This window comes from Miscanthus floridulus, chromosome 8 (assembly GCF_019320115.1).
Source record: "Miscanthus floridulus cultivar M001 chromosome 8, ASM1932011v1, whole genome shotgun sequence".
NCBI lineage: Eukaryota > Viridiplantae > Streptophyta > Magnoliopsida > Poales > Poaceae > Miscanthus > Miscanthus floridulus.
Window position 1 is genome coordinate 116,804,082 of NC_089587.1, and position 72,089 is coordinate 116,876,170.

The 72,089-nt window shown below is 43.7% G+C and overlaps 2 long non-coding RNA genes and 2 pseudogenes across 2 annotated transcripts; all 4 read right to left on the reverse strand.

Annotated features, from left to right (window-relative positions):
- Window positions 1-2,447: 2,447 nt before the first annotated feature.
- Window positions 2,448-4,300, reverse strand: LOC136473555 (uncharacterized). The gene is made up of 3 exons (XR_010762676.1): window positions 4,254-4,300; window positions 2,744-2,961; window positions 2,448-2,598 (listed from the first exon to the last, which is right to left on the reverse strand). It is a non-coding gene; the product is annotated as an uncharacterized lncRNA (long non-coding RNA).
- A 4,113-nt stretch (window positions 4,301-8,413) lies between these two features.
- On the reverse strand, window positions 8,414-8,963 carry LOC136476195 (uncharacterized). The gene is made up of 3 exons (XR_010763448.1): window positions 8,848-8,963; window positions 8,619-8,741; window positions 8,414-8,544 (listed from the first exon to the last, which is right to left on the reverse strand). It is a non-coding gene; the product is annotated as an uncharacterized lncRNA (long non-coding RNA).
- A 38,293-nt stretch (window positions 8,964-47,256) lies between these two features.
- LOC136469776 (uncharacterized) lies at window positions 47,257-48,118 on the reverse strand (annotated as a pseudogene).
- A 31-nt stretch (window positions 48,119-48,149) lies between these two features.
- LOC136469777 (uncharacterized) lies at window positions 48,150-50,034 on the reverse strand (annotated as a pseudogene).
- Between the last annotated feature and the right edge of the window lie 22,055 nt (window positions 50,035-72,089).

Genomic DNA, 72,089 nt, shown 5'->3' on the forward strand with positions numbered 1-72,089 from the left:
TGAAATGAGTTTTCAGGGTAGGATTTAAATGCTGAAAATCAGGGTTTTCTCGAAAATTTAAAATCCAAACAAACTTTGAACTTGATTCAAACAATTCAATTCAACACATACCACATAAATATAAACTTGTTTTAGTGTATGCATCTCAAAGTTTTCACCAAATGCCAAATGCTTTGCAATGCATATGATGACATATCAGGTTTTAGTATTTAAACACCTGAGGTGTTACAAAAGGTGTCAAAGTTTCCATTGCTTTTGCTTTAGAAGAAGCATTATCTAGAGTAACAGAAAAGATTTTGTCAATCAAACCAAATTCCTCAATCACAGAACCAATTTTTCAGCAATGTTCTGACCAGTATGCTTCACCTCAATCAATCTCAACCCAATTACCTTTTTCTGTAGCTCCCAGTCAGCACTCACAAAATGAGCAACTACACTAATGTAGTCCTCCTTAGCATTACCAGACCAAATGTCGGATGTCAAACCAACAGATGAAGCACCATGCAAAATATGATTCTTAAGCATATTACGACGTTTAGTAAATAACTTACTTAGGTCTCTAGTGGTGGCCTGCCGGGAGACCCTAGTAAAAATAGGGTTATGAGCACGTTGAATGTACTCCTCCCATGCATCAGTGTCACCAATACCTAAGGGAAGATCAAGCCTAGCAATCAAGCGACACAACTCCTGTCTAGCTACATCAGGTTTATAGTCCTAGTTGCGCAAACCATCAGGATTAAGCGCAAGCCTAGACTGAACAGCAGCACATTGATTAGTTTTTTCCATACATGATTTTCTGGTGCCTCTTCAAGTGCCCAGTTCCAGAAACAAATATAGTAGACAAAGTAGCCTTACACATTTTGCAAACAACTTTAGTGCAAATTCTACTGCCATTCACATCCTCATAGATCTCATCAAAGTCAGCCCAGCCAGGAGATTTGCGCTTACCAATTCTGGTTGCATTACCAGAAACAGATGGAGCAGAGCTGTTGGTGTTGGAACCAGTCCCAGCCGTCGTCGCCCCTTCACCACCGCCGCAGTCCAGATCAATCGGAGCCTGGCTGGCTCCAAGATCGACACCGAACAAGGCAGCTGCGTCCTCTCAGAGGTCGTCGCCGTCCTTGCCCTCGCGAGCCATGCCCTGTAGGACGGCATCATCATCCGCCATGGCGGCAGTGACCGCTCCGGCCCCGTTCCTCGATGGTGTGGGTGGCCGTCGAGCTCACTCTATGCCGCAGCTAGAAGAAGAAGCATCGGCTACCGACCTACAGATCAAGAAACACATCAGATGACAGAATCAGATCAAGAAAGAAGATGCTAGGGTTAGGGTTAGGGTTTACCTGCGCAACCGGAGCCCGGTGCTAGAGAAGACGACGACCCCCGCAGACAAGATGACATACCGTTAGCAAGGACGATGATCGGCGGAGGAGGGATGACACTGACAGGAACACGAACTCACATATCACCAAGAGGGGAAGGGAGATGGGGAGAGGAAGGAGATCAGGGAGGAGAAGGGAAAGGCTGGCCGATGGCGAAAGGTAGATCAAGGTCACCGGAGTCGATGAGGTCGGACGCCGAGGAGACGGCGGTGCAGCGAAGGCGAGGCGAAGATGAGAGCGGTGTGGGCGCTGCGCGGCGGGTCAGCGGGTGGAGTCGAAATGTCGAATGGATTAGCCGATTAGGGTTGTGAGGAGAGGGGGCGGCCGTCGCCCGTCGGCGTGCCCCTTATATATGAAGGGAGGGCCGGAGGGGGGAGGGGCCAACCGGCCGAGCATGGGCTGTGGCCCCGTGGGGCGTCAGGGCGTGGGCTGATGATGGGCTGGCTGCCTCGGGCCGCTGTCGGGCCTCCCTCTCTTTCTCATGCCGGGCCGTGCTGGCCCACGAGCTTGGGGTCAGCCCAAGCACGGCCTGGGCAGCGTGCCGGGCCAGCCCGGGCCCGAGTTTCATCGGGCCGTGCCGGGTTCGTGTCGGGCTTTTTTTCGTGCTTCGTGTCGTGCCATCGTGCCTCGTGCTGCATGGCCAAGTATAGCCGGTGGAGAGGGTGGGGCAGGTTGTTTTTGCCGTGTTCTAAAGTTTACGGCCTAAAGTTTAGGGTCTAGACTTGAGTCCGGTAAATAGATTTGTTTGTTTATTCTCGCTACATTTTATTCCCTATCACATCGGATTGTTTGATACATATATAGAGTATTAAATATAAATTAAAAAAATAATTAATTGTACATATTGCGACTAATTTACGAGACAAAATTTTTAAGCCTAATTAGTCCATAATTTGACAATGCGGTGCTACAGTAACATATGTGCAAATGATGGATTAATTAGGTTTAATAAATTTATCTCCCGGATTACTGAAGACTAAACTTTAGTCCCTGAATTCAAATAAGGCTTGATGAAGTACTTTCCAACACTAGCCTCAGTCCTGATCTTAGCTCTGAATTTGAATTTGAATAGTTATAGATTTAAGTATACAACGTACCAGATTACACTCAAGCATTTTTGAATTTTGTTCCTTGGTAGGAATGTATTCCCTTCCGAGTTATAAAAGTTCATTCCAACAAAGTTCCCTTCAAAATCAACAAGAGGCCCTCCAAGTCCACACTGGCACAAAAAATAAAGATCAGACAAAATAAAGTCACACAGAACAAGAATTGTGTAATCAAAGTGGAAATTTAGTTGCCAAAAGATATAGTTCACTGAATATGATTATAGATTCAGCTAGAGCAGAAATCCAGCAGCAGCGCACCCTAGTGATTTTGCACGTAGAGGTCATATAATTCTCAGTCGGCACATCAGTCACTATCACAGCTGCAGCCAATAATTTGCCAGACTTAGAAGCCACGGCCTACAGCTACTACCTGGCTGTGAGGCCCAATTTGCAATTGAGGACCGAGAAATACTTCTTGAAGACCAGGAAAAGATTTGGCTTGCATATAAGCAACATTGTAATCCAAATCATAGTGCCTCAGTGTTAGGGACCAACACCAGAGTACCCGAAGAGGAGGAGCTGATAACCATCGACGTTAATTCATCCGAGCGGTCAAGGGCGTAACTACAACTCTTGCCGACCCTCGATACGCAAGCTCCGCCTCGCACGACCTCTGAGGGCAGGGTTCCGTCTCGCCCGACCCTTGGGCCCGCGCTCTGCCTCGCCTGACCCTTGGGTCCAAGCTCCGTCTCGACCGACCCTCGGGTACGCAAACTTAGCCTTGCTCGACCCCTAAGGGTTGGCTCCGCCTCACCCGACACCGAGGCCATGGGCTCCACCTCGCCCGACCCCTGAGGGTTGCCCCCGTCTCGCCCGACACCGAGGTTGCGGGCTCCTCCTAGTCCGACCCCTAAGGGTGGCTCCGCCTCGCCCGACACCGAGGTCGCGGGCTCGCCTGACCTCTGGGAGCGGGCTCCGCCTCGTCCGACCTTTGGGTTTGAGCTCCGCCTCACCTGAGCCTTGGGTTCGCGCTCCATCTCGCCCGACCTCGAGGCCGAGGGCTCCGTCTCGCCCGACGGGGACCCATACCGTCGCCGACCACTCTAGGTCCAAGCATATGGGTCTGGGTCGAGGCTCTCACATCAAGGAAAAGACCGACATGCCCCGATATAACCCGTGGCCATGACGGACCATACCTGGGGATTAACATCAGGAACAGCATCGGGCGTACCAAAACTATTCTGCCTAACCCTCGTACGAACCCTGATAGATGCATCAGTTCACAACGACGTCCGCCAGGACGAAGTGGAGCACCATGACCGGTAGACGATGCCTGCACATGGCGCTAGTGACGGACAGGGCCACGATGGGAAGCTGTCCCTATTGATGTCTACAAGGTCGGTGGAACCCGCATAAAGGAGAAGAAGGACCCGGCGATTCTGGAGGACTTCTTCTCCTTCTCATTTCTCCTCTTTTTCCTCCGCTGTAACCACTGCTTTTCCTTAACCTATAAAAGGGAAAGCAGGGCGTCCCATTAAGGGGCATCGCACATCGTATGACCGATCCGGCATCCGAACACATCCGAGCTCGAATCAAATCCGAACCGATCGGAACTCATCGTAACACACCACCAGAGACTTGGGACCCGTCCCTCTTTCGACCGTTTGTAACCCCTACTACGAACTTTCAGTGCTAGTAACACGAGCAACAGCAACGAACTGGACATAGGCACATTCTGCCCGAACCAGAATAAATATTGTGTCATCTTAGCACACCATCCGGGCCAGACGCAAAATAACTCATCGGTGGCAACTCGAAACACCGACACTCAGAAAACCCCTGCCTTCTTGCCCATTTGGAAAATACACTTTAATCTACCATGCAAAAGCCAACATATGTTTAGAATTAATACTGAGATCTTAAATCTTCAATAGACAAGTAATGGAGTACAGACACGCCCTTGTTTAGTTCCCAAATTCTGCACCCCCAAACTTTGGAGTTACTGTTTACCCAAATTCTGCATACTGTGTCAGGAAATGTGCAGTACGTTGTGCATGGCTTATCACATGCTGGGTCTTCTCTTCTGTGAGGTGTTCCAGGGCATCATATACTACTCATCAGACTGAAACATCTGCATGTGTGTGATATTGTGATGGAAGTGCATGCAACAGGCAACATAGTATTGTGTGACAAGCCATGTTGTCATGATGGAAATTTTGCATGCCCCCAGTACGTTGTCATGCACAATTGCATGAACAACTATAAGCTCTACACACTTTATTGCATATTCAAAAACTCAAGTAAAATGTAGTCAAATCCACCAAAAATTGTTACAGACATTCGGATAGTACATAAGCAAATACATCTTCTCAATCTCAGATTATTCACGACCTATTAAACAAATGATGAGCCAGCCTGTCTCAGAATGCATTCATGCATTCCATGTCCGCATTGTCTGGAGCAGGCTCTATCTCAGGCTAATCCACATATGCTTCAATAGGCGCATAGTTCACATTGATGTCTAGCATACCAAAGTCACCATCCAAGTCACCATTGATCCTGATGAAGTTGTGCAAAGCCATGCATGCAACTATTATATGTGTCTGTGTCTCAGGTGGATACGATGGGATGTTAAATAATATGTGCCATTTCATCTTCAACACTCCAAACACCCTTTCGATGACATTTCTAAGAGATTAATGCGCATAATTGAATATCTCCTTAATACCTTGTGGTTCAGGGGCGTTTTGAAAGTCTTGGATGTGATACTTGGTTTGCCAGTAAGGAGACAGAAACCCAGGGCGGTTTGCATACGCTGAGTCCACCAGGTAGTACTTCTCTGCAGCAGTAAGTACCTGTAAGTTTAACAAGCTTCAATTAGAAAACAGTATTGAACTAGCAGCAACGTGTGTACCTCTAGGCGCCTTAGGGAAGAAATCTCTGTACTTTGTGAGTGCATCATCTAACACTCTCATGTCATGCACCGATCCAGGCCAGCCAGCAAGGACAAAAGTAAAGATCATATCAAAGTCACAAACGGCCATGACATTCTGGGTTGTCTTGCCCTTCCGACACATGTGCTGCATAAACTTATCACTTGGCACGACCACAGGAATGTGAGTGCCATCTATTGCCCCTATGCAACCCTTGAATTCAGGATAGAACCTAGCATTCTGGACCCTAGGATGCATTGTTGTGAAATCTAGGCCCCTAGGTTTAATGATGTCGGCAGATAGGTCTAACACACTGCTGAGGACTTTGTAAAAAAGGTTGTGCACAGTGCCTAGTGATCTCTCAAATCTGTCCTCTGCTTGCCTAACTGATTGTGGAGCCCCAAGTATCCAAAGGAACATTGCTAGAGCCTCAATAGAGGTAGACTTGGTTGAGGATGTGAGGCCGTAGTTTGTAGTCAACAAACTATGCAGACTATAAAAAATTTGGGGACTCATTCTAAACATGTTGTAGCAGGCAGTTTCATTGGCAAGCTTGTTTTGTACCCATTCCTCACCAGTATATGGTGGCTTCCTATACGCAGCTCTATTGCAATACTTGTCTAGATGTATAGCGTAGTCATACGTACCATAGATATGCTGCTTCATCATCATCTTCTAGCAGCATTTTCCAAAACTCCTCCCACCAGTCATCGTCATCATCCACTTGAGCATTAACTTGATCAACAACTTCCTGGCCATTGCAATAGAACACACAGACAGTCAGTACAAAAACTGTTGCTACCCACTATACTCATGCAAGGCTACCTCAATTCAAACATACCATGACCTCACACAGGCAATCAATATAAAAACAAAAATGAGCTTGAGAACTTAGTTTAACAACCATGCTGCAAATTAAGGGCTTAATGACATTGTTCATCATCACAACCTCACAGATAAAAGACATAGTTCATATAGGACTAATGATCTGCACACACAAAAGACATAGTTCATCATGCCAACTACAGTCACATATAGGTGAAATGCATGGATAGATGGTTCTAGTTTCCGACCCTAGCATAGTGCTTAATGACTTCAAGCCTTGCTTCCACAGGTGTTTCGAGGAAGACATTCCTGGCATCATCATCTTTGTAGATATTGATCACACCAACCCACAACCCTTGTATCTTGTGCACCCCAACCTCTCTTGCTACAGCCGCAACCAATTTTTGTTCTTGTTTCTTAATGTTCTTCTCCTCATCAAGAGCCGCAACCTGTTGCTGCCTCTCCTTCCAGCAGTTTTGCATCATTGCGGTCCTGTTCTCATAACTGGAGTTGAACCTGCTCATGTTGGCATCCATGGACCGAACAGCTGCGCTCTTGGACTTCTTACTGGGAGATGATGCACTGCTGCGAGTGCTGCTGCTCCTCTTGCTTCCAGAGCTAACTGGGGTCGCACAACTTAGAGGGGTGACCTGGTCATGATCTTCTTCTTCTTCACCGCTGCTAACGTAGTGAAGGCGGCGGCTCACCCTAGGAACAAATGAGGTTTCTTTGTTCACGGCAACTCCGGCGAACATGCGGTCCAGTTCATCAATGTATTCTGGCCATCCATCTTTGAGTTCCATCCAGTCTTGCTTCCCCTGCAGTGCAAACAACAACCCACGTACTGTCAGAATCAACAATAGATGGGAACCACAGAGCAACAATAGATGAGTACAAAGCTCATGAACCTTGCAATGGTCTTCCCACCACTTGTCAGAAGCAACGACAGAGCCATCTTCTCTTCTTCCCAAGCCTGTGGCCTTGTGCCGAAGGTCCTCGATGAAAAGCCAAAGCTGTTTCAACTGTCTGTACTTATGGCCGAACTGCTCACTGTCATGAAGCTTACCAGTCGCAGCTCAAAACCTGTCCTGGACATCTTTCCACCCCCATTTGGTCATGTTGCCATTCTTGCAGTTACCCAAATCAATTTGGGTGCAGTAAATCTCACAAAACTTCTTAGTATCATCTTTGTTCCACTTTGCCCTGGTTATCTCATTCTGTGGACATTTTAATGGACAAGCAATGCATGAACAATACCTCGTATGAAACTAAGCATTACAAATCGAGCCATGGAACACGGCAGGGAACAATGTAAACACAAAGGCAGAACTTCGATTCGAAACATGCAAATGGGAAGCGAGATGTACCGAGACGGGAGGGTTGTTGTCGCCGGCCACTGCATGACCCGCGCTGTGACGACGGGCACCGCGTGACCTGGATGCAGCTCGGCGCTGACGATGCACGGGAGCCGTGTGCACCCCACCGCTGCTGGCAGGCACGCGGATGGGAGGGGGGCCCCGGCTGCTGTCGATTCCGCCCGCTTGGTCGCCGGAGCGAAGGTTGCCTTCGTAGGCGTCGATGTGTGGCCAACCTTCGCTTGCATTGACGTTGAGCCTAGACATGCGCAGCTAGCCTAGGGACGGGATGGTCGACGACGAGAGCGGATGCGGCATGGAGGTGTACGAGTTGTAGGCACCGGATCCAGAGCCCGGCGGCGCCAGGGAGAAGAGGTTCCTTGTGCGGCGGGCGTCGTAGTAGTCGGAGACGTTGTCGTATCCAGCGACGTCGAACTCGAAGCCGTTGCCGGATGCGCCGACATTGAACTCCAAGCCGTTCCCTTCGCCGTTGAAGCCGTCCATCGCCAACGACGGGGTCCAGCATGGTCGATCCGGTACTGGACGTAGTCGATCCGACCGACAATGGGGTGGATCTGGCGGTGGAACGGTGGATTTGAGCGGAGGTGGCGAGAGGAGCGGCGGGGGAGAGGGAGAGCGGCGCTGCGGGAGAGGGAGCCGGCGCTAGGGTTTGGGAGTGTGGCTGAGGAGTGTGGATGAGTGGGAGAGGATGTGGGCGGTCGTCGGCGGGGGTATTACGTCCACACAATATGGGCCGAATTTGGGCGGTCCAAAGTTTGTAGGCCTGTTTAGTTCAAGAAGACCGAAACACTGTGCAATTCTGGATGCCTCGCCCGAATTTGGGCGAACTAAATGGGCCCCAAATTGGTAGCACCAACCCTCATACTAGAAGCAAAATTATTGGAATCATGACGAGATCTAAGCAGATCTGCTGAAGTCAGGATGTTTACAAAACCTTGTGCGTAAGTGACAATCATGCCTGTGCACGCACAGTTCAATTCACCTCCTGCACAAGATCATATTTCAATGTTCAGAGCTGGTTATAAAACAAAGGCGAATGTAGAAAGCTCGTTTATTCACCATTGAATGAAGCCAGCGAGACAACACTTTCAGATAAATTCGAAACAACTTGTTTACTCAGATTACTCCAGGCACCTTGGCATGAATCACTGGAGGTGCCAAAGTCCTCTTCGAAAGTACTATCTGAAAAGCAAGTTCCCTACTTAAAAAGGATTGTAGAGTACAACACAATTGTAATTGCTATAATAGGGTTGAGTAAATGCATGCCCAAACTGAATCAGCAACTCACCTGTCACGGGTACTTTGGACATTGGTACATCAGTGTCGAATTGTCCACCACTACGTTCGGTATCTTTGTCATCTTTTTCCATGCTCGTTGAGTGATCGCCTATTCGGTTGTTTGACGTATTATCAATCTGCGGCAGATGAAACAAAATCTAAACACTTGCGAACAGAGTAGACGAACGAGCAGATCAGATGATGACCGGTGCGGACGGAGGGTGGCCGGCGGCGGAGTGAAGGGCATCGACGGACTTCCACCGGTGAGAGCTCACCGGACGGAGGGTGGCCGGTGGCAGAGGAGGAACAGGAGGAAGTACCTGTGCTTCCACCGGTGAGCGACGTCTTCAACTAGGGCACTCTTGGTAGCGGCGAGGCGAACCGGGCACAAAAGTTTGCTGCGTCGGGACGAGAGAGACGAGCAGAGTCGAGGGAGGAGACTCTGGTTTGACATATGCACAACTCTATTTAACCGTTTCGAAGGAAAAAGTCAATGTTACCTTCATCAACTTTCGCGAAAGTCCGATTTTCCTTCCTAAACTTCAAAACCGGGCAAAACACATTCCTCAATTTTTAAAACCGTTCATCTTACCTCAATTTTTATAACTAAGATATACATGATACAATGAATATGAAATTTTTACTATAGTTTAAGCATACAATAATTAGTCCACCGTAAAAATTTTCACCACAATTGGACCATAGAAACTGCAGTTATGAATTATTCCAATTAATTCCAGAAAAACATAGATCTAAAACCACACCAAAAAGTTTGTACTAAAGCTTATCATATTATATGTTCATTGTGTAAATCTACTCATGTGAAGTCGAATAAAATTAGATTTTCCATTTTATGATTTTTTTTGTAATTTGCTATGATTTTTTAAAGATTCAGCCGAAATAAATAAAAAAGGAAAAGACAAAACCGTCTTCAAAACCACTTATAACAGGCCAGGGAGGTAAGGTGAATGGTTTTAAAAATTGAGGGAGGTATTTTGCCCAGTTTTGAAGTTTGGAGCGGAAAAGCGGACTTTCGCGAGAGTTGAGGGAGGTAATGTAGACTTTTTCTTTTCGGAAAATACAAAGTGCTCCTTTGTTTCCATTTCACAAAACAGCAACAGATATAATATTAAGAGCATACCCAGGAGTTCAGTAACACTTGGTACATTACATGCCATGACCATATAGAATATAGCAACACTTGGCACACCAAGTTCTTCTACATATTTACAAGGAAAACGCTGGCGCTGATATAGTACAAATTTATTCTGCCACTGCAGTACTCCTAGGTGACACGCACGCAGGCTCAAAGACGGACGATGACAAGCTCAGATAAACTCTAGTTCATGTCACATCGGATGGTATACAGAGTATTAAATATAAACTAAAAAATAACTAATTATAAAGATGATGACTAATTACGAGGCGATTTTTTTTAAATCTAATTAGTGCATGTTTTGACAATGTGGTGCTACAGTACCATATGCGCTAATGATGGATTAATTAGGCTTAATAAATTTGTCTCCCGGATTACTTAGGATTTGTGTAATTTATTTTATTATTACTATCGGAACACTCCTATGTAACATTCTCATGTGACACGTGATGTGACACCTCTAAACTTTAGTCCCTGAATTCAAATAAGGCAAAACATGGTCTAAACTTTAGCTTTGTGGAAACAAACACCCTGTCGACGAAATACGGCCGACACTCTACTGAGGAGTATGCCTACGGCAATCTACTCTATGTATCTAACCCTGATCGGTTTATATGATAAGCTTTACAAAGATTGGTATCTTAGCATATCCGAATAGATCGCCCTTGATCGTCAAGGATCCTCACGTAGCCTTGCGACGCACGCTGACCTATGCCGTGCTCCACTGGGGTGTTGTCTGGTGGGTTGGGCCTCCCATGGCGGCTCAGCCCATGTACAGCCCTATGGGTATACGGGGTTATACCCCCACAGCTTGTCCCCGAGCATCTTATATCCACTGAGCAATGCCGCATCGAGCTTGTCCGAGCTGTATGACGTGTAGCCGATCATTAGGAAAAGCATCCGACCAGTTTAACTAGGAGCCGAGCTGTTTAAATGGACGTCTGACCAGTTCAACTGGTCGTCCGACCTCGGACCAACTCGAAGTTGAGGATTGCTAGAAGGATGTAAGGAGCTCAAGTAAAAAAATTTAAATCCTTCACCTTAGGTGAAGTGTGTGACAGAATAACCCAATTTATACAAGATCAAGTATGGCTGTCCCCGTATAACACGTTGACGCGCGTATACTTTCACTTATATAAACCCGGTAGTCCGTCGAGTGTCATGAAGGACCTCGGTAAATCAACATCATAACTAAGATTGTATGATTAAGCAAATACACATCACATGCACAGAGTTATAGAGAAAATAATATTATAAATGGGTTCACAAATAATAGTACAAGTTTGGATTCCAAAACTGATTAGTGAAAACAACATAGCTTCCAATGATTACAATAATATAAGTTCCAAATACATTGCTAGCATAAGTGACATCCTCCGATAAAAGCATATAGATGAGAAATAAATATAGAGTCACCGAGCCTATCGGCGGTTAGCCACCATCTTCAGCAGACCGAGAACTTCACCTGCAACATGGTGGGATAAACCCTAAGTACTCGACTGTACTCAGCTAGACTTACCCGTCATAAACCAGAAATAAAGTGACACCAAGAAGTATGTAAGACTTTATAAGTGGAGCTAACTTGACAAAATTTTGCATAAAAGTCACTAGTTGAGCTATACATTTTATAATTCGGTAACCAATTTAATTATAGCTATTCATCTCTAGATTAACAACTAACTGGTGCCAAACATGTGGAATATCATTTAGTAACATGCAATAGTAACCATAGCTGGTGTAACATTTCCATATTCATCATAACCATCAAATTCCATCAATTAATGCTATGTTGCCGCTGCTCAGTCAAGTTCTCACTATCTGGGAGAGACGATGACTCAAATCGATTCTAACCCCGCTGGGGAGTTATTCCTAACACAAACCCAAACATACCTGCGCCAAGGTAGTCTTATGTCACCTTTAGTACAACTCAGGAAGCAACTTCACGGGTCCGATCAGCGCCGCACCCTCAGAGATTCAACCAATTTGCTAGGAAGATCAGGCCTGGTCTGCCCTTGGACTCATGCCATTGGCTCCCCGCACATCCTTACTACCAACCAGGGTTCACATTTATTGATGCGGGACCCACAGGATACCCCGTAAGGAAGAGAGGAGATCTAGTTTGATTATGATTCCTCCCATGTAATCCTAGTAGTAATATTACCCTGTAATCCTACTAGGACTCTACATTGTAAACCGACTAGGACTCTGGCCTCCTGACTATATAAAGGAGGGCAGGGCTCCTTAGATCGGAAGAGCAGAAGAGAGTTAGAGACAACACTTTACAATCATTCTAACGCAAAGGGTAACACCGACTAGACGTAGGGCTATTACTCGATCACGGTCGAGGGCCTGAATCAGGATAAATCGACTGTCTCTTGCGTTTACCGTCGAGTTCTGCATACGCCAAAGCCCGAACAAACTGCCCCGGGTACCCCCGTGGCAGGCTATTAGTGGTGAAACATCGACAGCTAGCGCACTAGGTAGGGGCTTTCGGAGAATTTGCATCCGAGAGCTCGACGGACCTCATCAACATGATCTTCTCGATGGGATCAACTTTCATCTTTGGTTCATGGATCTACGAGGCGGACGACAACGACAAGCTTCAAGGCCATCTCCTTGAAGATTCGGATCACCATGAAGACCTCGCTATTTCGGCAACTATGGTAGATCAAATCGTCGGGGAACTCGCGCGGCTTGTGATGTCTGATCCGACTCAGATTTCACGACCAACTATTTTCCACGCTGGTCCAAGTTCTTTTCCGTTAGGACTTCACAACGCGACCATTCAGAGTTCTCTCGAGAATAGTCCGAGTTCTTTTCCGGCAGGGCTCCAGAACGCGGCCTCAACCTATCAAGAATTCAACTTGGAAAGCATTCAGAGTTCTTTCGAGAATAGTCCGAGTTCTTTTCCAACAAGGCTCCGGAACGTGGCTTTGGCCTATCAAGAATACAACTCGAAGTACATTCAGAGTTCCCTCAAGAAGTCAGGTCATGGTACGACTACATCAAGCTGTCCGAGCCAGGGGCAAGCCAGTTGTCCGGCTGCATCCCGAGCTGGAAGCAAGCTAGTTGTCTGACTACTCGTCACAGTTTCTGACTACTTTGGCTACGGTGACCAACTACTCGACAGCTCATGTCCAAGTACTCGCAAGCTGATGCTCGGGGGCTACAACCACTGGGGTCTCCTGAGCGCAAAATGTCAGGATCACGCACTGATTCTACCACGTGGCCGTCAATCAAGCTAAGTCATAGTTTAATATTTTTTCAAATATTCTTTAATCATCATATATCTCTGGATATTATCCATATGCCTCCGCGGCTCTACTACAGTTGATTTACCTAGGTTGCTGAGGCCTTAATCCATGAAGCCTACTCACCGAAAAGGTGCGAGAGGTGTTTAAACATAACAGGCTACCTACCTAGGGAAATTACATAGCCTAGTAAGAGCAAGACGTGAAAAAATTTAATATGCATTTTATAATGTCTTCTCTTAATGGTTGTTAATTTACATGGGTTGCTGATGCCTTAATCCGTGAAGCTTACTCGCCGGAAAGGTGCGAGAGGTGTTTAAATGTAATATGCTACCTACCTAGGGAAATTACATAGCCTAGTAAGAGCAAGACGCGAAAAAATTTAATATGCATTTTATAATACTGGGACATACTTCCAACTTGATATCTTGTGTATCAATTATTACATACTTTCGTATGATTACTTTGCAGGGAACCATTTTCTGGACCATGTCATCAAATAAGGAGCTCGCCCACCGCTGGCTGCCTTACTTGGCCACTACTTCGTTGGGTGAGACACACGCCCCGCGCTGTCTTACTCGGTTGCTGCTCTACAAGTCACCATGACGTCTGACTACTCGGCCACGGTGATCGACTACTCGGTTGGGGTGATCAACTACTCGATAGCTAAGGTCGACCTTGTTGCGGTGATTTAGAAATTCTAAGGTGGGGGTGATACGGGGTCTCCGATGAGGGGACTGCCCACCCAAAGCCTTTTGATAGATTATCTAGGTTGCCTTACTCAGATCGGATCATGGTCGAACGAGAAGATTTTGCGTCAGCAAGATGAGCACGAATATGAGGATGCACGTGCATATTTATATGTACCTTCATTACTCAAGCGAAACAAAGGAAGAGGCAGGACATACAACGGCATGCAAGAAGACATCAAGCACGCAAGCTAATTATGGAAGTACTCGGTGGCGCAACTGTGTTGACTTGCAATGGTATACGGATAGCCTACTGTAGTTCGCGGGTTACTTGGATACACCCTTGAGAATGTCTACAAGATTCCACATATCCTCAGAAGAGGTTTTTAGTTCTTTGAACAACTCAGATTCAAGACTCTCCAACTTTTTGTTCCAAATAGCAAGAGGCTCGGGGGCTACACTCAGTGAGTGCACTTTTTTCTTCGAAAAAGCACACATCACCAAGAAGACTTCTTCAAGATAGACCACTTCAAGGCCTCAAGACAAAAAGAACCCGGACCGAGCTATATCCGAGTTCTTTTTGATAAAGAACCCGAGTATATGCTCGGGAGCCCTTCAACGAAGAATCAGAGCATTTTTAAGACAAGACCCTCCAGCTCCTTGTTCCAAATAGCAAGAGGCTCAGGGGCTACACCTAGCTAGGTGTGCTTTTTCTTCAAAAAAGCACACACCACTCAAAGATCTCAAGAAGCGCTACATGCTTTCACTCCAGAAAGCACTAGGGCGATGCTTGTTCCTACTTGGCAAGACCTGGAGGAACAAGATAAGGTTTCTAGAGTTCAACCATGAAGTGCTCGGGGGCTTGTCGCTGCAAGACCCATGGGATACCCCGCAAGGAAGAGAGGAGATCTAGTTTGATTAGGATTCCTCCCATGTAATCCTAGTAGTAATATTACCCTGTAATCCTACTAGGACTCTACATTATAAACCGACTAGGACTCTGGCCTCCTGACTATATAAAGGAGGGCAGGGCTCCTTAGATCAGGAGAGCAGAAGAGAGTTAGAAACAACACTTTACAATCAATCTAACGCAAAGGCTAACACCGACTAGATGTAGGGCTATTACTCGATCACGGTCGAGGGCCCGAACCAGGATAAATCGACTGTCTCTTGCGTTTACCGTCGAGTTCTGCATACGCCGAAGCCCGAACAAACTGCCCCAGGTACCCCCATGGTAGGCTATCGGTGGTGAAACATCGACAGCTCGGTAAACGTGAGAGACAGTCGATTTATCCTGGTTTGGGCCCTCGACCATGATCGAGTAATAGCCCTACGTCCAGTTCGGCGTTAGCCTTTGCGTTGGATTGATTGTCAAGTGGTCTCTAACTCTCTTCTCCTTCCTAGAACTCCGCCCTCCTTTATATAGTCAGGAGGCCAGAGTCCTAGTCGGTTTACCATGAGAGTTCCTAGTAGGATTACAGAATAGTATTACTACTAGGATTACATCGGAGGAATCCTAATCAAACTAGATCTCCTCTCTTCCTTGCGGTGTATCCCGTGGGTCCCATATCGATAAGCCCCCGAGCACTTCATGGTTGAACTCCGGAAGCCTTGTCTTGTTCCTCTAGGTCTTGCCGAGCAGGAACAAGCATCGTCCGAGTGCTTTCTTGAGTGAAACCATGTAGCGCTTCTTGGGATCTTCGAGTGGTGTGTGCTTTTTTGAAGAAAAAAGTACTCCCATGTGGGTGTAGCCCCTGAGCCTCTTGCTATTTGGAACAAGGAGCTGGAGGGTCTTGTCTTAAAATTGCTCTGATTCTTCGTCGAAAGGCTCTCGAGCATATACCCGGGTTCTTTTTCAAAAAGAACTCGGATATAGCTCGGTCCAGGTTCTTTTTGTCTTGAGGCCTTGAAGTGGTCTGTCTTGAAGAAGTCTTCTTGGTGACATGCACTTTTTCAAAGAAAAAAGTGCACTCACTGAGTGTAGCCCCCGAGCCTCTTGCTATTTGGAACAAAAAGTTGGAGGGTCTTGAATCTTATGTTTTTTGAAAACTCCTGTCTTGAAGAATTCTTCTGAGTGATGTGCGCTTTTTTTTAAGAAAAAGTGCACTCACTGAGTATAGCCCCCGAGCCTCTTGCTATTTGGAACAAAGATGTGGAGGGTCTTGAATCTGAGTTGTTCAAAGAACTGAAAACCTCTCCTGTTGCAGCCCCCGAGCATATATCTAGGTTTTATTTATTTATTTATTCAAAAAGAACTAGATCTTGGCATATTCTCTGGTAGTCTGCTGTTATCAGATGTAGTTATATGGTGGTGGTTGAGTGTAAATGCTGTTTGTTCATGAGTTGTACAGTGTTGGTATATTCTTCCAAATATGCTTGTTCTTGAGTACTGTTCCTTCACGCCTGAGTCCTCTTTCATTGAATTCCGTCTTTTCACTATGTCCTTTGTTAGGTTTGCTCCGTTGGTGCTCCCGGTCCATGTGCACCGCTTCTTTGGTCTATAAATACCCTCCTGGTGTGCTGTTTTGACTCATCGAGTATTTTGTTGCATGGTCTGAAATTTCCGTGGTCATGAATATGATAGTTTCTAAAGTAGAGCAACCCCCGGGCATATTCTGTAGTTCTTGTATATCTTGTCATAGCTAGAGGGAGTCTTGTGATAGGGATTAGAGGTAGACTAATCTCACAGCGGCATTGTACCAGGAAGTACATGGCGGTAGTTGGAGGAAGTCTTGTGATGCGGGATATGTTCCTTCATCTAATAGTTCTGGGTAGATCCCCCTTGCCTACCCTATGACTGTCCAGTGTAGATCAATGCCTGATCTGGCATCACTTTGGACTTGGGTAGACAGATGCCTATAGGCCTTCCTTGGTCCATGTTGTCCTACCATGCTGCTGACTTCCACCTTGGATGTACTACATTCGTCCTTTGAAGAAAACATTGTAGCCAAGTGCGGTTTGTTCTACCGAGTAGCAATTTGGAACACGTAGTCGTTCCATAGCCCAGTTGTGTCCGGGTTCCTTTTTGCTACCTTGCTCGTCATAGTACCGAGTTCGTTGGGTCTTGTAAGATGTGTAATCTTGTATTTTTGAAGCCATTTATAATGGAAAGAATCTTGTCTTTTGAGTTGTCATTCTTTTTTCTGCTGATGTCCTGGTTGTTTATGAGATTCTCGAGTTCTTGTGTTCCTTGTGAGGTGACCCTTTGTCGCTTCATGGTTGATGAGTTCTTTTTGTAGCAATATGATAACTCTGCCGTGGTGCTGGATTGATAAGTTTGAAATCTACCCGTTGAATTGTACCTTTGTGTAGAAGTGTGCCATCCGTCATTTTAGCTGTGTCAGTTGTGTTGGGAAATGGATCGTTGCATTCTCATGCCGTGTTTAAATGGGCCTAGTGGGCCGTATTTTTATTGCTGTAAAAATCTATTAAAGGCCTTTCTTCTTCTCTTTCTTTGCTGCCCTGCTTTTTCCTTGAAACTCTAGTCTTCAAAACTCTGCCGTCGCCATTGTCACCGTCATCTGAGCGCCACTGTCTGGGCATCATCTTTTCTTAGTGCTTTATTGCTTTCGCTAGTATATGGGTAGGAAGAAATCAGCGAGCAAGTCCCAGGCAACCTTTATAGACGAGGAGGCATCGCTTTCTGTGATTGAAAATCAAAAATTCATGGCCATGAGGGCTGCTCAGAAGATCTGGCCGGCTCCGACTACGACTGAGGATTAGTTGCGTGAGCTTGTCAGTGATGGTCTGATCTAGGGCAAGGAGTTTGCTGATTGGAAAGCTCCAGGCGAGCATCGGGTCCCAACTCCAGGCCCTGGTGAAATTGTTCTTTTTGTCTCCTTTATCCGTGCTGGACTTTGCCTTCCTGCTTCTGCTTTTCTTCATTTATTTCTCAGTTATTTTGGGATTAGCTTGAACCATTTCACTCCCAATGCTGTCCTTCATCTTTCTATTTTTGTTCATCTTTGTAAAACTTTTCTTGGAATTCCTCCTTCTCTTTCTCTCTTTCGTTACTTCTTCCATCTGAAGCCCCAACCCCGCAGCGATGACACCCATGTTCTTGGTGGCTATGGGATTCAGTTTTGTTAGGGTCGTAAGAGTAAATTCTTTGATTATGACTTAGTTGATTCTGTGAAGGATTGGCGTGCCAACTGGTTTTATGCCACCAACATGATTCCTCCTCTTGCTATTCATTCTGGTTCTAGTCCTGTGGTTCATGACCGATGGGATAAAAATCTCCTGACGATGGATGAGCTCTAGGCAATCAAGCCGTTTCTTGAGAGGATATGTACTCTGAAATAGCAAGGCTTGACCGGCTTTGGGATCATTTCCAGTTTTCTTTGCCGCCGTGTTCAACCTCTAAAGGAGCAAGAGAATTATGGTTTTGAGTACTCTAGGGTGGAGGACCCTTCTCGTATGGTCCCTGTCCTTGAGTTGACTAATGAGGAGGTGCTCGAGCGCCTTCAGAAGATGTTGAAAGGAGTAAGCGTCATCCCGTATGCTATCCCTAAGTATTGTGCTGACATCCCGCCTCCTGCTGTGAGTTGTTTTTTCTTATGCGAGTACTTTTAGTATTTCCTTTGGTGTCTCCACTTTTTGCTTAATCTTTCTCGTCTGGTTGTTTTACTCTTTTATAGGAATTGGGGCGTAACTTCGTTGATCCGATCCCCCTTGATGACCGCCCTGCCGTGGTGGAGACTAGGGAGAGTCTTGCTGGGACATCTTTAACCAGTAAGTTTCAAACCACCACGATGTTTCCTAGTGTTTCTTCTGTAGTTCTTGATGCATATGTTGAGTATGTTCCTCGTCCAGTTCCTCGAGCTCCTCGTAGTGTCAGAAAAAGGGGGTGAGTGGTTGTTCTTCTTCTGGTTTGTCTAGTACCAAGAAGTCTCGCCAGTCGAGTACTCGTCCAGGTACTCAAGTTATAGGTAGTGTGCTCCTAGGTGAGCATATTAATACGTTTTGTCTTTTTGTTGCTTGTTTGTGCCTTTAACCGAGTACTTTTCTCTTTTTTCAGATGGCGCTGTGGTTGGCTTGTTTGAGAGTGAGGTAGATGAGGATGATGATGTGGCCCTTTTCATGCGCTGGTGAGTTGTTTTATTGTTTTTTCTGTTGTTGAACACCTTTTTTGTTCTAACTCTAGCCTTGTTCTATTGTAGTAAGCGGTCGTCAAGTTTGAGTTCTTCTGGGGCTCTAGTACCAACCACGCCACTCCTGTCGCAGAGTGGTGGTGATATTTTTACTACTATAGTTCCCCCTCTAAGGTCTTCTATTGGTCTTGGGGGTTTTATGAAGAAGAAGATAGCTAAGTGAGTGAATCCTGGTTATGTTTCTTTGCTTCTGTTTTCCTCTTTTTTGATTCATATTCTTATTGTCAAGGTTCCTTATCATCTTGCAGACCCTCGCCTTCCCTTAACCCTCAGTCGACCTCTTGTCAGTCCTCTGGTGCACCCCTGTGTGCTGAGTCTCGGGACTCAGAATGTACGGTCGGTGAGGTGGCTATGAGGGAGATAGGGTTCCCTGGTGATCATGCTACTGTGGATTTGCTGACTCCAAGGGTGACCCTGGCTGTGGTGACCCTGGCTGTGGTAGTGGCTCCATCTGAGGGGGTAGCCGGGGCTTCCTAGGATACGGTCCTGGTCCTGCCTTTTTTGCATCGGCCGGCTTCTCCCTCTGCTCCTCTTGCTGCTGGTGGTCATCGTTTGGATGATGATGTGGTGCAACAATTCGATGCCACTCATCGGTTGTCAGAGCTGACCGCTGCCTAGGCAACCTTTGCGACTTCTTTTGGGGAAAAACTCCAGGTAAGTTTTCTGAAGTTCTTTCTTTGGATGTTTGTCTTTCTTCTGTTCTCATGTCTTGTTTTTCTCTCTCTCTTTTTGTTCAGTCTTTTTCTTGGGATCATGCCGGCTTCTTTTTCTCATCTGAAACTGAGAAAAAGTTGTCTTCTGAGGTTAGTGCCCTAAAAACAGAGCTTGACCTCTATCGGGCTGAGATGGAGACTGAGCGTCAGACGCACCAAAAGGAGGAATAGGCTCTCTGTGCCCGGGTGGTTGAGGCAGAAAAGCGGAGGGATGCTGCTGTCTAGGAGGCCTTGAAGAATGTGGAGGCCATGAAGAATGAGTGCAATGGTATCACGGGTTCTTTTTGTTTCCTTTTGTATTCAAATTTCCCTTTTTGCTGACTTGTTTTTTGGTGCCTGGTCTAGCTCTTCGAGTTGAAAAGCAGAAGCTCTCGGAGGGTATTGATGAAATGAAGATACTTATTGGCAATAGTAACAACAGGGCTAAGGAGGTAATTACTCGTGCTGAAGAAGAACTTGCGCTTGCCAAGTTGATTAGGCATGGAGCTGACAGGGATCTTGTGCAGGTCCAAAAAACTATTGAAGTCTTGACTGGCAAGTTGGCGACGACTACTGAGAACTGGAATGCTTTGTGGAAATCATTTCGATCAGTAGCCGATCTTCTCCAGACTCCAACAGATGATGGTCAATCTTGGGCTCAGTTTATTCCTCAAGTTCCGACTCATTTCTAGGAGTTCGTGAAGAGGTGCGCCCAACTATGTACCAGAAATGTTCTTGCCCAGGTCTGGGTTCTTGCTCCGGAGGTGCCTTTGTCCAAGATTGCAGAGGAAGCTGAGAGTCAAGAATATCTGCATGCCGTTGAAAAGGTGGAGCCTGAGGTCGAAGATTTAGCTAGGAGGATTGTGGATAATCTTAATATTGATATTTCTTCTCCTAATGACGATGCTTGATGTAATTGACCTTTGTACTCCAACCTCTATAATGGGATATTATACTTCTTTTTGAATGAAGATTCCTTATTTTTTGTTGATGTCTTCTTTGCCTAGATGTCTTCACCTTGTTTATTCTTCAAATGAGTTGTCCAAGTGATCAGAATTTTTTCTGAGTAGTCGTTTCTTGGGCATGGCGTGCATCCATAGTTTAGAGTGGTCGTGTTCTTTCATCCGTTGTAGGATAATTCCTTGATAGGTCAAGCATTTGTATGGCTTTTATCTAAGCATTGACTTGTCGAGTGCTTATTTGGCTTTTATTTGTGCCGTGTAAACAACTCAAGGTATGTAGATCATTGTCTTGTTAGAGTCCCTTGATTTGTCGAGTGCTTGTCTGGCTTTCATCTGCGCCATGTAAACAACTCGGGGTATGTAGATCTTTGCCTTTTTGTTCTTATCAGTATTGAAAAGACTTAGGACTGGCTATCTCAAGCATCTTCAGTTTCTTTGCTTTTGTCCGATGAGCTCAAGCATGTTTTCAGCTTTTTGCTTAACTTAGGGTGTGGCTAGCATCTGGCTCTTTCCCTGGTTGTGAAAACAACTCATGATCGGTTCGGGTGTTAGCTTATCAGCTACCCTCATCGGCGGGCTCAAGCATTTTTTTAGCTTTTTTGCTCTCGGTCGATAGGCTCAGGCATAATTTCAGCCATTTTGCTCTTTGGTTCAGGTGTTAGCTTTTCAGCTACCCTCATTGGCGGGCTCAAGCATCATCTTTTCAGCTCTTTTGCTCTCGACCGGTATGCTCAGGCATAATTTCAGCCATTTTGCTTTTTGGTTCGGGTGTTAGCTTATTAGCTACCCTCATCGGTGGGCTCAAGCATCTTTTCAGCTCTTTTGCTCTCGGCCAGTATGCCCAGGCATAATTTCAACCATTTTGCTTTTTGGTTCGGGTGTTAGCTTATTAGCTACCCTCATCGGCGGGCTCAAGTATCTTTTTAGCTCTTTTGCTCTCGGTCGGTATGCTCAGGCATAATTTCAACCATTTTGCTTTTTGGTTCGGGTGTTGACTTATTAGCTACCCTCATCGGCTGGCTCAAGCATCTTTTCAGCTCTTTTGCTCTCGGCCGGTATGCTCAGGCATAATTTCAGCTATTTTGCTTTTTGGTTCGGGTGTTAGCTTATTAGCTACCCTCATCGGCGGGCTCAAGCATCTTTTCAGCTCTTTTGCTCTCGGCCGGTATGCTCAGGCATAATTTCAGCCATTTTGCTTTTTGGTTCGGGTGTTAGCTTATTAGCTACCCTCATCAGCTGGCTCAAGCATCTTTTCAGCTCTTTTGCTCTCGGCCGGTATGCTCAGGCATAATTTCAGCCATTTCGCTTTTTGGTTCGGGTGTTAGCTTATTAGCTACCCTCATCGGCGGGCTCAAGCATCTTTTTAGCTCTTTTGCTCTCGGCCGGTGTGTTTAGTGAAAACAACAGGGGGAAGCCATAATAAGACATATGTTGTCAGGGAACACCATCTTTATTGATCATGAACATTGATATGCTTAGTGAAAACAACTTTAGGAAAGCCATAATAAGACATTTGTTGCCGAGGAACACCATCTTTATTGATCATGAACATTGATCTCTTGTGGCTTGTATATATATTCTTCCTTGAGTTGTTTTGATGCGTAGAATCTTCTTAGTTGGCTGATGTGCCATGTATTGTTGACTTCTTTTCTATCTTCAGTTATCAACTTGTACGTGCCTGGTCCGGTGACTTTTGAGACAATAAAAGGTCCTTCCCATGGACTAAGTAGTTTATGACGTCCATCAATTTTTTGTATTCTTCTTAGTACTAGGTCTCCGATTTGGAGTGATCGAGGCTGGGTATTCTTGTTGTAGTGGCGTCTTAAACCTTGGAGGTATCTGGCTGATTGAAGGGTAGCGTTTACTCTGACTTCTTCTGTACTGCCGAGTTCTAATCTTCGGGTGTGTTCTGCTTCTCCTTCATCATATTGTTCTATCCTTGGTGACGTCTAGATCAAGTCTGCTGGTAGTATGGCTTCTGATCCGTAAACTAGGAAGAAAGGTGAGTATCCGGTGGCTCTGCTTATTTGAGTTCATAGCCCCCATACTACTTTGGGTAATTCTTCAATCCATTTGGATCCATAGTTCACTAGTTCTTCATACAATCTTGGTTTTAATCTGGCTAGTATGAGTCCGTTAGCCCTTTCTACCTATCAATTGGCTTCTGGATGTGCGACTGATGCGTAATCTATGCTGAAGCCGTAATCATGTGCCCAACTTTGGAATTCTGTAGCTGTGAAGGGAGAACCCAAATCTATGATGATTCGATTGGGCATGCCAAAGCAGTGCATAATGTCTTGGATGAACTCGACTGCTTTGGCTGCGCTGTATTTTGCGAGTGGTTTGTATTCAATCCACTTGGTGAACTTGTCAATTGCTACAAAGATGTACTCGAAGCCGCCCTTTGCTTTCTTGAGAGGTCCTACTTGATCTAGCCCCCAGCAGGAGAAAGGCCAAGCGGGAGGGATGCAGATGAGATTGTGAGCTGGTACATGAGCTTGTCTTGTGAACATTTGATAACTTTTGCATTTTCTGATGAGTTCTTCTGTGTCTTTCAAAGCGGTTGGCTAGTAGAATCTGGTGCAGAATGCTTTGCCGACTATTGTTCTTGAAGCGGCATGATTTCCACAGCAACCTGAGTGTATTTCGTCTAAGATCTCTTTGCCTTTTTCAAACGAGACACATTTTAGGAGTACTCCTGATGATGCGGCTCTTCTGTACAGCTTGTCCCCTACTAGGACGTAGTTCTTGCTTCTACGAACAACTCGGGTAGCCTCTGCTTTATCTGCTGGCAACTTGTTCTCTTTGATATAATCGATAAAAACCTAGCTCCATGAGGTGGTGATTACCAAAATCTGGGTACCTTTAGCTAGGAGTTCAGGGGTTATCTCACCAGGTTGTTTGATAGAGGGAGCTGATAACTCTATGAATACGCCGGGTGGGACCTTCGCCCTGTCCGATCCGAGCTTGGCAAGGACGTCTGCCGCAATATTAGAATCGCACAGGACATGTAGAATTTCCAATCCTTGAAAATGTTTTTTGACTTTTTGTATTTCAGCACAGTAAGCGCCCATGTTTTCTTTGGTGCAGTCCCAATCTTTGTTGACTTGGTTGATGACTACTGTCGAATCGCCGTATACGAGTAATCGCTTGATTCCGAGGGTAATTGCTACTCGGAGCCCGTGGATGAGGGCTTCGTATTCTGCTTCATTGTTTGTAGCTTGCCATAATATCTGAAGGACATACTTGAGTTGTTTTCCGTCTGGAGAGATGAAGAAAATGCCTGCACCAGCTCCGCCTAGCTTGAGTGATCCATCGAAGTACATCTTCCAATGGTCAAGGATGGTATTTGACATAGGTTGTTGAATTTCTATCCACTCGGCAACAAAATTGCCAAGAACTTGAGATTTAATTGCCTTTCGTGGGGTGAAATCGATATTGAGAGCCCCAAGTTCAACTGCCCACTTAGATATGCGCCCTATTGCATCTCTATTGTGTAGGATGTCTCCGAGTGGGAAATCTGTCACCACGGTAATCTTGTGGCTTTCAAAATAGTGGCGAAGCTTGTGTGAAGTGATCAGGAGGGCGTAGAGTAGTTTTTGCACATGCGGGTACCAGATTTTTGATTCTGATAGTACTTTGTTGATGTAGTATACTGGGCGTTGTACTTTATATATGCACCCTTCTTCTTCTCTTTCTACGACTATCGCTGTGCTGATCACGGTAGAAGTTGCCGCAATGTACATCATCATGTCTTCGTATTTCTTTGGAGGTGTGAGAACGGGCGAGGAGGTGAGGTATGCCTTAAGTCTTTTGAAAGCTTCGTTGGCTTCTTCTGTCCACTTGAACTTGTCTGTCTTCTTTAGTAGTTTAAAGAAAGGTAACCCTTTTTTGCCGAGTCTTGATATAAAAGGATTTAGGGCCGCCATGCAGCCTGTTAGTTTATGCACATCTTTGACACTTCGAGGAGGGCCCATCTCTGTAATGGCTCGAATTTGCTTGGCGCTGGCTTCGATTCCACGATGACTGATAAAGAATCCGAGTAGTTGTCCTAAAGAAACTCCAAATACACACTTGTTTGGGTTCAATTTCCACCTCCACCTTTTCAGGTTTTCGAAGGTTTGCTTTAAGTCTTCAATTAGTGTGTCTGGGTTCTTTGTTTTTACTACTACATCATCCACGTATGCCTCTACGTTTTTGCCAATCTGATCACCAAGGCATGTTTGGATAGCTCTTTGGTATGTGGCACCAGCATTCTTGAGTCCAAACAACATGGTCTTGTAGCAGTAGGCACCGAATGGAGTAATGAAAGATGTCTTGCTCTGGTCTTGTTCTTTTAATACGATCTGGTGATATCCTAAATAGCAATCAAGAAAGGATAATAGGGTAGATCCTACTGTTGAATCAACTATCTAATCAATGCGTGGTAGCCCGAATGGATCTTTCGGGTAGTGTTTGTTGAGATCTGTGTAGTCGACGCACATGCGCCACTCGTCCATATTCTTTTTTTGTACTAGAACTGGGTTTACTAGCCAATCTGGATGAAGGATTTCTCTGATGAATCCGGCTGCCATTAGCTTTGTGATTTCTTTTTTAATTGCTGCTTTCTTGTCGAGTGAGAATCATCGTAGCTGTTGCTTCATAAGCTTGGAGCCTTCATTGATATCGATTCTGTGCTCAGCCAACTCTCTTGGGACACCTGGCATCTCGGCTGGCTTCCAAGCGAAGATATCTTTGTTGTCCCAAAGAAAGTTGGCAAGCGCAAGTTCCTATTTTGCCGAGAGGTGGGCGCTAATGGTTGCCGTTTTGGAGGGATCACCGGTGCCCAGGTCGATTTGCTTGACGTCTACTTCTTTTACTGGTGCGAGGATGCTGGGCTTTTTAGCCGGTATCTCTAGTTCTTCTAGGCTCATTTCTGTGGCAATAGTGGCTATTTCTTTTCAACCATTGGTGGCTTGTGCTTTGGCTGCAATTTGGATTGCCTGAACGTCGCAGTCAAAAGCGCGCTTCAAATCACTTCGAAGGGAAAGGACACCGTTAGGCCCTGGCATCTTAAGCAATAGGTACGGATAATGTGGTATCGCCATGAATTTTGCTAGTGCTGGGCGCCCGATGATTGCGTGATATGATGAATCAAAGTCTGCAACTTCAAACTTTAGGAACTCTATTCGGTAGTTTGAGGGAGTTCCAAAAGTAACTGGTATAGTGATTTGTCCAAGTGGCATGGCTGCCTTGCCAGGTACTATCCCACAAAAAGGGGTGCTCATTGGTGTAATCATCCTGGCGAGTTGTAGTCCCATCTTCTTTAGCGTTTATGAAAAAATGATGTTGAGTCCGGCTCCCCCATCGATTAGTACTTTTGTGACAGTCATACCGGCGATAGTTGGATCTATAACCAGTGGGTAGTGGCCTGCATTTCCTATGCTAGTCCATTGGTCTTCTCTTGAAAACTAGATTGGATACTGTGACCAATTGAGATATCTTGGAGTAGCCGGTTCTGCTGCCATGATGGTTCGTAGAGCTCGCTTTTCTTGATGTTTGCTTCTGGAATCTAGGGCCCCAGTGAAGATCACTGCTACTGTCCCCCTGGATTTTTGGAATCCCTTGTCTTCGTGGTTGTCTTCATCTTTTTTCTGATTGTCTTCTTTAGTGTTTACCTTATTATCTTTTCTTGTGTATCGATCGTTGAAGGTGTAGCAATTTCTGATGGCGTGATTTCCTTTAGGGTGCCAGATGCAATGCATGTTTTCAATGTCGTCATACCTTCTGGATTTGGAAAACTTCCTTGATTTGTCAGCCACCGCTACAGTGCTGTCTGGTCCACGTTTTCTTTCCTAATGTCTGATGTTTCGATGATTTTGCTTGTCCGGGTTGTCTTGGTTGTTTCTATCCGGAAACCTTTATCATATCTTCTCCTCTGCAGTAATCATCTTTTCTACTGTGTATCTAAATTCTTCATTGTTTCTCGGGTTTTCTTTGCAGAAGTCCTGAAATTGCCACCTAGCCATGATTCCGTGAGAGAAAGCTTCGGTTACTTCTCGTTGGGTGATGTCATGTACTTGAGCACATAGTTCACCAAATCGTCGATAGTAATTTCTGAGCCTTTTGCCTCCTTTCTGCTTGAGTCCTTTTAATTCTGCGTGGGTGATGGGGTGTGTAATGATACCCATGAAATTTTCATAGAAAACTCTTTGCAAGTCCTCCCAATTTCTGATTGACCCTGGATTTAATTTGTCGAACAATTGGAGGGGCATGGTTTCTAGGGCCATGGGAAAGAACAAGGTCTTGATATTGTCGTCTCCTCTGGCTAGTTCAATTGACTATGAGTAAATCCTGAGCCACTACCTTGGTTTGGTCTTGCCATCTTATTTAGAGTGGTTGGATGGCTAGAACTTGTGAGGTTGTCGCATTGAGGCAAGTCTGTTTGCAAAATAGGGGAATCTATCATGCGTTCCAGCTTTAGTGTATTCTGATTCAGCACCTCCATCTAGCCAACTGTTGTCTTGATGAGAGTAGTTCTACGGGGCTGTCTAAATAGGTACTTTACTTCTGGTCTTTCTTGGTTGTTCAACTCAGTAGTCTTGACTATGGTCCCTTCTACTTTCTCTGTTGTGACTTCCACTTGGTCCAAGTCTCTTGAAAGTGGACTTCCTTTGATTTTGATCTTCCTGCCCATGAGATGTTGACCTGGCAGGTAGTCTTGAGCGGGTTCTTCCGTCATGTGCCCTTAGGGCTGTTGACTAGAGAAAGTCCAGGAGCTATTCCTATTTTTCACTGGGATGTGAAGTCGCTTCGAGTTCTTCTATTGCTTCTCAGATCCTATTGTAGGGTGTACTCGCCACGCGTCTTTCTTCGACTTCTTGTTCTGATTTTCTTCTATTGTACTCAGCCAGATCTGATTCATATATGAGCCAAGCTTCCTTGCGCTGCCTAGCACAACGTTGGCGTCCTTGTTTTAATTTGTTTCTTCTTTCTCTGGCTTGCTTCTGACTCTCGGTCTCACCATCGTGCCCCTAGATAAAGGGTGATATGTTGGACTCAGATTCATCTGACTGACCTGATGTTGGGTGCTTCTGGGGGGACCAATGGTGATCGAGGACTGTCGAACCATGAGAACTTCTCGTGCATGAATTGTCTTGTTATCAGCGTCGATTTCCACACTATCGTAGTCGTTGATAACTTTAGTAGAGGCTTCAAGGTCGCAGATCGAGTCTCCTTTGGTAGGGTAGAATTGCTATTGTCGTCGTGCTGACTAGTCGGGTACCGCTATCCTCAGGAACAGAACCTGGCCAGTGGACTGATGAAGTCTTGAGATGTTATAGTTAGTACAAGACCTTCCTGAGCTCCTTTCAGTGGCATTCTAAGCACCGGATCGAGGGATCCTTCGGGTCGTGCCTGATAAGATTTTGCCATGTTGTGGAGTCCGAACGAAAAAGGACCCGACTTCTTGAAAGGATTCTGAGTGTACGCATTCGAACCCTCAGCCGCGTTCTAGAACCCTGCCAGAAAAGAACTTGGTTTCTCAAAAGAACTCGGGTAAGACTCCATCTTGGATGCGGAGCCTGAGTTTGAGTTGGATGCAGCAAAGGTGCGAAATCTGAGTTGGATCGGACATCACGAGCTGCGCGAATCTTCCGGCGAGTTGATCTGTCAGTAGTCGCCGAAATAGAAAGGTCTTCATGGTGATCTAGATCTTCGAGGAGATGGCTTTGGATCTTGCCATCGTCGCCTACCTCGTAGATCCATGAACCAAAGATGAAGGTTGATCCTATCGAGAAGATCATGTTGTCGAGGTCCATTGAGCTCTCGGATGCAAATTCGTCGAAAGCCCCCTACTTGGCGCGCCAGCTGTCGATGTTTCACCACCAATAGCCTACCACGGGGGTACCCTGAGGTAGTTTGTTTAGGCTTCGGTGTATGCAGAACTCGACGGTAAATGCAAGAGATAGTCGATTTATCCTGGTTCGGGCCCTCGACCATGATCGAGTAATAGCCATACGTCCAGTCGGCGTTAGCCTTTGCGTTAGATTGATTGTAAAGTGTTGTCTCTAACTCTCTTCTGCTCTCCCGATCTAAGGAGCCCTGCCCTCCTTTATATAGTCAGGAGGCCAGAGTCCTAGTCGATTTACAATGTAGAGTCCTAGTAGGATTACTAGGTAATATTACTACTAGGATTACATGGGAGGAATCCTAATCAAACTAGATCTCCTCTCTTCCTTGTGGGGTATCTCGTGGGTCTCACATCGACATCACTTTCACTTACCGGGTCTCGACCTGAGTTGAGATACTCGGCTTCGCAGTCGACACGACTTATCCGACCAACTAAGTGTTAGGTATGCGTTCAACATGACATGAGGACGTATAGCGAATCGGTTCTTAACCGACATAGACAGGGATAGATAGGCACCAAGACCTCCATGCCTTATTGCTTCTCTATCACAATCCCACCTGGTCTCTTTTTATTTATCCACATGGTTATTTCTACGATAGCAAATATAGCCAACCGTGCTTTGGTATCCACCTATATCTCGCAGGTGACAGGAAATCACTCGACTTCTACCAGTCTAAGCATTGCTAAGCATACATTCGATCTTGGACCTACATCAGGGTTCAAGGTATAATTCTGGACAAGGTAGTTCTATGCATCAAGTGGTTCCAATCAACTCTTATAACCTAATGCATCAAACATAAAGGACTCAAGTAATATTTATAAAAAACATAGGAGGCTTAGATTGCTTTGGGGCTTGCCCGGGATCCAACACTAGGTTAGTGTTTGTTAGATGACACTCGCTTGGCGAGCATCTCCTATCTCAGCACTTGCTTAGTCCTTCTGTCTTCTGGATGGATTCACCAAACTCCATCTTCGGGTTCAGCTCTAACATCACGTCCTTCACGTGGTTCATCTAGCGCACCTAGAGGAGATATAAGATGCAAGTGCATGAATATGAAGAATGGTTACATCATATTGATTTAAGCACTACAGAGCAAGTCATTCAACTAAGTAACTAGGGCTACAAAATTTAGAGCATGCACCAGCAACATCAAGAATGGGTAATCAACATAAGTGAATACACAGAATTTGGACAGCAGTACAACAGTCATGTGTTTCAACCATAACTAGAGTTAAAATCATTCAATAAAAGTGATCTTGGACTTTGTGGAAATATAATGACATTGTCTACAACTTTGTTAATCATTCCAAAAGCTAACTCATAGGTTAACATGATCAAATATGCCAATATCTCAGGTCTGTACCGATAAGGACAAAAAACTGACATTACCTTCAGAAATGTATAATTGGAGTTCTAACCATCCAACAAGCATGATCCTTAATATTATAGAAAGCTATTAAGTTATATACAACTTTCTTATTATCATCTTTAGGTGATTCAATAGCTATTTTTCCTTAAACACACAAAGCAACAATTCTATCCAAAACATGGTTAGAATCTGACAAGCAATTTCAGACAGCAATAAGTTGAGTTCTAGCTTTCAAGACAAGGTGGTTCTAGACTTTTTAGAAATCTTAGCAAACCATGCACAACTTTGTTATAAACACCACACACTAATTCCAAAGCTAACCAGGTCAAACATCACAAAGAATACATCTCTATCCAGATTAGGACAGAATCTGTCACTCGACTTCACAAGCTCATAACTAGGAGATTTAGACCACCAAAATGGGTTATATTTAACAATTTGGAAATCTCATGAAAATCACTACACTTCTCCTATTATCACCAATACATGATTCCATTTTTAAATGAGCCAAACAATACAATCATTCAGATCTATCTAGAGGACATGCAAAACCTGACAATAAATTTGTAAAATCTATAACTCCTAAATCATCAGGCCTAAAATCATAAAATTTTAGGACAAGCAAGATAAGGAAATTATATATAACTTTTGTATTCAACATATCTACAGAAAACATCATTTGCATCACAAAAATATCATCACAACAGAAAATACACATGCAGCCATTTTATAATATAACAATTTGATGTTTCACTTGTTTTTCTAACAAAGAGCATACACACATGAGCCATTCACGAACTTCAACCACCATTAACATACTTAGCAACACGCATGTGCTGACTTCTAACAAGGTATCACTACTAGTTTTAGTTTTCAAGGGGGTGAAGTTTTTGCTAACTACTAACTTATCATCTATTTCCTTTGGTAGCAACCATACAAGGCAAAGCTAATCACACACTATCTTCAAGCACAGCTATTCCAGCGGCATAGGAACAAGGCATTTTGCGTAGCTTCACACAGGGAAGATAGTAACATCACATTGATCACAAGTTACTTAGTATTAGAACAAAGTGAGGGAAGCATATTTATGCACAAACACAATCATGATGCATGACCGTCCTATTCATCCTCACAAAATTGCCAGCCTAAGGCAGCAATCACGTTCTATGTCGGTGGCATAACACGTACTCTCTCGATATATAGCTAGTCGTTAGCTATATTCAATCTACACATTCGTTGTTAGCGTACCTGCAGAAAATTCCACTTCAGCCCAACTCCACAATTATATGTATGTGGAAATGAAAATCTAGTTTCTAGGTTGCAAGCTAAATACTTCCATATATATATATATATATATATATATATATATATATATATATATATATATATATATATATATATATATATATATATATACCCACATATATATACTTCCATATCAAAGCTACCCGAAAGTAAATACGTCTATACATACATATAGAATATGCATATATAGCAGTACCAAAGCTAACCCATAATTAAATACTTCCGTATATATATGAGATATATATACTTAAGTATCAAAACTACCTCTCCCCTTTGACCGCACGCTCACATCTTGCGGTCATGCCAATCACTATCTTACCTGGGCGTAGAGGTATATTGGTCCATACATTACCATTCACGTGAATGGCATCCATACAATAGCACGCCGTATGGACGACGAAAGTAAAAACCCTCATGTTAGTACTTAGATAGCCACCTAATAGTCCTTAACTGAGCATAAAGGAGGATGCCGCTAGCATAGTTTTGCAAATTAGTTTTGACAAATTTACCTGTAGCTAAAGTTTTAGTCAAAATAGGCTTTTTAAAACAAAACTTTGTTTTGAAAACTAAGTATATGATAGTATTATGCTTAATCTTGCTCTGATGCCAGCTGTGACAGAACCACCCAATTTATACAAGATCAAGTACGGCTGTCCCTGTTTAACACATTGACGTGCGCATACTTTCACTTATATAAACCCGGTAGTCCGCCGAGTGTCACTGAAGGACCTCGATAAATCAACATCATAACCAAGATCGCATGATTAAGCAAATACACATCACATGCATAGAGTTGCGGCGGAAATAATATTATAAATGGGTTCACAAATAATAGTACAAGTTTGGGTTCTAAAATGGATTAGTGAAAAAAACATAGGCTTTCAATAATCACAATAATATAAGTTCCAAATACATTGCTAGCATAAGTGACATCCTCCGACAAAAGCATATAGATAAGAAATAAATATAGAGTCATCGAGCCCACCGGTGGTTAGCCACCATCTTCAGCAGGCCGAGAACTTCACCTGCAACATAGTGGGATAAACTCTAGGTACTCGAATATACTTAGCTAGACTTATCCGTCATAAACCAGAAATGAAGTGACACCAAGGAGTATGCAAGGCTTTATAAGTGGAGCTAGCTTGACTAAAATTTTGCATAAAAGCCACTAGTTGAGCTATACATTTTATAATTCAGTAACCAAGTTAATTGTAGCTATTCATCTCTATATTAGCAACTAACCTATGCCAAACATGTGGAATATCATTTAGTAACATGCAATAGTAACCATAACCAGTGTAACATTTCCATATTCATCATAACCATCAAATCCCATCAATTAATGTTACGTTGCCGCTGCTCAGACAAGTTCTCACTATCCGGGAGAGACGATGACTCGAATTGATTCCAACCCAGCTGGGGAGTTATTCCTAACACAAACCTAGATATACACCAACGTAGTCTTAGGTCACCTTTGGTTCAACTCAGGAAGCAACTTCGTGGGTTCGATCAGCACCGCACCCTCAGAGATTCAACCAATCTACCTAGGAAGATTAGGCCTCGGCCTTCCCTTAGACTCAAGCCATTGGCTCCCTGCACATCCTTACTATCAACCAGGGTGCGCACTTTCACTTACCGGGTCCTGGCCTAAGTTGAGCTACTAGACTTCGCAGTCGGAACTGACTTATCCGACTAACTAAGTGTTAGGCATGCGTTCAACATTACATGAGAACGTACAGTGAATCGGTCCTTAACCGACACTAGATGGGGATATATAGGCACAAAGACCTCCATGCCTTGTTGCTTCTCTATCACAATCCCACCCGGTCTCTTTTTATTTATCCACATGGTTATTTCCACGATAGCAAATATTGCCAACCGTGCTTTGGTATCCACCTATATCTCGCAGGTGACAGGAAATCATCCGACTTCTACCGATCTAAGCATTGCTAAGCATACATTTGATCCTAGACCTACATCGGGTTCAAGGTATAATTCTAGACAAGGTAGTTCTATGCATCAAGTTGTTCCAATCAACTCTTATAACCTAATGCATCAATCATAAAGGACTCAAGTAATATTTATAAAAACATAGGAGGCTTAGAATGCTCCTGGCGCTTGCCTAGGATCCAAGACTAGGTTAGTGTTTGCTAGATGACACTCGCTTGGTGAGCATCTCCCATCTCGGCACTTGCTTAGTCCTTTCATCTTCTGGATGGATTCACCAAACTCCATCTTCGGGTTCGGCTCCAATATCATCTCCTTCACATGGTTCATCTAGTGCACCTAGATGAGATGCAAGACGCAACTGCATGAATATGAAGAATAGGCATATCATATTGATTTAAGCACTAGAGAGCAATTCATTCAACTAAGTAACAAGGGCTACATAATTTAGAGCATGCACCAGCAATATTAAGAATGGGCAATCAACTTAAGTGCATACACAGAATTTGAACAGCAGTACAATAGTCACGTGTTTCAACCATAACTAGAGTTACAATCATTTAATAAAAGTGATCTTGGACTTTATAGAAAGCTAATGAAATTGTCTACAACTTTGTTATTCATTCCAAAAGCTAACTCATAGGTGAACATGATTAAATATGCCAATATCTCAGGTCTATACCGATAAGGACAGAAGACTGACATTAACTTCAGAAATGTATAACTGGAGTTCTAACCATCCAACAAGCATGATCCTTAACTTTATAGAAATATTATTAAGTTATATATAACTTTTTTATAATCATATTTAGGTGATTCAATAGTTATTTGGCCTTAAACACATAAAGCAACAATTATGTCCAAAATATGGTCAGAATCTGACATGCAACTTCAAACAGCAATAAGTTGAGTTCTAGCTATCACAACAAGGTGGTTATAGACTTTTTAGAAATATTAGCAAACCATGCACAACTTTGTTATGAACACCACAAGCTAATTCAAAGTTAACCAGGTCAAACATCACAAAGAAGACATCTATGTCTAGATTAGGACAGAATCTGTCACTCCAATTCATAAGCTCATAACTATAGATTTAGACCACCAAAAGGGGTCATCTTTAACTAATTTGGAAATCTCATGAAAAGCACTACACTTCTCCTATTATCACCAATACATGATTCCATGTTTAAATGAGCCAAACAATATAATCATTCAGATCTGTCTAGAGGACATGCAAAACCTGATAGCAAACTTGTAAAATCTATAACTCCTAAACCATCAGGTCTAAAATTATGAAATTTTAGGAAAATTAATATAAGGAAATTATCTACAACTTTTGTATTCAATATATCTACAAAAAACATCATTTGTATCACGAAAATATCATCACAACAGAAAATGCACATGCAGCCATTTTAGAATATAAGAATTTGATGTTTCACTTGTTTTACTAACAAAGAGCATACACACATGAGCCATTCAAGAACTTCAACCACCACTAACATACTTAGCAACACTTTATTGAACATCAATCACTCAAAGCATCACCAAATACAATTACAAGCTTTATCTACAATTATGCTTTTATTAATCCTTTCTTCTAATAAACATATATATAAATTTTAGTGATGTACTGAGAACAACTAGTTTGGGGCTGATATTTTTATGAGTGGTAGATATTATCAAAACATGGATACTGTACAAATTTCTCATGCTCAGCATTTATAATTTAATTGCTTATGAAAAAGACAAATCTTAATTATTAAAAAACATATGAGAAACAAGATAAATCTAAAGATAATTATTTTCTACAAACATATAGCCACATTATATGTTATTCTGGTAGCACAACATCATACAAAGATAGTAGAACCACATTTTCCATTGTTACACTTACATAAAAATTATAACTTATTTAAAACTATTTATCAAGCAGTAATCAAGTTAAATCACTAACTTAACCATACTACATATAATGAACATGGAATGTTTACCACATCACACATATAGCATTAGTAGCCTTCCATAAAAATTTCATAGTAATTGGAGCAACACAACTTTAGATATGAGAATAACAAGCAAAACATGCTAAAATTGCCTATTTAACAAGATTAAATCAAAACAATATAAAATAGTACATAACTGGCATGTTTAATATTTTTATTAGCTATATCATGTCATCACAAGATTAACACAACTTGAATTACCATTTTTGGACTTCCATAACTCAAGATATGCATCTGCCAACTTAAAAGCATTTTGAAAGCACTTTATAAGAATAAATAAAAAAGTTAGAAACTTTCTACTAACACATATCATATTATGACTCTATTGTGTATATCTACTCACAAGGATTCCAAAAAGTCCTCATTTGCTATTTGACGATTTTTTTTACAATTTATTATGATTTTCCAAAGTTTTAGCTAAATAATTGCAATATTCCCAAAAAGAAAAGGAAAAACATTTTTACAAAGTGAACACAAGCTTTTCTTCTAATTGACTAAGCCCATATACGTAAATGCATGTGTCTAGGCATTAAGCAATGATACCTAGTAAATAGTTTCTATCTACGATTCACCCCCTTCTTTCTTTCGACGCGGACGCAGGGGATCGACGGGCTTCGGCCGGTGAGGTCACTGTCGGCGGCGGGGAAGGGCCAGCCGGGCTCTAGCTGTGGCCAGATGGGGTCGTGCCTGGCCCTGGCCTTGTCTGGATGTAGCTAGCAGCCGCTCGACAGCGACAGCAGGCGGCGGCTGACGGGCATGGCTTCGGCGGCGATGGTTTTCGATGCTTCGCTAGCTGGGGGACAGCGCGAGGAGGCGCTGGAGGGGTGTGGGGTTGGCTTGGGTGCTTAGATAGCTGGAGGTGCCGAGCAACAAGGGTGGATGGGGTAGGGGCTTTACCGCGGTGGCCATGGGTGCTCGGTTGCCTGCGGCCATGGCGAGAGGGTGCGGCGCAGAGGGCGAGGGAGGAGAAGCGAGTGAGCGAGGCAGGGGGCACTTAGGCATCTCGGCATCCCCATCATGTGAGGAGAGAGTAGGGGAACATGGCAAGGAGGTGCGGGCGCGCTCAGGCATGGACGCCACGTCCCAGGACACGCATTGCCCATTGGGGCATTTTACCGAGTACATGGCGGGCAGCGACGTGGATAAGGTGGGCGCCATTTTTGGTACCTAGTCTTTAGAGCTCTGTATTAGCGCCTAATTTAGCCCGAAGTTGACAGTGCCAGTGACTAATCGAGGATTAAGCCTTGCTCTGCTTGAGCTCGAATTACTTGGTCAAAACATGGTCAACTTGATTCTAACTTTTTGTATGTCCTTCTACGAAACATATATTCCAACTTTTACTTTTGTCTCAACTTGAGGTATTTAACAAATTTTAGAGAATGCAGGAACGCCAATGTCAATGATGATGAATTCGGACTTAGAATTATTTAGAGCCCAGAAACAGCAGTCGATTCCATCTTGAGTCCTCTGTTTGAGCCACTTAGGAGTTGAATTAGGTCTTGGTCCAAAAATAAAGTTTGTTGTACTTCACTCAAACTTCAACTTTTATTAGAGGTCAAACTTCATATCTAGTACAGAAACCATTTCTTCATCTTGGTCAAAGCAGCACCTCGTTAAACCCTGGAATTAGGGTTTTTGACCAATTGAGGCCTTTTCTTGATATTTGTTCAACACGATCCATTCATAACTTTTGTTGTAGAGTTTAATTAGAGTCATTTGGGCAAGGTAGCAAGGTTTTGTCGACACCTCATATTCCTATTTACTTAATAAAGCAATTCAATCAAGGTCATAACTTATCATTTCATGTGACTTCTTGATTCCAAACTTCATGAAACTTTTCCACTGGTCAAAATGGATGCATGTTGATGTAATGTATATGAAACAACCATGTTTAACATTACTCATGCCTAATCTTAAACAGGGTCCACTTGTAAGCAAATGTGTGTTGTCCTAAGTTCAGGTTGGGACTCAATTTCATAGATTGGACCCCAATACCTTCATCATTACTTCTAGATTATGATCTCGAGAACATAATCATTGCTTGACATATCCTATTTACTTCCAATTTCACTGCTTAACTCATGGCTAACACCCGGGGTGTTACAAAGTGTGTCCACTTAGGTTCCGAGTAGCGAAGTTGGATGCTTAGCGTCTCTGACTTAGTCAGTGCGGAGGAACTTAGTTCCTGACTTAGTCAACGCAGAGGAGCTTAGTCCCTGAATAGCGATGTTAGATGCTTGGCACCCATGCCTTAGGCAAAAGGTGGGCTCTTAGAGCCAAACGAAGAGCTTAAACGATTACCGTCCACAACTTTGTCGTGTAGGAAAGCATTGGGTCCCAGAAATGCACATTCACTGTGAGGTGAAGTGTGCCCACTTAGTTCTCGAGCCTGACAGTAGGTGAAACATTCACGTGCTGCTAGGGTGAAAAACTGTAGACCTCAGATGCCAAACCAGTCCCCAGCTTAGCTAAGAAAAACCAGTGTAGAAAAAATAGTACAGTCATCGTCAGATGACGTGTACACACGTAGTCCCCAAGCCTGCTAGAAGATGAAAAAATAAAACTTGAAGCAGGGTCAAAGAATTTTAAAGTAAGCTTGCCAATTTCATCTACCATGGACTTATCAAGACCCCAGACGTGCTGCCCAAGATTATGAACCCTGATCCGAACAACATGGAGCAACTTGATAGCACACCGATTAGACGTAGCAAAATCCGACCACCAAAAAAGTCCCCTAGCTTAGCTGGCGACGCTTGCACGAAGAATCCGAACACCGAGGAGTCCCCAGCTTAGCTGGTGAGCCCCAACAGTAGCTGATGATGAAGCGACGAACAATCCGACCAGCTGGTTGGCGAAGAATCAAGCACCGAGCAGCCCAACCAACTGGTCGGCGGCGAAGTGAGCGCTGAACAGTCCAACCAACTGGTCGGCGACGAAGTCCATGAATCTAGCAGTCCGACCAGTTGATCGGCAGAGAAGTCCGAACGCCAGGCAGTGCGACCATCCGGACGATGATCCTATTGTCCTTCCCGAGTGATCCAGTCCCCGAGCATAAAAAATAAGCTCGTTGACTGAACCATGCCCTGCAATACAAATATGTAGAATGGGTAATATATGATGTATCTTGCCGAGTGGTTGTAGATAAACATTATGTTTATTTTGGAGTTCTATTCATATTTTAAATATGAGTATATTTTCTTCCGGTTGGTGTAAACACTAAGTGTTCTTTTGGAGATGTGTTTATATTTAATATAAACCGTCTCGAGCGGTTAGTTTGTTGGTTAGAGCGCCCAGCCCTGGTTAGCCCGTAAACCAAAACACGGAGTGCTGAAACTCTTGTAGGTGTAGGAAGACAAGCGTCATCGAGGAGCTGCCGCTGACAACCCATAACGCAGAGGGCGGGCACTCTGGCACGTGTAGGGAGAAGCTGGAGACAGAGCTATCTCTGGAAAGCACAAGCATAAACGCGGCTGTTCGGGGAGCCATTGAGGCAAAAGCGTATATCATCTTTAGAATGGTATATATGGAAAAAGTCGTTTGAAGAATAATCATGTAGAGAATGGTACGAAGAAACATCATGACGAAAATTTATTAAATATTCATATATGAAAAGATACTTATCTTTAGATAAAACATCTGATCCGCGTCGATAAAGTTGCCCGGCCATACGCTGGGGCTATGTTGCCATACGCTGGGGCTTGCGTCGAGTTCCATCACGAGCTGTCGCAGGATGCCGTCGTCGGATGACGAGGGTCGATGACAATTGCTGCTGTGGATAATCATGGAGATAGATAAAAAATATCCAGAGATGAGAGATGCACAAGTATTTAATTGAAAACACAAATATGACTTAGCTATTTTGGCTTCGCGTTGCATATATATTGCAGATCGTGCATCCCTCTTATTTGCTTGTCGTCAGAGATGAAGATACACGCAAGTGTGTGAGTGTTTGCTCCTGTTTGATTGCCTTGCCGCATGGTGTGCTGGCCAGGAGTCTCTTCCGATCGGGGCTTCGGGGTATCATGAGTCTCGACGTGTGGTCGCGATGATCCAGCAAGCAACGAGCGCAGCCGCCGCCAAGGCCCATTGACACGTCGATCAAAATCCTCATGCCGTAACACATTGCCAAGGACGTCCGCCGCGGGAAGCTGAGTCGCCGCAGATGACGTTGATGAAGAAAATTATCATCTGGTTCGCCATGGAATCAGCACGCACACCCCCTATCTAGCGTGCCACTGTCAACAAAATACGGTCATCAGTTGACGAAATACGGCCGGCAGTCTATCAAAGGGTATGCCCGCAGTAGTAGATGAATCGGTGGAGGTGCGCGAGATACGAACTAGATGGTGACATAAGACGCAGATACAACGATTTAGACAGGTTCAGGCCGTCAGCTTGACGTAATACTCTACGTCCTGTGTCTTTGGTGGATTGTATATTGTGATCTGATCAAATCCAGGGGGTCCCTACCCACCTTATGTAGCATGGGGGTAGGGTTACAGGACGGTTGAACCTATCTCTGATTCATTGTATCTAACACTGATTGGTTTACATGATAAGCTTTACATGAGATCGCGGTATCTTAGCATATCTGAACAGATCGTCCTTGATCGCCAAGGATCCTCACATAGCCTCGTGACGCACCCCGACCTGTGTCGTGCTCCGCTGGGGTGTTGTCTGGTGGGCTGGGCCTCCTCTGGCGGCTCGGCCCATGTACAATCCTGTGGGTATACGGGGTTATACCTCCACACAACCCTTTCGTACTTTTCAAGTGAACGAACAATATTTTTCTCTCACAATAAATCAACATAAGCATTAGTATAAGCCAAATTTCAGCGTTATTACGATAATGCTTCGTCACAGGCGTCCGTCCCACGTACTTCGTCCGAACGCTACTAGCTTGGCTGCGGTCCGGCCCATAGGCCTGCTTCCCTCATCGGCACAAACGGTTCCTCCAAAAAATAAAAAAGTGAGCGATATCTTATCTTCTCCATTCGTATCGGCCCCATCGCACCGCCCGCCCTTCGGTCGCGTACACACAAGCTCTGCTAGCTCCCGCGTTTGCACAAGAGCTGCCGCGGTCCACATATGCACGAGCGTCGAGCGTCGTCGCTAGCTGTGTATGTAGGAGCTCCACCGGCCGTGCTGCACCGCTCGCTTGAGGGAGACCGCTGCCGCCTCCACCACGGGGGCCGAACGCCTAGTCGGTGGCTAGGAAGACCTCCACCTCCGCATACCCAGCTCGCTGCGGCTGGGTGTGGAGCTCACCAGCGTGTAGCTCACGGCAGCCCAGGCGAAGCCTGCCCAAGCACATCTCGCGCCCGCCTACCCAGTTCACCGTGGCCGGGGTGGAACTGGCACGCGTGCAGCCCGCGACCGCTGGATAGAACTCCACACGCAAATGAGGATCTATTCTCCCAAGCAGCAAGAAGATATTGCGCTGAAACTGCATGTTGCAAGTGTCTGTTTCAAGTGTTTCAAATGTTTTAGAGGTATGTCGCAAGTGTTTTATATCGATGTTGCAGAAGTAGCTCGGGATATTGCACATGTTGCAATGATGTTTTCAAGTGTATGTCCCAAATGTTTCATCTGTTTTAGACGTATGTTCCAAGTGTTTCATCCAGATGTTGCAAAAGTAGATCTGGATGTTGCATATACATGATGTTGCAAGCATATGTTTCAACTATTTTAGCTGTTTATATGTTTGTTGCAATTATTTTATCTGGATGTTGCATATGGTTTGCAATGGCTACAAACGTATTTTCCTGATGTTTCAGGCATACGTTGCAAGTGTTTCAACTGTTTCGGACGTATGTTGCAAAACTAGATCCAATATTACACATGTTGTAGTGAGACCCACCTGCCGCATCCGCCTACTACAGCTCCTGGGCCCGCGTGCATGCACGTGGGAGCGGAGGGGGCGTGAGCGATAGGCGTGGGAAACGGAGTGGGCGCATACCGAGACATGACCCCTGCGTGGGCGCTCGCAAGCTTGGGAAAAGGAGCGGCGCAGGCCCCCATGTGAAGCAGGCGCAGGCGTGCGTACAGGCGCAACAGCATGGAATGCGGATAGGTGCAGCAGACGCGGACGTCCGGACGCGAGCCTTACCCTTATTATTATATATCGGCCACCAATCCAATCTTCTTCTGTAAAGGAAAAAATACTCCATTCATAAAAAAGTCTATAGTTTTGTAGATAATTAATTTAGTAATACTTATTATACATTATAAATAAATATTAACTATATCTTATATATACTTGGTTAAAATTGAAAATATTTGGACTTAAAATAGCCTCTTTTATATAAATAAATAAGAATAACACTCTTTGTGGAAGGAGTCGTAGCATGTTAGCATACCAAAGTACCGTAACACATCTTCTATACATGTAACTTAGGCTGCATGTGGCTTAACTTCTTCAGTAGCTTCATGAGCTGTTTGGAGTTATTTTGTGTTTGAGTATTTTCAAAACAGATTCGCATATGAAGCTCCTTAAAACATGCGCTCACAAGGAATTGGTGTGGGGAGAAGCTGAAAATAACTGCTTCCCTACATGGGATTTATGAGAGCACATATTAAGGATCTTCAGATGTAGATCTATTTTGCCAAATAATTCACCAAAACTGGTTTTAGCTTCACCGATAGATCTGCTTATGAAACTAGGGGTAAAAGAATTTGTTTCACTAGTGGAACAGTAAAAATGGAACCCTAAAACAACCTCTTTTATTGTCCTTTATGGTCTATGTACTTTTACTTCACTATTGCACTACAAGCATTGCCCTTGCCCTTATGGCACTTGGAAAAATACGACTTTGATTAGCATGTGGTTTCTCTATTGGAGATCATTTAAAATTTACAATATTAAATTTCAAATTATAAAAGTTTATAATGAATCTTTTGGATATTAAATGATTTTAAATGGAGAATTCATTAGCTACAAAGTTGTAGATATCTTTGAGTACTACAACTTTGATATAAGTTTTATTTTCAATTCTTCTGTGCTCCACCTATTTTTAGACGCTGGCCAAATTGCCAGCCTTGTCTCTTGAAATGCCTCAATTTCTAAAAGCAGTCGGTAAGCCTGACCACCGCAAAAATATCATTTTTAAAGACGGTTTGGCTTGTCAGCCGCCTCTTGAAATTAGTTTTTAGAGGCATGTAGGCTAAAAAAACCATTTTTAAAGCTAGATTTTGATTGAACCATCTTTACTTAAAAAGAGATATGACTCTAAAAATGATTTTTGTATTAGTCATGTCGGCACCCGAGAATCGACTCAAGATAAAAGATTGCAATATACTATCTGTTGAACCAATTGGACTTTGCACCTGGGCCTAGGAGCGATGTCCAGCGAAGACGAAACTGGGTTCTCCTTTTTACCCAAAACAAAAGTTTTAAAGCCCACCCATTCACGGTAAGACAACCGTAGCTATAGGTCACTAGTGTTTCCAAAAAAAAGCTATAGGGCACTAATTCAGAGGAGGCGTAAGCCAGATAATAGGATTTAGATGGCCAGAGGGTTTGAATAGTCTATATAAAAATTTCTATAAAAGGCACAAGATTAGAGAAAAAAGATTAGTACAAATATGATCATAATAGCCCCTACTTGTTCTAGCTCTAGTTCATCCAAGCAAGGCCCTACACAATTCTACTAGCAATTGAATTCTATTCTATGTCACTAAACCATTCAATAACTACTAGCTACACTACAGAGCTAAACAAGCTAAACTACTAAGGGGGTGTTTGGTTCAACTAGGAGCTCCTAAATCTAGTCATATTTAGTCACTTTTTATCCCAAACACTATGACTAAATGGGCTTTAGTCCTCTCAAGCAACTCTGGAGTGACTAAATGAGACTAAACCATTTAGGAGGGACTAAAGTTTAGCGGCCCACACCAAACACCCCCAAGAGTAACAAGAAAACCAAGGCTCAATCGATGATATTGCAACTAGATGTAAATCAACTAAGCAAATACACTAAATCAATAAAGCAAAGAGATGACTGAGAGGTATCTTTGGAGGCTCACACAAGCGTTGGAATGCTTAGAATGCTAAGAGAATCCCAAAGGGCTGGCCAACACATTTATATAGAAGCCCCCCAAATCTAGCCATGGAAAGAACTCCGGAATCTGGTGCTTACAAGATAGACACCACTAGAGAAAGAGGTACCAGAATGGATGGCTCAGATTCAATCTGGGACTAGCGCATTTTTCCACTATTTCATTAAAGCACATACTGGACTACTCTGGTGGCTTCCCTGCGCACTTGGGGCAGCTAATGACTTGTGGAGCGCATGCTCCGGTGCGTCACTCGCGTCCCACGCATCGAACTAATCCGGTGTCATGCAAAGAGGTTCCAGAACACAAATTGCATCACCAGAAAAGTCAGGTGCCCAGCACCGGGGCATCCGGTGAGTCCCTTTAAAAACTAGGTGCCTGGAACAGTGGCTCCTATTGCTCTAGTGCTATCAGTGGCTAAGCACCGGATAAATACATACTCAACCTTTGAAATAGTGAATTCCCAACACCGTAGCGCTTTATCCGGTGGCTGCCAACCCTAGCCACTAGATAAACCCGGTGGTGCTAAAAATCAACACCAAGTCACAAACTTCACAAGTGTTTCAAATTTGCTAACTCCAATATATATGTTATAACTTGAACATCTTCATCTTAGGCATTGAGTTAGCTTTTAAATTTTTTCACTTGCATCTCACCACGTCATTAGGTCCAATGCATATGCAAAGTTTGTTCATACCTAGTTGCACTTAGATATCGATTAGGCATTAGAGTTTCACTCTTAATAATACGGCTATCTATCCTAAACCCAACCACATACTCTATTTGCGTCTCGGTTGCCGAAAAGAAAACCCCTAACATATACCTTTGCTTTCAGGCTTGTTTTCACCTCTTCATCATAGGCTCCCATGAAACTATTTGGGAGAGCTCCACCATAAATCAGGATTCACATGTAATGATTAAAATACATTTATGGGTCAAACTAAATAAAGGCAACAACACACAAGCATGGTTTTCACATGTAATTATTAAAATACATTTATGGGCCAAATTGAGTAAAGGTAACAATGCCCAGAGTGCCACGAGGTTGGCCATGGTGAGGATGGATGTGTTGGGGGCGGGGGCGTGACTGCGAGCTTGATCACACTATGTAAAAAAAGCACATCACAGACGTGCGTTCAGGCACATCACAGACGCGTGCGTCTGCCATAACACGTCTATAATAAGGTTTATTATAGACGCGCAAAAAGCGCGCCTGTAATAAGCACACACTGCATATGTGTGTTAATAACACGCGACTGTGACAAAAATGAACACGCATCTGTGATGAGCTCTTAACAGAGACTAGTGAGTATCTACACGCATCTGCAGTAAGCTCTTACTGGAGGCTCGTGTTCCCAACACGCGTCCGCGAAAAGATTAAGACGCGTCTGTGTGAAGAACCATATCTCAGACGCTTGTCCTTTACATGCGTCTGTAGTTAGAATCCTACTATAGACGATGTTTGTAAACGCGTCTGTGTGAAGAAACATAGTGCCGACGTGTGTGCAGTACAAGCGTCTGTAGTAAGAATCCTACTACAGACGATGTTTGTAAACGTGTCTGTGTGAGGAAACATAGTGCCGACGCGTGTACAATACACGCGTCTGTAGTAAGAATCCTACTACAGACGATGTTTGTAAATGCGTCTGTGTGAAGAAACATAGTGCCGACACGTGTACAATACACGTGTCTGTAGTAAGAATCCTACTACAAACGATGTTTGTAAAAGCGTATGTAGTATTTTCCTTACCATAGATGGGTCTAGGCTACAGACACGTCTGTAGTAAGAAAAATGCTACAGACACGTCTGTGTCCTAGACCCGTCTGTAGCCCACAGCATAGCCCAAATAGCATAGCTATACACAAATTATAGATATATATACATAGATCACAGATATATATACAGAGATCTCACAGAAATGACATATATGTTCATCTCAAAACTTAATTTGTTCATAGTACACACATATCACACATAGTTCATAGCAGATCGATTGTTTATCACCAGGTTATTCTCACATGTTTATATCTCACAGTTCTAATTGTATCTCACAGGCTCCAAACATAGTTCACTGATGAAATGAACATATATACCAGGCACTTCATCATGGTTTTGTATGTGAACAATGAAACTCACCTGTTTCGTCGAGGATCTGCAACACAATAAATGAGGCGAGCTTCTCTCTAATGTCTGCAAAGTTGATTTCAGTGGACTGCACTTCAAAATTCTAAGACAAAGAAAGGTAGTCATAAGATGAAGTTGCACATGTATATAGCCATCATCCATAAAATGAAGCTGCACAACAAAAGATGACAATATATATATATATACATATATATATACATATATACATATATATATATGACAGCAGCAGAACAAAAAATTACAAGTAAATGTATATAAGCCAGCCATAGTCTACAAAAGGGTCATAGCAGTAGATTACAGCAGCAGCTTCATCTTGTTCCATATCACAGCAGCAATTTTCAAAATTGACAGCAGCAGTATATATGACAACAAGAGGGTATCAAGACATTCCAAGTAGATCACAGCAGCTGAGCAATAAATACATATATATTTACAGTTGTACCTGAGGATCAGTTAGATTGGCCTGTCCCATCGCCAGCATCAAGTTGTGGGCTGCAAAGAACCCACATGTGTGGTCTAGACCTTGCTGCTGGCACTGTGAACATAGAAAACACATGGTTAATAATTGAATTGACAAAATAACTTCACGACTGGAAGTGAAGCACTACTTACTGGAATTTTGAATGCATGGGTCAACTTTAATTTTCTCTGCCCTTTCTTTGGCTTGGGTTGGCAATTGCCAAAAGCCCTACACATACATGAGTTGTTATCAAATTTTTTTGACTTCCACTAACATAATTAAGAAAGAAATACATCGGTCAATAGTAAGGATGGCAGTGGTGCGGGTTGGGGTCGGATATCCGCGGTTTTCGGGTCTGGCGGTTTCAGTTTTGGTGTCTGGTTCTCGCCCATGATTTTTCGGGTTCGGATACCCGAAAGTTAGCGGGTTTGGGGCGGGTTTTTAGTTTCACCCGCGGATCACCATTGGAGCCCCAAAATAATTTGGCCCACTAGCAGCCCATCAATAACCCTAGCATATAAGCCCGAAATCCTCTCCCTCGGAACCCTCACCTGGTCACCCTAGACTCAGCCGCCGCTCGGGCAGTCGTAGTCAGGCGCGCGTCGGTGGCACAGGGATGCCTCGAGCTCGAGCGGTGGAGCCCTCGACCTCTTCCTCTCGGTGTGGAACCGTGGATCCGTGCTCACCCCGGTGCTCCATGCTCGAGGCATGACCCCACCCAGGCACCCACCGACGGCCGCCTTGCTGCCTTGGTCGTTGCTCGCCGTCTAGAAGGCATCACCGCAACAGCTGGCAACCGGCGCTGCCCACTCAGCGCATGCGTGCGGCATGCCCAGCAGGGGCCACGGGTAGCTCGTAAGCGCAGGGTGTACTCAGCTAGGGGGTGGTGTAGCGGAGGCGAGCAGGTGCCTACTTGCCCTGGCTAATTACTGTTGCTGCTGCTTGCTAATTGATGCTGTACATGGCTAGCTACGACTGTTGCTTGCTAATTTATTCTGTACATGGCTAGCTAATTTATTCTAAAGATATTCTGCACATTTGTAGCTGCTGCCTGCTAGTACTTTCATGGTTACATCTTGTTATCTGCAATCTATTTTGTTATTCTGCACATTTGTATTATTGTTCTTGTTGATTTGTTGTAATTTTTTTTGGGTTTTGGATTATCCATCGGGTTTTGGGGATCCGTGGGTTTGGGTTTCGGGGATGGATTTTAACCCGAAACGGTGTTTGGGGTGGATTCGGGTTTTAAGTTCGGGTTTTGGTTTTGAGTGACTAGATAATCCACCTGATCCAAACCCACCCCGTTGACATCCTTAGTCAATAGTAGGTTAGATAATACTCACTCATCTATCACAGATTTGATAGGAGTCAAATCTGACTTCTTGCCTCTATTGGAGTCGAGGTATATCACCTTCTACCACATTTGAGCGATGATGACAGCAATCCAGTGCCCAACACAGTTATGTGCAAACATCATAAACTTTTTCTTGGCATATTTCCTTAGGCAATATTCTAGATAATCCATGATATAGCCTCTATCAGTGTTCATAGTCTTTATTGACACTCGATCTGGATCAATAATGCCAACAGGCACATCTTTGGCCCTAGCTTCTACAATCGGGCATCTAGGAATAAAGAAGCATACAAAAGCAATTTAGCAAGCAAATATATGAAGAGCATCCCTAGCTAAAAATGAACAAGCCTAGAAAATAGATGAAATTGTACTTACAGTGACAACACGCGAAGAAGTCCTACATCCAATCCATCAAGTTTGAAGAGGTCGAACAAGTCTTCTAATCCCACAGCAAAAAATTCAGTGTCTGCCTCACGCAAAAAATGATGTTTCTTGAACACAGTAACCATCCCGGTTGTCCTCTTCTCTTCATATTATTTCATGTACCAAGCATGAAGAGCAACACACCTAGGTTCTACCATCTCAAGCTCTGTTTCTGATAGGAATTGCTCTCCAAATTTGAACTTGGCGTTGGCCCTGTTCCATATAGAACCCCTAGGGTCACTCTTAGATGATCTAGGGGGTTTGTCCACCTTCTGCTGCTGTTGCTGCTCCAGTTTGTAGTCACTCTTGACTGCTGTAGGCTGTTTCGATGGGTTAGCTAGAGCAGTTGTGGACTTAGTCTTTTTCGGCTTTGTTAGTGGGTTAGCTGGAGCAGTTGTGGACTTACGCTCCTTTGATGCTGCATCAGTCTCCTTTAAAGCACTCTTTTATATCTTTTATATAGTAGTGCCACTCTTTAGCTTGTCAACAGTGGCACTCTTAGAGGTCGCCTTCTCATCGCCTATCATAAAGTCCTTTAGCTTGCTTTTGGAGCTCACAGGTAGTGGAGGTCTTGATAACTTTGGAGAAGAGAGCACCTTTGATATCACAATCTGGCCTCTCCTCCACTGGACCCTCTTGTATAGAGCTTGTCCAAGAGTTCTTACCTTAGGACTTAGGGACTGACTCAGCAGTCTGTCCTCATGTTCTGGATGTACATAGTCAATATGTACAACGACATTATGTTCCATTATTGGTTGTGAACATAGCTCAGTTTGCGCTGGGAAGACCTGACCCCTTTCTACCTCCATCTGATAACCTCTAGGGTTGATTACTAGGCTACACGGTGTTGGCTCTATCAGAAGGTCCATAGTATCTAGATCTAGAGTTGCCTCAAGTCCGCCGATGTAGTCTCTTTCAACTACATCCGAGGTTGAGGCACAGCTGCTCTTCCGACCACCTATAGGGCTAGGGATGTTGGAAGGTGACCTCAAATGCACTCCTTGGTCACGCAACATGGCCATGATATCACTTATGACCTTCTTGGTAATTTCTTCTATCACTTGGCTTTTAACTTCTTCTTTGATGGCTTCCACATCCACATCACTTGTTGATTGCTTCCTCTTTCTGTACATGCCGGTGCAGTCCGACCAATGCTTCCAACCATAGTAACTAGACACACCATGCATGCGGCCTATCTGTTTTGGGATGCCCAAGATCTCTGTGAGCACATCCTTGTCCTGAACCAAAGAGAGCCCTGAAGACTCAGGCTCCTTGCTTCTCTAAAATTAGCTTAGATACACTTTTAGCTGAATCTTTCAACCAATGAATCTCAGCACTTCCTTCTGACCTAACCAAAGTACTCTGTGCATGTAGAAAATTCCTTGGGTGGCCACCTGGAAACTGGTCCCAAGGATTACTGATGCCTTGGGTGGCTAACTCCCTATCCTCCTGCTCCCACTTTGCGACTTTCCCTTCATACCCTCCTGTCCCCAAGCAGTGGTCATGCTTGTTCCTCTCCTAAAGCTTCTTGTACTTCTCACTTGTTGCCTTTGATTCTTCGTTGTTCTTCAGTTTCACAAACGCTACTCAATCTTCTTTCAGAATGTATGTGTGCTTCACCGTTGCATCCAACCCTTTGTTGATGAAATTGCGTGTAAGGTCGCTTTTGTGGGTTCTCCAACTCTTGGCTACCATCTGTATTATCTTCTTACACGCTGTAGCCTTCAATTCTTCTGGAAACTCCAACAAAGGCTGGACACACTCATCAAATATAATCATCTTGTCTTGTTCACTTAGTGAATTGAATAAAGGTAGGACCAAGGAGATTCTTTGTCTAGCAATTAGACCAACCAGCCTCCTCATTCTTATCTGGGCCCTCTTCTCTGTGGGAAACCCAGTCAGAGTGAGCCCCATGATGGTTACCTTATCATCTGGCCACCAGGTGACTGTCCTCTTTCTTGTCCGAGGTTTACAAGGAGGTTCAGATTGTTGTGCCTCTGCATTAGCATCTCTCTCTTCATCTTCTGCAGTACCATCTCCCTCTTGGTTCCTTGCATCCACATCTCCCTCTTCCTCCTCTTCATTAGCATCTCTGATGTGTCCCTCCTCTCCACTATTAGTTGGTTCTTCACCTTCCCCTGCTGATGATGCCGTAGATGCATGCTCAGATGTCTATCAATCAAAGGTGAACAAGGTTGTTAGTGAACATGATAGAGCACTGACATCTAATAGTAACTAGTATTAGTATATTACAAAGCTACATCTTACCATTCTGATAGGGACTATAACAGCAATCAATAGCTAGCAGTGCAGACACCTTTCACGGCACCATAGAGCCATGTTTGACACATATGTAGTGAAAACAACATCAAAGTAGAGTATGAGCAAGCATAAGTATGACCCACATAACCAGATCATTAGTTTAGGAAGCAACAGAAAATACAACATTATGTAATACTAACTAAAATTCTCAGCTAAGTATGACCCACAAGAGTTATACTGATCAACAAGCATAAGTAGAGTATGAGCAAGTGTTCAGTAATATAGCAAAGCTAGTAGTCTAGATCAATATTTACAACCCATTGTGCAACATCTACATGATAAGACTAAAATTAATGTACAAGTTCAGGCTTGAGAAACCAATGCTACTAGCCTAGTATTTCATTCATGTCATAGGCACAAGAACATCTCAATCCACATACAAACATAACCAGTCATTCTAATTTTCAAAAATCCATCTACTGCTCTGTATCTATCTACTATACTTGACAACTATCCATCAAAAATCCCTCAACTAGAAACAAACAAAGACTCGATAATAGCCTTTTCTACTACAAATCCTTGGGTACTGCAAAATCACTAAGATGCTACATCTAACTCAAGAAAATCCATGTTAGAACTCACTAGGTGGGGTAGAAGGAGGAGGCTAGCACTATCGGAGAGGATGAAGGGGTTATTGGAAGCGGAAGATGCCATTGACCTACGGCCTCTGCTTCGCTCACAGTGCCTCTAGAATGGCCACCGCCACGCGCAGCCGCTTTGGAGACGGTGCGTCGTGCCCTGCTAGACGGAGTTGGAGACAATGGTAGAGGATAGCCTCGGAGCTGTCAGACCTCCACGAACGACATCGGTGAAGAAGGCAGGCGGACGCTAGCGTGCGGATGTGGACGGCGAGACGATGTGGCAGTGGTGGAACCCTAGAATGCGGGGAGCGGACGGTGGCAAAGACGGCGGAGCCACGCAGATGCGGTGGCAGCGGGGAGCGGGCAACGGACAGCGGAACCCTAGAATGAGGTTCTTGGATGTGAATGGACTTGGGTAAAAGGAAATTAGAATGTCTGGAAAAAAATGGCGGGCAAAAGGAAATTTTTTACTACAGACACATGTGGCCAAGACATGTCTGTAGCAATAAAAAAATAGGTCAAAAAATTATGTCCCACCCAGGGATCGAACTTGAGACCTACATGCCCAGAAGCAAGTGTCTTTCCATTGCGCTATGTAAGGAGTTCGAACGTAAAGTGGCTTGAATAATTTAAATAGGGAACGCGATAATTTCCATTGGTTCAAAGATTGATGAACAAGTGTGATTTTTCTTTTTAATCTCTGGCTAAAACTTGTAACTAATCTTTCTCCCTCATACTAACTTCAAATTTGATGATTTTCCCAATTTTTTGTAAAATCATGCTCTACCAATTTATTGTGTTGTTACAACTATTATTTTTGTCATTTTTTCATGTGATTGTGTTTTATCAATTCAAAATTTGAATTTCAAGAAATGATAACTTCAAACAACATTTTGAAGCAATAAATGGTTTTAGCTGAAAAAGTTATCAACAACAAAGTTGTAGAACTGATCAAGATCTACAACTTTTATTTTGGTCATTTCTTCATCCGAGAAAATGATAGTAACATTGTTCACAAAATCTACATATCTCTCTTATAGTTTATGAAACCATATGAGAGATATGTAAAATTTATGAGCAATGTTACTCTCACTTTCTCAGATGAAGAAATGACCAAAATAATAGTTGTACATTTTGATGAGTTGTACAACTATCATGTTCATGACTTTTTCATATGAATTCATTTGGTGTTTCAAAATATTGCTTGAATTTGCCTTTTTTTATATTCCAATTTTGAATGATTCAAACAGAGTCACATGAAAAGTTTTCCAAAATAAAAGTTGTAGATCCTGTTGAAATATACAACTTTTATTTTCATGACTTTTTCATCTGACATCATTTGGTGTTTGAAAATCTTGTTTGAACTTCCCATTTTTTTAAATTCAAATTTTGAATTGTACAAATAAAGTCACATGAAAAGTGTTACAAAATAAAAGTTGTAGATCTTGATGAGTTCTATAATTTTTATGTTCACAACATTTGTATTTTAGATCATTTATTGCACTAAAATTGTATTCAACGATTTGAGTTTGAAATTATCAATGTAACTACTACAGACGCGTGTTAGAAACACGCGTCGGCAGTAACTAATTACTATAGATGCATGTATTAAAGGTGCGTCGGAGTAGTTGTAACTGGACGCGGGTAGTCAAGGCGCGTCTGTACTACTGCTTCCCTTCAGATTTAGATCCGATCTAGCGCCGTCCCTTCCATATAACTGCTGCCACCCTCAAAATAAAATAATTGCTGTCACCCCGTCACATCGCCTCGCTCACTTCGCTACCCTCACACTCCACGCTTAGCACCTCTATACATTCGCCTCACTTGCCACCACCACAGTCCACCTCTTGGAGATGATGAGGCCCGAGAGGCGCCACTGCCAAAGGGACACAGGGACTAGGTGGTTCGCCCCTTCCTCCGCGGTTGCACCCTCGATGCTAGTGGCGGTGAAGGTGGAGGTGGAGGACGTCCCAGTGTGCCCGCCGGGGTTCAAGAAGAGGTATGGGATGGCTTATGGGAAGAAGGTCGTGCCTGCCTCATCAGTGGCAGTGAAGAAGAAGGGCATGCACTCTTCCTCGGCGGTAGGGCCCTCTTCCTCGGTGGCGGTGAGGTCGGTGGTGGCGAAGCTGGCGAAGGCGAGGAGGAAGGCCATGGAGAAGGAGAAGGAGCCGATGGTCATGCTAGAGGTGGACATCTCATTGGATAGCCTTTGTATATATATGCTTGTGTTTGTGTTTAAATTTGTTTCAGCTAACTATAAGTTAGTGTTTGTCATATGTTTGCTGCATTTTGATGAGGAATGACTGGTTGCTGGTTTTGAGCGATGCTCCCATGGTCATTGTGGAGCTAGAAATGTGTTTGGTGAGACTAGAATTGTGTTTGGTTGATATGTGAACTTGCCTGAGTCCATTGTCACTGTACTTGAGGATTTGATCAAAGTTATCAGTGTTTCATGTTTACTGAACACTTTCAGAAAATAGTTCAGGCTTCAGTTATCTTAGTTCAAAAAATAGCATTATCAAGAATTTACTATTTGATAACTGTTTCTATGCATATATGTAGGCTTCATCTTTTGTGGTCCAGCTATCATGCATGAGGCCTTGTAGGCAGTGGTTTTGAAACCACTATAGGAAAGGCTCTTGGCTATTCACTAGACGCTTGATGATGTCAAGGAGTTGCTGAACAATCAAGCTATGGAAACCCAAGAGTTGAAGAAGATGCTGGTTGAGAAGGAGGAGAAGGGACCTACTAAGGAGATGGTGGACACCATGGGTGCTCAGCTGGCGGCTGTGTCTTAGAAGTTGGAGGCCCTAACCAAGGAGGTGGATGACGTCCTAGCTAAGAAGCCGAAGTGATCATGCCATTGAAATAGTGATGAACTTAAGTTACCTAATTAACTTAGCTAATATATGTATTGTGTGGTGATATATGTTGTATGGAGACTGGCTCATCTATGTGCTAGATGCTGATCATGTATGGACACCTTATATTAATTAGCTATCTATGTATATATATGTTATATGTGGTGCATATTTGTGTTGATGTGATGACCATAGTAGCCACTGGATGCTGCTAGTTTAATTCATGTATGTGCTATGTGCTCAAATACTGGATGCTCATGAGTTGAAGAAGATGCTGGCTGAGAAGGAGAAGAGAGCTATCTATGTATATATATGTTATGTGTGTTGCTGTTATGACCATAGCAGTGACTGGATGCTATTGGGATATGTATGGATACCTACATGTTAATTAGCTATATATGTGTGTCTTGTTAAGAAAATTTCAGCATACATCCACAAGGTACCATACATATTACAAGGAGTTGTGGGCTTAACATCCTAGACTAGATGACATGAAGTTATCTAGTACAATTTACATCTCCCACTCTACAATTTACATCCTTGATGACATGAACTTCTCTCATTAGCTAGAATACCTTCCTGAATTCCTAAAAGTAACATCACATTGTAAGTAAGAGCGATGACAAATATATATTGTTAACTAAAAAATGAGATTGTACATTGTTCAAAAACTCACATGAGCATCTTTTTTGCGTACTTGCCATTTTCGGTGACTTTTTGCCATGGGAGCAACCTCTTTACGACCATCTCTTAGGTATGGAGTTAGCTCACTCTCAAAAATCATAGGGAGGATGGAAGTATCCAAAGGAGGCACTTCATTGGATTGATTTAACTCTTCCTCGTCCACTGGATTTTCATGTCCAACAACCTGCTTTTTCACAGGGAGAACCACCTGCCGTTTCTTATTTCTAGTGTCACGCACATAGAAGACTTGAGAAACCTGACTTGCGACTACAAATGGCCCATCCCTGTACCCAACTTGGTTGAGGTCAACCGTAGTGAAGTCATACCTATCTTTCATGAGACCCGAACTTTACTGAACCCATCGACACAAAAAAACGGGAACCTTGAAGCCTACATACAAGAGTTCCCATATCTCTTCAATCTGATCATAGTACGGTGTCTTTTGCATCTTGCTATCAAATGCATCTACATGAACAACACTGTTCTGGTACACGCTCTTCTTGTCTTGATCAATGGTGTAAAAGGTATATCCATTTATGTCATAGCCTTGATAGGTTGTGACTGTGAAGAAAGGCCCCTTTGCCAGCTTTCGAAGCCTTTTGTCTGTGCAAGAGGTTGAACTGGCAAGTCGATCTCGGAACCAGATGTTGAACCCACTCATATGTGCCCTCGTTAACCACTCTTCGCCCCGGTGCGGGTTTTGTTGCCTCAACATCTCCATATGCTCTTCGATGTAAGGTTCCACCTCTGTTATGTGCTACAACACTAGAAAGTGGGCTCGTTTGTAGGCATCTCTCTCTAGAGTAATGTGCTTCTCCCCAACACACTCTCTGCCCGCTAACCTTCCCTCATGGCGAGACTTGGAGATGCCAATTAGATTGGTGGGGTCCATGTAACCAAGGCACCAGTCGACCACCTCCTCGGTAGAATAACACTACATCATGCTTCCCTTAGGATGGACCTGACTCTTGGCATACCTATTCAGAGTGATCATAAATCTCTCATACGGATACATGTGGTGGAGGAACATCGGTCCAAGGTACCTGATCTCCTTGACCAAATGTACAATGAGATGGACGGATATGTCAAAGAAAGTCGGTGGGAAGTAAGCCACAAGGAGACACATCACCTCAATCATGTTCTTTTCAAGATCTTCTAGTGATTGTTCATCAATGACCTTCTGAGAGATTGCATTAAAGAAGGAACAGAGGCTCATGATTGCCATTCGGGTTTTTTCTAGCGATATGTTCCAGATACCAACTGCAAGCATCGTTGTGAGCATGACATTGCAATCATGAGCCTTCATGGGAAGCATCTTGTTTTCTCTTGTAGGCACAAGATTTTAGATGTTGGCTACAAATCTAGAGGGAAGTTTGACACTATGAATGAAGTCGCACAATTCCTGCTTCTCTTCTCAGGTTAGGTTTATGGCAGATAGAGGTGGCTGGGCACTAGTACCATCAGGATGGAGCTCGGGCCTTATGTCCAATTCCTCTAGGTTAGCTCTTGCTTTTTGCATGGTCCTTGGTTTTCCATTTGTCATTCATGAGTCTCCCAAGCAAACTCCAACATACATTCTTTTTCACGTGCATGAGATCGATGCTGTGGCGGACCGCTATGTCTTTCTAGTAAGGCAGTTCCCACATGATTGACATTTTCTTCCACCTCTTCTTATTGGCACTCTTTGCTTTTGCACTACGCTTTCACTTTCCAAGGACAGTGCTCTCTGGGTCAACTTCAGGTGTGGTATCCTCTACCACCTAGTCATATACCTATTGCCCGCTAAAATGCCTTGGTGTAGATCCTGTCTTCCTAGTGCCATCAAACTGATGTTTCATGTCCTGGTATGGATGAGACTTAGGAAGGAAACATTGGTGCCTTACATAAACCCTCCTCTTTGAGTTATTCAACCAAACAGTCTCTGTGTCATCTAAGCAATGAAAGTAGTCTTTTTCTCCTTTGCTCTGCCCAGACACGCTACGATGTTCTGGAATATCAGTGATAGTGGTGAAGAGCATGGCATGTTGGTTGAAATGTTCTTTCCTAAACCCATCATACACCATGATACCCTCTTCTTTCTAGAGTTCCTTGAAATTATCAATAAGCAACCTTAGATACACATCGATGCTAACAACTGGTTGACATGGACTATATTGGAACTGACATCGTCATGTACCTCCTCTTGTTACATAGCCACGGGGGAAGGTTGTAGATAGTTAATAGCATGGGCTAGACACTATGTGAGTTACTCATGTTACCAAATGGGTTCATGCCATCCATGCTAAGTGCAAACCGAAGATTCCTTGGCTCATCAGCAAAAGTTTGATTCTTGAAATCAATGACCCACTACTAAATACCATCTGCTGGGAGCCGTATGTAATCATCAACCGTCTGCCCATCCTAGTGCTAGCTCAACAGTCGTGCATCCTTGGAGGTTACAAACAAACGTTTCAGGCGAGGAATTATAGGGAAGTATCAAGCAACCTTCCTAGGAACTCTATGGCGCGTCTCCTCACCATCATCACCCTTGTTAGTTCTTCGCTTGTAATGAGAGGTCCCACACTTGGGGCATTCAGTGAGGGCTGCATTATCACCACAGAACATGATGCAATCTTTCTTACAAGCATGAATTTTCTTGAACTTCAATCCCATCGGACAAACAATCTTCTTGGCCTCATATGTAGTCCTAGGTATTTGATTCCCCTCAGGAAACATATCTTCGAGCACTTCTAGCAATTCTCTGAAGCCCTTGTCAGTCTAGTGATGTGCCACCTTTAGTTGGAGAAGCTTTAGTGAAGCGGACAACTTCGTATACCTCTCATTGCAACTCAGATAGAGTGGTGTCTTCATATCTTCCAACAGCTGCTTCAGCTTCTTGAACTCTGAACCAGTGTACTCATCAAAGCCAAAGGCATCATGCACCATCTCCTCTAGATTCTCAACCGTAGGGATAGGGCAGGCAGCAATCTCTACTACATCATCATCACATAGTTCCTCATTGCCAAAGGGTGCTTCCTCATTGCCATCGGCACAAGTTTCATGAAGTGCTTCCTCACCATCTCGCTCATTGACACCTTCTCCATGTTTGTTCCAACATCTATAGTCATCCATGAATCCTCAAAGAATTAGGTGGGCATGGACTGACAACTGATTCGAGTACTGCTTCTCATTCTTATAGTCAACACATGGGCACAACATAGATGACTTATGTTCATTCCTCATGTCCACCTCTACAACAACTAGGAAATGTTTCAGTCCTTCCAAATACTCATTACAAGTATGGTTCTAAAGATACATCCAGTGGCCTCGATCCTCCATAGTCTACAAAAGAAGCACACGCCAGAGAACAGGAGGCCGAAGAGCAAAGCATGCTAGGGACTAGGGAGGAGAGATGAGCACGCTGGTGATCCCCTACAGCTCGAGATGGCAAAGCACGGTCGAAGCACGCCTGATAGAGTACACTACAGAGAGGAATGAGTTAGAGTCAGACTCGAGCTCGACTGTAACCATGGCAGTGTGGCGAACACGGAATGGTGGCTTGGCGGTGCTTCGGACAATACAACATGGTAGAGGTTAGTCGAAGGGCTCAAGCAGCATCAGCAGCTCACCACGATGTCGATGCTTTGCTTGGTTGAATCGGGGACAAGGCAGAGCTAGATGGCTGGTGGTGATGGCACGTGCAGCAGCGAGAACTAGTGGCAGAGGTCACCGTTCCTATGCGACCTATGCGTTAGAGATAAAAGAATGGAGTCGCTGAGCATAACAGAGTTGTAGGAGAGCTAAAACAATAAACGAGATCACTAGAGGAGCACCGGAACGAGCTGGCCATGGCTGAGCTACCCATGGCAGCCATGGTGGCACACTCGTGGCGACAACCGACTGCCGAGGGTGATTGCGGTAGTGAGAGGTGGCTATAGTGGTTTGAGGAGCACCGCAAGATCTAGGTGGAGCTAGGAGCATGGGAAATTTGGAGAAGATCGAACAACTGGTGATGAATTTTGCCGTCGAGCGGTGCGGCAGTGCTCCAGGAGAGAAGAGGGAAAGAGAGGAGCGCTGGTGGTTACCTATAGTTTGAGAAGGCCCTATCGCCGCCAACCATCACCCATTACAGCAGCGTGCCCCTCAACCTGCCGCTCACCACAGCAGCACGCCCCTCCAGCCGCCAGGCGGATACGCGCCGCCCCTCCACCCATGGGAGCGCCGCACAACTCCTGTCGTTGCCCGCGCATCAAAGCAGCAAGCCTACGCTGCATGCAACAACGGTCAGGCGCTGCCCACATGAGAGACACGCGACAACGGCCACTGCCCACTGTGTTCGGTACACGCCAAGTACGCAGGCCACTTCCTCTGGCCGTTAGCACGTGCCAACGGCTAAGTACGCAGGCAAAGTACTATGGACCCACGTTATTAACATGAGTCTATAGCAAGGTTGGACCAAATTAAATATATATCCACCTCTGTCTCCCTCTATCTCTGCCTCACCCTATCTGCCTCACTTCTTCTCGCTGCCTTCCTCCTCCACCGCCGCCAAGCTCTCCATCCCTTCTCCCAGCTCGCGACGTGATGTCTCATTTCATGGAGTCGTCTGGAGGTGGACGGGTGAGGAGCAGGCTTCAAGGTGCCCGCAGCACCCGTATTGGCCCCGAGCATGGCTTTGTTCCAGATCCAGTTGGTGAGCTCAGTGGGTTCCCGCTGATCCCTTGCCCAGATTGCGGTCTTGCTCAGGTGGTGGAGGGGCGGACCAAGAAGGATGGTGACAACCATGGTTGACTCTACTTCAAGTGTGCTAGGAATGGGGTGAGTTCTTTGTAGTGTTATCGCCCCCCCAATTTGCACAGTTAGGGTTCTAATTTGTGGTTGTTTTTTAGTTTCCTAAGCTTTGTGGTTACTATCGATTCGAAAAGGAGTACTTTTAGCAGTTGAAGGATCATGGCATCATAATTGTTCGCCCTTTGAATTAGGCAGAGCTGCTGGATGAAGAAGAAGGTTCATTGGATAGTCCAAATGGTGACACCAAGAAGAAAAACTTGGAGCAGAATCTGGAGAATTTGAAGTGGAAGATGAACATGTTTATTGTGTGTATTGTCTGTGTTGTCCTTGGATGTGTTCTGATATATGATGTAATAAAGTAATCCCCAATGCATTGATTGCATGAATGAAATGAATGGATGTATGGAATTTGGTGTCCAAATTTGTTATGTGTAGATGTTGAATGCAACTGAAATGATGAGTGAACATAGTGACAATGCAACTCAAATTTGTCCAAATTTGCATTGAATGCAACTGAAATGATGAGTGAACATAGCGACAATGCAAATGAAATTTGTCCAAATTTGCTCACTTGTGAATGTGAAGGCTGGAATGTTTTATTCCTTAATTAATCTATAGACGTGTTTACGCAATTTACCCCATTCACACCGCTACGACGTTCGCCATTCCTGCGGCCAAGCAAAAACTTCAAGAACAGCGCGCTCATAAAATCCCACCTCTCCCCGCTCCACCTCTCCACCTTCATTCAAGAAACTCACCTTTTGCATTGCTCCCCGATGATCCACCTATCCCCAGCGCGCTCAGCTCGATCTCGATCTGCCTTCACATTGCTCCCCCCACCACCGCTGCCTGATGGAGAAGCTTCCAACAGAGTTGGCTACTGAGGTTGTGAGCCACGTCGCCAAGGCCATAGCAGAACCCATGGAGGACCTCGGTAGCCTACGAGCAATGTGCTCGTAGATGGGAAGGGCGTGCGGCACCGCCTACGTGGGATGGAGCATCCCACTAGACCCGGTGCTGAACCATGTGGCCTAGGAGCCCTACTACTTGCGTGAGTATCACGCGAACCTCATCACCAGGCTCACCAGCGTCAGACACACGGAGGCCTGCTTCAAAGCAGGGATGTTTGTTGTCTTCAAGGAAGACCGCGGCACCATCACGCTGTGGCTCGACAAGCTAGAGCGCGCCACCGAGTCAGGCCATGACTTGGCTACCTATGTTTTCTCTCTTGCGCTCTACAAGTCCAACAGCGGTGCCACCAACAACACCACTGCCCAACGGTTGTTGTGGAAGTTGGAAGGTGATGAAGAGGGCCCGACGGCAAAGAATGCGACGTGGAAGAACCAGACCTATGCATGGCGCCACCGAGCTGTAAGGGTGGTGTTGCAGCACGACTTGGTGCTGCCACGCTGTGCAACAAGGCCTACTCTGCCTCTTCTAGCCTCTTTAGTGCCTTGCTAGGACAAGCATCAATGCTGAGGCAGAGGCTGCGGTGACATCGCTAGGATGAAGCTAGAGGCGATACCCTTCTGGTACCGGCTTTTAGAGCCAACGACTAAACGAATTGGCTATCGAGTATTGATTAAATGTTAGGATAACACCCCTTTAAATATTTTTTGCCGCAGAACTTTTCATACCAAAGGTTAAATGATTGATCGATCTAGAGCAAGCATCTCATTAAGTGCAACAAAACTTCATTTAAGAAATCCATCAATTCTGATCCTCACTTAGGATTCCATTTAGCATTCATACGTCGGCCTAAACCCATACTCAAAACTAATGCTTATTTTTCTTTACTCCAATGGCCAATGTGAAGCTATGACTATTCACTAAAACAAACTCTCAGAGCTGATTGCTTACATTGGCTATTGGCTTTCATTGTTGATCTTGATGAAGCCTCCCTCCCATAACTTGTCAGAAAAGCATTCGAAGTCTCCTAGTTCCTAGAAGACTGGTAGCGTGAACCAGTTCGACATCATCCCCATACCATTGAATCAAACACTAATGCATGGTCGATGGCATACAATAGTTTGCATGAATCCAATCATGATAGAGGAGCAGGCTATACGACCCTTTTCCATCGATATCGAAGAATGTGGTGAGCAGAGACTTACTCCCGATTGTTAGCTCGACGTTTATTGCCCCCCGGGTCTTAGATGCATTACCTCCAAAGTCCTTAAGCATCATGTCAGTCTCAATCAGATCTCCTAGTCCTTTGCCAAGCTTATGAAAAGTGGTGTAAGATAGGAGCACCTCCGTCCACCAACATCTTGTTCATCGGCATCCCATCAACAAAACCTTTCATATACAAAGCTTTTAAGTGCCGATGCTTGACTAGCTTATCAAATATTGCTTGTTGCACAACCGTCAACTTGGCAACTATCTCCTCATATTACGATTCATCGAAATCTGAATAAACTTCTTGATCTATCGGAGCTCTGAATTCTAATGGCGATAGAAAAGCCATTTGGATATTAGCTGATGGTTGTTTTCTATCGGCTGTTTGCTTAGTACGCCATACTTGAGGTTTACCGGATGCCTGAGCCTGTTCCAACTCTTTATACCTTAAGCGTTGCACCCTTCTCTTCTGGCTTCTTATCAAACCCCCTGGACACCATTGGCCTTCCTGCCAAACATATTTTCTCTCATTACCTTCTTCTTTAAAATCAGCCCAGTCTTGGTCAACAACTCTTTTTCCCAGCCGATTATGAACACTTCTATTTTTTTAAGCGTCGATCCATGTTATTATGATGATATGCATCTTGAGCATGGATAGACTAGCGGTTGGTTTGAGATTGCCTAAACTCTCAATATTGATTGCTGCATTCTAGACAGTCATGTCTAGTAGGCAACTTCAAACCTTTATTCCAGCAATGTCTGAAGAAAGGACAATTCCAATATGATTCAGCTTGCTTCCTTTCATACCTCTCTTTTCCAGTTGACGCTGGTATTCTTGATCATTTAACCAACACTGATAATCCTTTTCCTTCTACTGCTGCCACTTATTCAATAGGATCCGAGATGTAACCCGTGGCTTTGTTGCCCCATCTTTTGACGTTTCCCTCTGCTCATATCGGCTCTTTTGCTTATCACAACGTATCTTAATTTCCCTATATTCGTCTGCCGATATTTGCATCTTGGGATCAACTGTTCCAGCTTCTCTTGATTTGGCTGATGTTAGGACCTTAGTCTTTCCTTTGATCAACCTAGCGTCAACCATGTTTTGATCTCTTAGGAAAGGATTATCATCAACTTTTATTTTCTGAGGCATATCAAATTTGAGCCTTCCTTACTGAATAGCCCTCTGTATATGCTGCCGAAAAGTTCTGCATTCATTTGTGGAATGAGAAGTAGCGTTATGAAACTTGCAAAACTTTTTATTCTTCAACTGATCAGGGGACAACATAACATGATTATCGGGCAACTTGATCTGCCCCTTCTCAAGCAAGAAATCAAAGAGCTTGTCTGATTTTGTGACATCAAAGTCATAGCTCTCCTCGACCCCTCTTCCCCAAGGATTTGACACCATTACTGTCTTTTTGCCCCAATTCCATTCAGCCACAGCAACCTCTTCTTTTTCATCTTCATAGTCGTCATCGACTGAGTATGGATTATAAGCTTCGGCCTGTTGTGGTACTTTTCTGGAATCGAGTGTCCCTGCGCATGCTCTGGAATTGGCTATTGAGCACAGCCACTCGTTGAGCCAATTGACCCAAGTTATCAAATTCTTATCCCAGCAGTTTCTCTTTCCACATTGGCAGCATTCCCTGAACGGCTAAAGCAGCTAGTTGATCATCAGCCAAGTTTAAGGAGAAGCACAAATTCCTAGTCTCTCGGAACCTCTGAAGAAACTCAGTGCCTGATTCATTAGTCTTCTGCCTTATAGTTGTTAGATTAGTAATCTTCTTTTCTCCAGTCCCAGTATAAAAATATGTATGAAATTTCTTCTTGAGGTTAGCCTAGTTGGTAATGGAGTTGATCGACAATGATAAAAACCAAGTGAAGGTTGGCCCTGACAGGGACAAGAAGAAGAAATGAACTCGAAGGGCCTCCTCAACTGATGCCTCGCCTAATTGTGTAAGATACCGACCGATATGTTCTATCGTGCTTGTACTGTCTTGGCCAGTGAACTTGGCAAACTCTGGGAGTCTGTAATTTATGGGAAGAGCAACCAAATCATACCATTCTAGATATGGGCGTTTGTACGAGAAGATCAGCCCTTTTGGCTTCAGACCGAACTAATTCTTCATCATCTCGGTCACCTTTAGCAACAACTCATCAGCTTGTAGATTTGGATTTCTCTGCACCTGCTGACCCATCTGTGGATTGAAATCCCGTGTGCCTTGGTACTCTGGATTCGAAATCATGTGAAGGGTGTTATAATCTATGCCATAATGATAACCTTGTGGAATCTCTATCTGTTGGGTCCTTTGTTGGCTTGCTGCTTGAAGTCTCTAATTGTAGACATGATGATCTATATGTCTATGAATCCTTTGAATTGATGGTGCTATTTTTTGAGCTGATGACGGTATGTGGCCTGATGTGTAAAAATTGATCACCTGGTTCTGACCTTGCCTCGCCGGCTGTTGCACATGTTGTACTGACGGTCCAGGATTATACTGTATCTAATTTGTAGTAGTACCTTGAGCTTGTTTAGATGAACCTTGAACTATCTAGACATCATCATTACTAGCTGGTGCTGCTTCTTGATGGCTGGTACCGACTTGATTAGTCCCTTGGGTTGATGGATCTAGAATGTTGTAATAAGCCGGCCCAACTTGACCAACTAGAAACCCATGAATCGCTTCTTTTATGGCGTTGTGGAATGTGTCCAAGAAAGCTTCATTATGGCTTGATATAGCATCACGAACATATTTGTCTACAACTTCCATAAAGAAATGCCTGTCTTCAGCTTTAGCTGTATCTGTCTGCCTGTGTAATAGAACTCTTGGTAGTGGAAACTTCTGAACAATTGTGTTATCACGTGTTTTGGTGTAGGACAACAAACATTAGCTCTAAAATTCTTCTGTAGCTTTGCCGATGACATCTTTATCTCCATCAGGTAGATCTTCATAATGTACCATGAGGATGACGTTGTTGTTGTGAACCACCATGACAATTGTGGGGTCCCACCGAGCAAGCCAAAAACGTGTGTCGACACAGAATTTTTGTCCCGTGTCGAGGGCATACGAGCAAGCCGGAAGGGTCTTCTCGATGGAGCTGGAGATCCGCCTAGCTTCAGCGTAGGGATGGTGGATCCTGCGCACTCTTTCTGAGACATGCCAGTCAATTTGAACCTGCAATTGACAAGGTGAAAGGTCCTAATGGCTAGAGGGGGGTGAATAGCCTAATAAAAAATTCTACAACAACACTTAACGAAATGATTAGACAATTATGAGGTGAAGCAAGTGTTGCGCTAGCCTACTCAAAAAGTAAGCCACCTACCAAAATTCTAGTTTAGATAGTATCTATTCACACAATAGCTATGACACTACCCTAAGTTAGTGTGCTCTCAAAGGCTAACTAAAGAGCCACACCAACCAAGCAAGCAAGCTCTCACAACTAGCTACACTAAAGAGTTTGACAACTAGTTTGCGGTAAATAGAGAGAGTGATCAAGAAGGTTATACCACCAAGTAGATGAATGAACCAATCAATCACAATGATGAATAACAATGAAGACCAATCACCTCGGAATCAATGATGAACACAATGATTTTTTACCGAGGTTCACTTGCTTGCCAGCAAGCTAGTCCTCGTTGTGGCGATTCACTCACTTAGAGGTTCACGCGCTAATTGGCTTCACGCGCCAAACCCTCAATAGGGTGCTGCACAACCAACACAAGATGAGGATCACACAAGCCACGAGCAATCCACTAGAGTACCTTTTGACTCTCCGCCGAGGAAAGGTCAAGAACCCCTCACAATCACCACGATCGGAGATGGAGATAATCACCACCCTCCACTCGACGATCCTCGCTGCTCCAAGCCATCTAGGTGGCGGCAACCACCAAGAGTAACAAGCAAATCCTGCAGCGAAACACGAACACCAAGTGCCTCTAGATGCAATCACTCAAGCAATGCACTTGGATTCTCTCCCAATCTCACAAAGATGATGAATCAATGATAGAGATGAGTGGGAGGGCTTTGGCTAAGCTCACAAGGTTGCTATGTCAATGAAAATGGCCAAAAGGTGTGAGCTTCAATCGGCCATGGGGCTTAAATAGAAGCTCCCATGAAATAGAGCTGTTGTACCCCTTCATTGGGCACAACGCGGGGTGATCGGACGCTCCGGTCCGATCGACCAGACACTGGACCTTAGCGTCCGGTCACGTGATTCACGCCACGTGTCCCCTACTTCAAATACTGTTCGTCAAATTTCAACGGTCATCACTTGACCGGACACAGCGCACAAACTGACCGGACACTCAGCCTCCAGCGTTTGGTCATTTCCAGTAAGGTTCAAGAAACGATTTTCTTTGACCGGACGCGTCCGGTCATGCTTGACCGGACCCTGCCAGTGTCCGGTCACACTGTGACTTTTCTTCGCGCTGCCCGACAACAGGACCGGACACACCCTGCCAGCGTCCAGTCGTTTGACCGACGCCAGTGTCTCAGCTATTACAACTGACCGGACACGCCGGTTCCTCTGGGCAGCATTCGATCACCTTGTGACCAGCAAGACTAACTCCTTTTCACCTCTAACTTCTTCACCCTTGCTCAAATGTGTCAACCACCAAGTATATCACTTTGTGCACATGTGTTAGCATATTTTCACAAACATTTTCAAGGGTGTTAGCATTCCACTAGATCCTAAATGCATATGCAATGAGTTAGAGCATCTAGTGGCACTTTGACAACCGCATTTTGATACGAGTTTCACCCCTCTTAATAGTACGGCTATCAATCCTAAATGTGATCACACTCTCTAAGTGTCTTGATCACCAAAACAAAATAGATCCTATGGTTTATACCTTTGCCTTGAGTTTTTTGTTTTCCTCTTTCTTCTTTCCAAGTCCAAGCACTTGATCATCATCATGCTATGATTTTTATTCGCTTCACCACTTGGAGTGTGCTACCTATCTCATGATCACTTGATAAACTAGGTTAGCACTTGGGGTTTCATCAATTCACTAAAACCACACTAGAGCTTTCAATCTCCCACTTTTTGGTAATTGATGACAACCCTTTCATAAAGATACGAATTGAAATTCAATTGAATCCATGTTGCTTGCCCAATCATATTTACCGTGTGTAAAAAGATATGGACAAGTTTCATGAACTCCATATGGTAGCAATTGCTCCCCCTACATATGTGCTAAGAGTTTGGATTGTAGCTTGCACATATGCTTAGATAGGAAATATAGGAGACAATGTCTACCAAATGATACTAAGGTATAAAAGATGGACCTTTGAAGCGTGATACCAATCGGAGTGCACCATTATACCATCCTTAGCACCATGGTTAGCTCTATACCACTTGGAAACATACTTTGAAAAGATACCACTTGTAAAAGCTTACTTGGAAATGAAAGTTATCTATTGATTTCATTTCATCATTCAATCTTACAACTAGCATACATCACACAAGCATGGATATTTTAAAATTTAGAACTTATGCCATGCAAGCAAACATATGAAATGCACATTCAAATGCACCATACAAGTTCATGAGCTTGCTCCCCCTACTTGTGTGCTCAAAATTTTAATTGATCCCTTTCCTTTGTCATATTTCTCCCCTTATGTCAAGTTCTCCCCCTATCACTTGTATCTTTATTTCTCTCCCCTTTCACTATCTTTGTGCACTATTTCTCCCCCTTTGTCATCAATGACCACAAAGGTTTAAAGTATAGATAGGTAGAGATTATCAATGTCAATCAATGGGGTGAGGATCATTTTCCTAAATTTGGTCCAATCTAGATCATTTACCAAAGATATTTAACTCGGTTTGATCAATGGCACTTTCTTGAACTTGATTCCAAAGTCACTCAAAGTGGCCTTCATCCAAAGTATTTATGCACAACAACTATCGGCGGATATGTATTCGGCTTCGGCGGTTGATAATGCAACACTATTTTGCTTCTTTGATGACCATGAAACAAGTGATCTTCCCAATAGTTGACATGTGCCCGAGGTGCTCTTACTTTCAACTTTGCATCCAGCATAATCCGAGTTGGAGTAACCAACTAGCTCAAACTTTGCTCCTTTGGGATACCACAAACCAACATTTGGTGTATGCTTCAAGTATCTCAATATTCTCTTTGTAGCCTTCAAATGACTTTCTCTTGGTGAGGCTTGAAATCTTGCACACATGCATACACTAAACATGACATCCGGCCTTGATGCGGCCACATAGAGTAGGCTTCCAATCATAGACCAATATAATTTTTGATCCACCATATTGCCACTTGCATCACTATCCAAGTTTCCATTTGTTCCCATTGGTGTGCTAATGACTTTGCTATCACACATGCCAAATTTCTTGATCATGTCCTTGATATACTTGCCTTGACTTACAAAAGTACCATTCTTCAATTGCTTGATTTGAAGACCAAGGAAGTAAATCAATTCTCCAATCATGGACATCTCAAACTCATTAGCCATCATTTTTCCAAACTCATCACAAAAATCTTGATTGGTTGATCCAAATATGATGTCATCAACATAGATTTGCAACACAAACAAGTCTTTTCCAATCTTCTTGATAAAAACAGTGGTGTCAACCTTGCCCATCATGAACCCTTTAGAGAGTAGAAAGTCCCTCAATCTCTCATACCATGCTCTAGGTGCTTGCTTCAAGCCATACAATGCCTTCTTCAACTTGTACACATGGTTGGGCTTCTTATCATCTTCAAAACCAGGAGGTTGCTCAACATATACTTCTTCATTGATGTAACCATTGAGAAATGCACTATTAACATCCATTTGATAGAGCTTGATGTTGTGGGCACAAGCATAGGCTAGCAAGATTCTAATTGCTTCCAATCTAGCAACCGAGGCATATGTTTCTCCAAAGTCAAGACCTTCAACTTGTGTATAGCCTTGTGCTACCAATCTTGCTTTGTTCCTTACTATTATCCCATCTTGATCTTGCTTGTTTCTAAAGACCCATTTGGTTCCAATCATATTGTGTCCCTTTGGTCTCTTTACTAATTCCCATACTTGATTTCTTGTGAAGTTATTCAATTCTTCATGCATAGCATTCACCCAATCAACATCCTTCAATGCTTCATCTATCTTCTTTGGTTCAATGGATGACACAAATGAGAAATGCTCACAAAATGATGTCAATCTTGATCTAGTTTGCACACCTCTAGAAATATCACCAATGATAGTGTTTAATGGATGATCCCTTGCAATATTAGTTGGTTGGAGGATTGGAACTTGATTGCTTGCACTTGCTTGATCATTGGGTTGAGATGATGTACTAGCCACTTGATCTTGTTCATTATCATGAGAACCACTTGTACTAGCTTGAGTTGTACCATCTTGTACATTTGAGTTAGAGAGCACTTGCACTTGATCATCTTCATCATCATTCACTTGCCTAGGCCTCAATTCACCAATATCCATGTTCTTCATGCCATTTGAAAGTTGAATGCCTCTAACATCTTCCAAGTTCTCATTCTCTACTTGTGAACCCTTGGTTTCATCAAATTCAACATCATGAACTTCCTCAAGAGTACCACTATCCAAATTCCAAACTCTATATGCTTTGCTTGTAGTGGAATAACCAAGTAGGAATCCTTCATCACATTTCTTGTCAAACTTGCCCAATCTAGTGCCTTTCTTCAAGATATAGCATTTGCAACCAAAGACCTGAAAATATGCAATGTTGGGCTTTCTACCATTCAAGAGCTCATATGGTGTCTTCTCTTTCAATGGGTGACAATAGAGGCGGTTGCTACAATAGCAAGCCGTGTTGATAGCTTCGGCCCAAAAAGATTGACTCACATTGTACTCACTAAGCATAGACCTTGCCATATCAATGAGTGTTCTATTTTCCCTCTCAACAAGGCCATTTGATTGTGGAGTATACTTGGCCGAGAATTGATGTCTAATTCTAAATTCATCACATAACTCATCAATTCTAGTGTTCTTGAACTCACTACCATTGTCACTTCTAACTCTCTTGATGGTTGTTTCAAACTCATTGTGAATGCCCTTGACAAATGATTTGAATGTTGCAAATACATCACTTTTGTCCACTAGAAAGAATACCCATGTGTATCTAGTGTAGTCATCCACTATCACAAATTCATATTTGTTTCCACCGATACTAGTGTATTGTGTTGGCCCAAACAAATCCATGTGCAATAACTCAATTGCTTTACTAGTGCTCATCATGCTTTTCTTAGGATGGGTGTTTCCAACTTGTTTGCCGGCTTGACAAGAGCTACAAAGCTTATCCTTTTCAAACACAACATCTTTCAAGCCTTTAACTAAGTTATGCTTAACCAATCTATTCAATTGTTTCATTCCAACATGACTAAGCCTTCTATGCCATAACCAACCCATGCTAGACTTAGTGAACAAGCATGTAGATAATTTAGCTTCACTAGCATTGAAATCAACCAAGTATAGATTCTCATATCTAAAGCCTTTGAAGATCAAATTAGACCCATCTATACTTATGATCTCTACATCATCTACCCCAAATATGCATTTGAATCCAAGATCACACAATTGTGCCATAGATAGCAAATTGAAGTTCAAGCTCTCTACTAGCAACACATTGGATATGCTTATGTAATTGGATATTGCAATCTTACCAAGCCCTTTGACCTTGCCTTTGCCATTATCACCGAATGTGATACTATCATAACCATCATTGCCATTGATATTGATTGAGTTGAACATTCTTGCATCACCGGTCATGTGTTGAGTGCACCCACTATCAAGAACCTAATGCCTTCCTCTGGCTTTGTAATTGACCTACAAAAGAAGATCAATTCTTTTTAGGTACCCAAACTTGCTTGGGTCCTTGAAGGTTAGTCACTAAGCTCTTTGGTACCCAAATGGCTTTCTTCTTTGAGCCCATCCATGGTTTACCAATGAACTTAGCCTTCACACCATTTGTACCCTTAGTAAGCATATAGCATGAATCAAGCTTTATGAAGGATACATTAGCTTGTGATTTCTTGTTCATACATTTTTGCTCTACATGACCAACTTACTTGCAACTAGTGCAAAACCGACCATTGTTCTTTACAAAACTAGTCTTGTGAGGAGCAAAGGCCGCCTTGCCTTTCTTGGGGGTATAGCCCAATCCCTCTTTGTAGAGAGAAGCTCTTTGGCTACCCAAGCACATAAGCAAGCGGTCCTCACCACCATAAGCCTTAGCCAAGGTGTGAGTGAGCTTATTGACCTCCTTCTTGAGGTTCTCATTCTCAACCACTAGTGAGGCATCACAAGTGAGACCATCACTACTAGATGAGGTAGAAGTGGAAGTGCTACAAGAAGGGTAAGTAGGAGCAACAATGATAGGCATAGATAGCGATTCATCAATTATATCACAAGTTAAACCTACATTGAAAGTTTCAACATGCTTCTTTTTATTTTGCTCATCAAGCAAAGAGGAATGATCCTTTTCAAGCTTTTTGTGAGCTTTGCCTAGTTTCTCATGGGCTTCCTCTAGCCTCTCATGAGATGCATTGAGCTCATCAAAGGCTTGCTTAAGGGCTTTTAGTTCCTTACGCAAGCTTTTGCATTCCCTTCTCTTGATGTCAAAGTGTTCTCTAGCATCCTCTAGCATGTCAAATAGTTCATCTTTGGTGGGTTCATCATCATCACTATCACTATCATGGTTATTTTCATTTTCATTTTCATCATCATGTTCTTCATCGCTTTCATCATCACTAGTTTGTACCTTAGTGGCCTTAGCCATGAAGCATGATGAAGATTCAAAGAGAGAAGGCTTCTCATTGATTGCAATGCTTGCAAGAACCTTCTTCTTGGTGGTCTTGTTATCATCACTATCATCATCATCACTTGAGGAAGCATCACTATCCCAAGTGACCACATATGAACCACCCTTCTTCTTCTTGAAGGCCATCTTGTCCTTCTTCTCTTTCTTTTCCTTTTTGTCCTTCTTCTTGTTCTTCTTGTTGTCATCATCATTGTCGCTATTCTATGAGCATTGAACAATAAGATGATCTTTGCTTCCACATTTGAAGCACCTTCTTGACTCTTCTTTGTTCTTGGATGAAGACTTCTTTCTTCTAGCATGGTAGCCCTTCTTCACCATGAACTTGCCAAATCTCTTCACAAAGAGAGCCATCTTCTCATCATCATCATCATCCCATGAATCATTATCTTCACTTGATGTTTCTTGCTTAGCTTTGCCCTTGGATGATGTGGCTTTGAATGCCATGCTCTTCTTCTTCTCATCTTTCTTCTCCTTCTTTTCTTCCTTCTCATCTTCATCTCTATATGTATCATCGGTCATGATGTCTCCCAACACTTGGTTTGGTATCATGGTGTCCAAACCACTCCTTACTAGAATAGTGACCAATATGCCAAATCTTGAAGGTAAGCATCTCAAGAACTTGTGGGAGAAGTCCTTGTCCTTCACCTCTTCTCCAAGTGCTTTGAGATCATTGATAAGCACTTGAAGCCTATGAAACATCTCCGGCACACTCTCATCCTCCTTCATCTTGAAGCTTGCAAACTTTTCCTTGAAGAATGTAAGCCTTTGCACCCTTTACGGCTTGAGTGCCCTCAAATGATTCTTTCAACTTCTTCCAAGCCTCATGGGTCATCTCAATATTCTTGATTTGCTCAAATGTTCTCTCATCAATTGCATCATGAATAGCACTTAGAGCAATGTCATTGTTTTGGAGAAGCACTTCTTCGGCCGCAGTGGGATTCTCCGGATCACTAATCTCAATTTTGGTTTCTACCACCTTTCATACCTTTCTATTGATTGACTTGATGTGTGTGGATCATCTTTGACTTCCAATAAGGATAATTTGTGCCATCAAATTGGGGTGGCTTCTTGGTGTTGTTGATTTGAGCCATTTTTTACACCAAAGGTTGTTAAGCCTCAAATCACGGTGACCTCGGCTCTGATACCACTTGAAAGGTCCTAATGGCTAGAGGGGGGGTGAATAGCCTAATAAAAAATTCTACAACAACACTTAACGAAATGGTTAAACAATTATGAGGCGAAGCAAGTG